The sequence below is a fragment of the Momordica charantia genome, assembly GCF_013281855.1.
Source record: "Momordica charantia cultivar OHB3-1 chromosome 3 unlocalized genomic scaffold, Mcharantia_2.0 BLBB01000003.1, whole genome shotgun sequence".
Lineage (NCBI taxonomy): Eukaryota > Viridiplantae > Streptophyta > Magnoliopsida > Cucurbitales > Cucurbitaceae > Momordica > Momordica charantia.
The window spans coordinates 1,271,618-1,343,383 of NW_028275161.1; the positions used below are offsets into that span (position 1 = coordinate 1,271,618).

Below are 71,766 nucleotides of genomic sequence, written 5' to 3' on the forward strand. Positions count from 1 at the left end.
TATTTATAGCATATGACTTTCCATAAAACAGTTCACTCCATTATTTGATTGATTGTTCTTTCCTATATGAAAGAAAGGATTTTATTCTATGCTTTAATTTTTTTTAGAAGAAAGTAAAGTAAAAATGATACTTTATGTTGTCAACTACTAGTAGATAAGTTTTTTTTTCACAAAATTGTGAGTTATGAATCGAGTAGATAAGATTATAAATAAGGTATTAAATTTCCGTCGACATTGCCATCAATATTTTCATATGGTTATAAGTTTAATATCGACATGAGGGGTAAATAAACATTTATATAATATGACAAAATAAATTCAACAAAATATCACTAATGTGATCTTGATATTTTTACCAACATCAACATTTAAAATCTTAATTACAAGTTTCATATCGAAGCTTGAAAGTTGACGAAGATGTCATTTCAATTTCTCTTTCATGTCTGCTCGAACTTTTAGAGAACTAAAATTAATTCTCATAGGTAAAGATATTCTATTTTTTTTTCTTAAAAGAGAATCTTTAAGATTTTGAAAAGATTTAGCTTTTATTGTATATACATGAAAGAATATATATAGCAAATTGAATTCCTTCATAGCTACACAATTCCCCATCAATGGCTAACCATATTATTCTCTTCCATACATACAATATCTTACTAAAAGGATTTTAGTTCAACTTGATAATTAATTGTGGTACTATGAAAAGCAACGGCTAATCTAAAAGACTATTTTAGAATAGCTTTTATTTCGAGAATAAAAGTTCAAAGGCAAATATATTCGAGTAACTATTTTTTAAAAACATTATTGTTATTATTATTATTGTTTAATTTGATTTCAGTAAGGCAATATTATTTCATAACAAAACAACTCGAGAAAAAGTACTTTCAAAGAAATAGTAACTTCATCTTTTACAAGTTACTCGATCATAATTCTTAAAAACAATAATGAAAACAAAAAACCTTTCGAAAAATAAGTATCGATAATACCATTTATCAAACGAACAACAACTTAACTAACAATTTTAAAACTTTTCTGAAAACGATAAACCCATTTAAAAAACAGCCTCACAACTAAGTTATAAAATTTGGAGAAACAAACCACAACGTAAATTCGAAAGAAAAGTTTCAAGTGAAAAGAAATATGAGAAAACTTGATGGGTGTCAAGTAAAGAAAGAACATAAAGGGAGGAAATTATGTATATCATATGCTTTTAACATCTAATAATAAAGTAGGAGCAAATAGTAAGAAGTCTTCCAAAAAAAAAAAAAAAAAAATTCCCACTTTTTATTAGAAAGCTTAGAACTTTATGGAGATAAGATTAGGGCTTTTGAGTTGATGTGACACCATTTTCAAATGTGAGCAAAAAAGGACATCATTGGGAGTGTGATATTTTCTCTTTTCCTTTCATAAGAAATGAAATGAATAAACAAAATGGGTCTCTCTTTGGGGGGACCAATCACACCTCTTTAAGAGAGAGAATACCATAGAAATACATTACATAGAGAAAAAAGAGAGAGAGAAAAAAAAACTTTGAAAGATGCTTAATGAACATATTCAACCCTCCACTTGAGTGTGTGGCTCTAAACAATTTTACTAACTTCTACACTAGCTAGAGCATATATATATATATATATATACTTCTTTTTTTAATTTTTAACTAAAGATATCTTTGATCTTTTTAACATAAAAAAGTATATATTTATGGTGATTTCAAGCTTGACGTTTATCGACGACATCCACAACATTTTATCAAAGGAAATATTCTCTTTTGAAAATATTTATTTATCGCGATTTCAAATTCATCTCAAAATCTATTATTGGAGGTATAAAATGAGACTACCATGTGGAGGATAAAGATTGGACAATTCCCCAACAGTTCGAGATGCTCGAACCGATATGACAGGAGACCGACCACTGATCGGTCTCAAGCATTCGTTCCAACCAACTATAATTAGCCAAGTTCTGGGTGCAGAGATGTAAAAACTCAGCACAACCAGTATGAACATCTCTGATAGGAATAGTTGAAACTCGACAAGCTCAACCGTTGGTCGGACGCATTGTGGACATCCAACCTATAAATAGGGGATCCTACCCGATCTTAATATTAAGGTCGATCTCCTGATTGACTTCAACATCAGAGTGTTTGCTCTCTTGTGTGCAGGTCCTTCTTGTTCCAATTTGTCATAATTGGCTTAAAGGGTTCACCTCAATTTGATGGCGAGACTGTACCTTTTTCTGCACAAACACCCATGAAATTGCGTGAGAGACGTTTTTCTTAAAAATCATAAGAAGAAGGCTGTGTATGGTTGGAAAAAAGAAAGATCACTATGATGAATGTTTTTCTAAAAAAATTTATATCACTTAATCTAAAAGTTATCATAGTTTTTTGCTTTTCAAGGGAGAGTTCTCTAATTTTTTTTGGAAACACTGACATTTTTGTAGGTTTTTCTTTTTCTTTTTAAGTAAGGTTCAATCCATGTTTCCATGAAAAAAATTATAAAAACTACACAAAACAAAATGATTTGTTTGAAACCCCTTCAATTCTCTTTATATGCTAGGTTACTTGATCGACGGGTCAAACGAAAAAGAAAATAAGTAATTATCAATATTAATTAAGAAGAAAATGACATCACAAAAGTGTAAAAGATATATAAGACTAATAGTAATATCATATTAAACTACAATTAAACCAAAAGTTTAAACTCACATGTTACAATAATATATTTTGTTTTATTTATATTATTAACAAAAAGTAAAATATATATATATTATTATAAATAACTTTCTAAAAAGTCAAATTTAGTCTCAATAAAAAAAAGAAAAAAAAAACTTTGGCATATAGTGGATATATTAATATAGTGGTGTTTAAGTTCTAGCTTCCCACATGTCAATGAATCCCTCATGGAATAAAAAATGCATAGATGATTTCCCTATCATGGAAAACGACAAAATTTATCAATATGCTCTCTTTTCACCATTTTTATCTTTAAAAAATAAATTTATTTTATTAGTTAGAAAAATAAAATCCATTTATTTACTCGAATTTATTATAAGATATAGTCTTATCGATTTTATCCCAAAATCATTATAATATTTAACTACTTGGGCTATATTTAATTTGATTTCATAATTTTATTATAAATCAAAGAAAATATAATGAGTCATATGGGAAATTGGAGTTTCCTATATTATATTATTTATTTGGATTTGACTTGATTTTTTTTCAAAACATTTGTCTAGTAACGAGCCCATATTCAACCATATTGGGCTGTAAGCCCAATTTCAATCAAACTGTCTAACCCTAATTGAAATTTACTATAATGGGTTTTTTTTTTAATTTAAATTATTATAACAAATCTATAAATATTTGCAATGATAAGCCATGCATGAGAGTTTCTGATTCATTTACTTTTTAATTGGGTTAGTTTAGGAGTTTTAGGTTGTTAATTTTAAATTTTTGTTAAAATTTTAATAAAAATGAGAATATACTTAAAAATCTGTATACTTTATTTCCATGCATTGATCAACCATTTTTTCAAAAAGGTCAAGTATAATTTTATTTGATGAAATATAGTATTACTAATTGTTTTCTAAAAATTATTGGAGAATAAAAATCTAAGAGTTATTAAGTAAAATGAAAAAAATTTGAAAATATTTAATTGTATGATGAGTAAAATAAACACCTAGGGCCATTTGTTTTTTTAAAAAGGTAGAGGTATGAAATTTTGGGCCTAGCATCTTCAGATAACTACATTTGTTTTGTAGAAAAAATTATATGGATGTCTCAAATATCTAGATACTGATATAATTATATATTAATTTAATATAATTTATATTTATATAATAGATTTGTTTTTATTTCAATATTGTGTTATTTTATATGTTATTGTGTAGAACAAATTATTTCAATTAATATAAGATTTTTCTAGACAAATCAAAAAATAGAAAAGGCAAGAATATGCCCAAAAAAAGACTAGAATTCAGAAAGTTAAAATACAGAAATATCATCAATTAATATGTAGAAAAAACAAGAAAATTAAGAATGCAAAAAAGAAAAAAAATTCAGAAAATTAAAATGCAAGACGTAATTTTGAAAACACAGAATTTTACAATTTTATTGGGATTTCAGACTGTCTTTTCAAAAGATTTTCCATCAAACAACTTTTTCAATATTTATGAAAACAAAATTCATTTTAAAATTCTATATCAAACAAACACAAAAAATACAATATATAAAGGTCGGTCAACTTCGATATCGATTTTAGAAGCACTACAAGATAAAGCATGAGTCAGAAAACGAATAACTAAACACAAGATAGGCTCCCTGTTACATAAAATCATTGTCTTGGATCGGATCCCATTTTGAACCGAATGCTCGTTTGAGCTTGTGGGCTCTGATACCATATTAATATTCATGGAGTTCCATCTCAAATCCAATTGACAATGAGAGGAGTAGCCCATGTCTATTATAAACCATTGTTAAGTCCCTTCTTTTATTGATGTGGGATCCTTAACAAACATCGTCTTCACCATATGAGTGCTGAGCAATATATATCCAACATCAAGAGCTTGTACTACTCTCTATCTTCACTCTCTCTCTACCACAACAGATAACTACCTAACAGCGCATCCCCACCCAATGGAAGTAAACTGTTATATAGTCTCCTCTTTATAGGATATTTCATACCTATACAATTACAGATATCATACTAGTCCTAATATAATCTACCGGCCAAATATTTCAAAAATTTCAACAAACTCAAAGTCGAAAACTCCAAAGATCCTTCAATAAGTTAAAAATTGAAGACGCTTTAACTCCTTAATTTGAGAACAAGCTCACTAATCCTCAAATTAAACATTCTTTTCGGGAGAAATAATAAAAGATTTATACATTAGAAATTGTAATACAGATAAATACAAAATCAAGTTGATTTATTTTAAATAATTCTATGTGAATATATAGCTGTGTGGAACTGTCCTTGTTGAGGTAAAAAAGCCTAATAAAGAAAATGGTTTTAACGAAAATATTTGGGGTTGATTACACTTCGAGTAATTTTAGTCACAAATTTGTTTAATTGCGTTACATCCAAAATTATTCTAAAAATGTTAAATTATCCTAAATTGATTTTAAAGAGATTCTTTGTCAATCACTTTTAGGAGAATCAACTTTTAAATGATTATTTAAAAAGTGATTCTAACCAACTTAATTATGTCAAAAGCATTTTTTTTTCTATGTCCAAATATTATTTTAGTCATTTGGAATGAAAATAAGTTTGAGTCATCACGAACATAGTGAATAAAACGCCTATTACAAACTTACAATCTTAGAGAACGGTAGTTTAATTTCTCATGCCAATCGTTATTGAATTTAAAAAAAAAATGTTTGAGACTAAAATGACCATATTTAGTACTACTGAGAATGAAATTGTAATGTAACATCTATTTATTTAGACTTTTTACTAAATATTATAGTAAGCTAATATATTTTAAATATATGTTTTTATAATTTTTTAGTAATATTCTTTTAAATAAACTATTTTATAATAAAATGAAAACTAATTATTTCTAATTTAGAAAAAAAATTCTTAAAATTTAAGAAGTTAAATTAAATAAGAAATATTTTGACAAATTACACTTTCTATTTGGGTAAATTGCACAAACTACTCCTAAAGTATGATAATTGTTGCAATTATACCCCTAAACTTTCAATCGTAAGAATTAAACACTCAAACTTTGATGAGTAAAAAAATTGAACCCTTCAATATTGAGTTGTAGAAAATAAACCCTCAAATTTTCATGAGTGGTGAAATTGCACCCGTAAATATTTTTAATAGTAAAAATAAAGCCCTTAAACTTAAAAAATTACATCTATTTTAGTCAATTACTCTCCACAAACCCTTTAAACGAGTATTAGAGAGAAAATCAAAACTCTGTCATGCAAAATATTGAAATCCAATTTCTGTTTAACACCAAATTCTCTTAACGAATACTGAAGAATAGGAATATCCATAAAATTTCACCTATTCAATTGAGGAACAGATTCTGTTTGCCCCAACATTTGTCTCACCCACTCTCTTTGTAATTTTTTACTTGTGTAATTAAAACGGTGAAGGCTTATGGTTTTGTTTTTCTTGTAATTTTGTTTCACTTCCAAGAAAACAAAATTCTTAATACTTCGCCATTGAATCAATCTCTATTGTGGTTATCTCCGAGCTTACAATTCAGTTTCCCATCTACAAATCAGTTTTCCACAATTTCCATTTCTACCCGATTAAATGACAAAAATCAATGATGGGAGAGTGAGAGAGAAAGAAAATAGAGATTTGAAGGAAATAAGCGTAAAACAGATGTTTTTTTTTATAAGTTTAAGGGTGCAATTTCACCACTCATGAAAATTTGAGGGTTTATTTTTCTACAACTCAATATTGAACGGTTCAATTTTTTCACTTATCAAAGTTTGAGGGTTTAATTTTTATATTAGGGGTATAATTGCAACAATTACCATAATTTAGGGGTGGTTTGTGCAATTTACCCCTTTCTATTTTTTATTGAGATTCTATTCTATTTAATATGCTTTCAATATATATACACACATACATAAATTACTAATATATAATTAATTAGTATGTAATATTCTTTAGCGTCATTCTTATTTCTCCACTTTTTAATATAGTAATACAATTTATTTTTTAAAAAATAAAATGATTTAAGTTATAAAAGTGTGATATACAAAATTTCTTATTATCTTTTTGAAAAATAAATAAAAACAGTACAAAAGAAAAAAAAATAAAAAAAAAATTCTAAAGGTTTCTTTTTTTGAATTTTTTTTAAAAATGATCTTTAATTAAAAATAATTTATTATATGAATTAGTTTAAATCTAATCAAACTAGATCCATTAAGTTAAGTTCATGGATTGGACAATGAACTTAGATTTTAGTTGTTGGTCGACTAAAGCTAGGTCCAAACAGTATTTGTGGTCCATATAATTTGAGTTTGGGTCGAGCTTGAACCTTTGTTTTATATATATATATATATATAAAATATTATAGTGATCTAAAAGTTTACCTACAAAATATCCGTCCAAATTTAAAGATGAAAGTCATATTCTAACCACTTTTTTTTTTTAATAAACTAAAGGTTGAAATATTACTTCAATCCAATCACTTTCAACTTTCAATCTAGGCTTTTAAAAAAATCGAGAATTTAGTTTTTTTATTTACATTTATCTCATTTTTTAAAATATAATCATAATTCTATATTAAAGTATTTTTATTGTGTATAGAATTTGTATTAAAAATTTTACAAAAATGATCACATTTTAAAAGTTTAGGGACTAAAACTAACGTTTGAAAAGTGAAAGGACAAAACTAAATAAAAGTTGAAAATATAGAAACCAAAACCAACCTTTTGAAAATAAAATGACCAAACTAATTGAAAATACAAGGATAAAAAGAAAATTTTAATCTAAATTAAAAAATCATCTTTATTGGAGGTAAATTATCACCTACCATGTGTCGACATCAAAGATCATCTATTACCATGATGATAGGAAGAATCGAATAAATCTTTCCATTTGGATAACTCTAGGGGCAGTGGAACCCGAGCTGAGCCACATTTCACCTCTCGGTCGACGTCAAAGACGAGTTGAGCTTGAAGAGTACTTGTAGGCGCAAAGGTAACGAACCCATTCTCTGACAAGGCGCCGCAATTCTCGGGGGTCGAAGGGCCAATAAACCGCTGTCAATAGCTCATCTCTATAAATAGAGTTTCCCACCTCTCATGTAAAGTACGCAAAACTATGTTTTCTCTCGAGTATAGATCTGATAGTATGTTGACTTGAGCATCGAAGTGCTAATTATATTCTACAGATCCTTGGTACGTCGGTATCAAAAGTCCGAACTTCGCGATCGAGACTTGATCAAACAATCTTCATTGAAGGAACAAACAAATCGTTTAACAAATTTAATCGTTAATGTAAGAACAAGTGGCTAAACGAGGTTGTTCCACCAAGCAGTAGTACAAAGTGCATATATAGCAAATATCTTTTATTTCCTTCCAAATGTAATCCCATTAATATGCCAACTTATTGTCCCCTTAATTATTGGCCACGATTGATGGTCAATGATTTTATTCTCCCATATTTGTATTATTCTTCTCTGTATAAATATGTACCAATCTCTCTAGTTGTGATATATAGAGAGTATTCACCATATTGCTCCATATTTTCTCTTGGTATCAGAGTTACCTTTGCCTACGCAAAAATTCTTTTCATTCATCAACAACTTTTTCATGGCCATCCTAGAAGAAACCCCAAAGTCGGGGAAAACCACAATAAGTGGATCCAATTCCAAAAATCCTACTATAGAAAATTCAAACTATGCAGTACAGCCTACCCTTCAAACCGTTGCCCTAAATACTATCAATTCAGCAACTTGCTCAGCTACTCTTTAAATCTAAAACTTGATGATGGAAACCATCTTTTGTGGAGGTCAACAGTACTTGCTCTACTTAGAGGACAGAGATTGGGTGGCTTTGTGCTTGGAACGAAAGCTAAACCAGCAGAATACATTCCAGAAGAAGAAGGATCTGATGTGTTGATTCCAAATCTCGCATATGATGATTGGATGGTAAAAGACCAATCTCGCTTAGGATGGCTCTTCAGCACTATGCAACCAACAATAGCTAGTTCATTCCTTGAAATGACATCCTCATTAGAAGTGTGGAAAGGAGTAGAAGACTACTTTGAAAATGTTAATACCTACTGAAGTATACACTACAACACACCAAAAAAGGAACAATGAAGATGAGATAATATCTTGGTCACATGAAGCAAATAACTGCCAACATGAATGTAGCAGGTGAACCTGTAAGTACTAAAACTCTTATTTCTAACATCATTGCAGGTTTAGAAGTCGAATATTTACCGATTACTTGCCAAATCAATGGGAAAAATGATTGGATGTGGCAAGAATTTCACGCCACCATGCTTGCATTTGAATGTCAACTAGAACATTTAAACATCATTCCCAAGGCAAGTGACATATCTACTCCATCAGCACACATAGCAACAAGTAGATTTCAAGGCCAAAATAATGGCAGATGGAGATCACAAGGTGAGAGAGACCAAAACTCTAATAGCTTCAATCGAAATGGTACAAGGCAGAGGAAGAAATGGATGTCCCAATAACTTCAAACCAATATGTCAGGTCTGTGGAAAATATGGACATTCAGTCGCCTATTGTCATCATCGCTTTAATAAAGAATACATAGATTCATCCAACAACTCATCAGGAGGAAGTGGAAAAATGAACGCCCTTATAGCTACACCAGAAATAGTGACAGATCCAATGTGGTATGTTGATTCTTGAGCAACAAATCACAGTACACCAGAGCTCGCCAATCTGAATCAAAGGAATAACTACAATGATAATGAGTCTCTTGCTGTTGGTAATGGTAATCTTTTAAAAATTGAACATGTTGGTAACACATTTTTCCCTTCTAAATCAACGCCTAAAATCTTGCTGCATCTCCAACATATTTTACATGTCCCTGAGTTAACCAAAAACTTGTTGAGTATATCTAAACTTACCAAGGATAATCATGTATTTGTTGAATTTCATTGTGATAAATGTCTTGGGAAAGACAAGGTCACCAAGAAGATTTTGCTGGAAGGGAAAGTTGAAAATGGACTCTACAACTTGAAGCTGCCAACTCAATTGAATAATGGACAACCCTGCCATGGAAAATCCTATGCAACCAAACATCTATGCTTTCTTTCAAATTTTAAGTCAGTCCAACAAAGCTCTATTGATGTGCGTCCGGTCTGTTTCAATTCAAAGTTAGAGTCAGTTCAAGGAGTTTGGCATAAACGCTTGGGACATCCCTCACATAGAGTCTTATGCCAAGCTCTCAAGTCCTATGTTTCAAATCTCAACATAAGTGAGAAATCATTTTTCTGTGATGCTTGTGAACTTGGAAAATCTCATGCCCTTCCTTTTGCACCTTCTACATCTCATACTACTAAGCCTTTAGAATTTGTTCATACCGACCTATGAAGATCGACACCTAACCCATCGAGAGAAGGTTATCGATTCTACATTTCATTTTTAGATGATTGCACTAGATTCACACATATTTTTCCTCTCAAAACCAAGGGAGAAGCCATAAATTCATTCCTTGAGTACAAACAACTTGTTGAAAATCAATTCAATTCTAAAATAAAGGTTCTCCGTGCAGATTGGGGAGGAGAATTTAGATCTTTTGTGCCTCATCTTTCAAATTTTAGAATTTTATTTCAACATCTCTGTCCTCACACTAGTGCGCAAAATGGAAGAATCGAGCGTAAACACCGTCATATCACTGAAATGGGACTTACTCTCCTTGCCCAAGCAACCATGCCCCTTACTTTTTGGTTGGATGTCTTCTCCACTGCTATTTACATAATTAATTGGTTACCAACTCCAGTCCTCAATAATTTATCCCCTTATAAAAAGGCATTTATGAAGGAACCTGTTACAAGTTTCTAAAAGTGTTCGGTACAGCTTACTTTCCCTGTCTACGACCATATCAATCTCATAAATTCCAATTTCACTCTTAAAAATGTGTGTTTCTTGGCTATACTGATACACACAAAGGATATAAATGCTTAAGTCCAAATGGTCGTCTTTACCTATCAAGAAATGTCTTTTTTCATGAGCATGAGTACCCTTTTGCCAATGGCTTTCTCACATCCAAATCTGCTGTCTCACCCACTCATCCTCCAACCATTGTATACTTTCCTCAATTTTTAGACTCCAATAATCCTATCTCGATGTCCTCTATGTCAATGGCAGTAATCAACTTGTGGACTCTATCTCAACACAATCTTTTGGGACACCTCTTGCTACTCCAACGACCTCACAAGCAGATCACGGTATGTCTTTTACTTTACATGATTTATCATCTCCTACTATCACTGCTCCCATTACAACCTCACCTACCCCTTCCTCCCCTCCATCTCCATCTTCACATACCTCCTCTTCAGATGTTGCCACACAAACTACACAACCAACAAATGCACCCATTTCCACCCATCCCATGCAAACTCGAAGTAAAAGCGGCATTTTTAAACCCAAAACATACTCTGTCACAACAATTGCACCTCCCTTACCAACATGCTATGTTCCAACAGAACCAACGACAGCAAAGATTGCACTACCATATCCGAAGTGGAAACTAGCCATGGATGATGAATTCAAAGCTTTGCAAACTAACAAAACTTGGAGTTTAGTTCCATTTCAGGATGATACGAATCAATTTGTGACCAATTACAAGAAGCAAAGCAAAGAAGATTCAAGAGGCTTTCATATTACATCTTCAAAGGCTAGCTAATGCACACGAGGAGACAAAGATTTCTGAGGCCAAAATTCTTTACAATGTTAATTTAATGAGTCAAGAAGAGAAAAGCGCCTCCTACATGTGATTTCCAAGACAATTTAAAGCAATTCTACGTTTTTGGATTCACATTTAGTTATCTAGTTTGATGTGCAATCATGTTTTAATTTGCATGTCTTATTTTCTACAATTTGCATTAAATAGGATTTGAAAGACTTTTGGTGTTCCTCATGTTGAACGACCCTTTGGCCTATTTAAAGGCTTGTAATCACCTTGTTTTGGCAGATTAAACATATTGAAATTCAAGAACTTTTGTTCCTTAACACTTTTGGTGTTACTTCTTTCAAATCTTGCTTTAGGTTTGATGTTAAACCGATTCATTAGATTAGTCTCGATCAAGCTAATTCTGGAGTGAGTCGTCTTAGGATCTAGGAGTGACCATCGTAGATTCTAAGTCAGATCTAAGAGTGATTCATCTTCTAACCTTACTCTTGGTTGGAATCATTCGGTAAGTTAGTCGTTTTTGTGAATGTTTGCAAGGATCCTAGAAGGACCTCTAGCTTTGTAAATCCGAGCAACCTTGGCGCTTATCACAGGATTCCATGCATATTGTAGGATGCAGATGTGTTTTCAAGACAAAGCTCAACTCAGATGGCACTATTCAGCGGCACAAGGCACGTCTTGTTGCCAAAGGCTTTCATCAACAACCTGGTGTTGATTTTAGCGAGACTTTCAGTCCCGTCTCTAAAGCCTCAACTATCCGCATAATTCTATCTATTGCCGTTCACTTTGATTGGCCAATCAGACAACTAGATGTGAACAATGCGTTCTTGAATGGTTTTCTTCAAGAAAATGTCTACATGCAACAGCCCGAAGGGTATATTGACCCGCGGTTTCCCAATCATGTCTGCAAGCTTCATAAAGCTATTTACTGTTTAAAACAAGCACACGGGCTTGGTATGATCATTTGAAACATTTCCTTCTAAGTTGGGGATTTCATTACTCTCAAGCTAACACTTCTCTCTTTTATTTGCATCATGGGATTGATATATTACTTGTCCTTGTATATGTGGATGATTTTCTTGTGACAGACAACAAAAGTAATATGATCTCCTCATTTGTTAAGGCTCTTAGCAATCAGTTTTCACTTAAAGACCTCAGGCCCCTACAATACTTCCTCGGTATTCAAGTCTTTCGATCCTCCGGTGGCATATTTCTCAACCAAAGTAAATACATTTCTGAACTTCTCCACCAATTTGGGTTTCAAAATCTTAAACCTGGCCCAACTCCAACAAATGTCAGCACTTCCCTTTCTGCTTTCTCTGATGAGTCTCTTCAACACCCTACTGAATATAGAAGAGCCATTGGTGCTCTTCAGTACCTAACTCAAACTCGCCCTGACATCTCGTTCATATTCAACAGACTTAGCCAATACTTTCAACAACCTACAGACCAACATTGGCAAGCCGTAAAGAAGGTATTTCGATATTTAAAAGGCACCATTTATCATGGACTTCATCTTCGCCCAGGCAACAACTTGAACATTACTACCTACTGTGATGCTGACGGGGTGTCCAACCCTAACAACTGACGATCTGTCTCATCGTACTGTGTCTTCATTGGCCCATCCCTTGTCTCATGGCCTTCCAAACTACAGTCCACTGTTTCACGCTCAAGTACAGAGGCTGAATATCGGGCTCTTGCAAATGATACAGCTGAAGTTCTCTGGATCACCTCTCTACCCAAAGAACTTCGTCTTCAATCATTGTCCGGTAGCTTGGTGTGACAATCAAAGTGCCATTGACCTTGCTAAGAATGTCGTGTTTCATGCTTGTCGAAGCATATTGAGCTAGATGTTCATTTTATCCGTGACAAAATAGCCACCAAGCAAATTGATGTTTGATATGTGCCTTCTCGTGACCAATTAGCTTATTGTCTCACCAAACCGCTTGCTACATCTCATCTTCATGATCTACATTCCAAACTTGGGATAATTCCATCACCCATACGTTTGAGGGGGGATGTAAGAACAAGTGGCTAAATGAGGTTGTTCCACCAAGCAGTAGTACAAAGTGCATATATAGTAAATATCTTTTATTTCCTTCCAAATGTAATCCCGTTAATATGCCAGCTTATTGCCTCCTTAATTATTGGCCACGCTTGATGGTCAATGATTTTATTCTCTCATATTTGTATTATTCTTCTCTATATAAATATGTACCAATCTCTCTAATTGTGATATACAGAGAGTATTCACCATATTGCTCCATATCTTCTCTGTTAATAACTGTAAACTAAAAACAAAATTATTATAAAACAAAATCTTAATCTACAAGATATAATAAACAATTCATGAGTTATGACACCTAATTTTTAATAGACCATAAGTTGTAAGAAATCATATTTCCTAAGACTTAGGGAAGTAGTGGTAGAAAAAGCCAATAAACCAACCCAAGCTTAGCTGGATCTAATGTGCCACCTCCTTTTTTTTCTTCTTTCATTACAAAGTCAAATATTTAAAAATTATTACCATCTTCTTAATCTCTCTCTCTCTTTTTTTTTTCTTTTTTTTATATAAATGATTTTGTGACATTATAAGAAAATTTTCCCCAACTTTAGTAAATTTTGTACATAATTTTTTATTTATTTACTTAGTTACATTTTTTGTTATCATTTGTTTAATAATGCCTTATCCATGAAAATCTTCTTAAATGATTGAAAATCAAGTTGTACAAGCAATCTTGGAGGATTTTAAGTCATGAATAGAATTTTTAGAGTTGTAAATATAACATAATAAACCAAAGTTTTAAATGTTTGATGGAAATGTTCAAGTCTTAATTGTCGATGAAATATTAGATGTTGATGTTGATGTCGACGTCGATAGGTATTTTTTGAAAAATTATAAAATTTTTAAAATTAACACAAACATTTTACCATTTTAAAATAGGTTTAAAATTCTCATTATTAATATTAGTGGTATATTAATGATATTTTGTTAATATATTCATAGTTGATTTTTTTTACAAGGAAACTATTGATTCATCCCGGTAATAAACTCCAATATTATAACAATACTAACTATTTTTTTTTTTTTTGGATTCGAACCCATGACCTTATATGGTCGGAGATATATACTTTAACTAGTTGAGCCAAACTAAAGTTAACAATATTAACTTCAAATAAAGTTGTAAATATCGGTACAATGCATTTTTTAATCAGTGGATGTTATAACTATCTCAATGTTAAATTATAAATTTATTCCCTAAGCTAATTTCATGGTCGTAGAACATTCAATTTTGTGTCTAATCGGCCCCTGATCTTTTAAACACTGTTAAAGAGACTTATAAGAATTAAACTTTGAGACACTATTTAAAATTTAGACATCAATATTGAAAGTTAAAAGGAGTTCATTAGATTATATTAAAGCTAAAAAATGTATTAGATACACTTGTTAAAACTTTATCTCAAGTAACATATACTTAAACTAATTATAGATAAAGTATTACTACAAAAAGCAACAAAAAAAAAAGAAAAGAAATTATTATTGTCAAATAAATCAGAGAGTGACTATTTTCTTCAGAGAAATGTCATACTTGTTGAAATAAATTAGTTATAAAATGGCATATTTGCAAGTAATTAACAAAGAGGTCATCCAGTAAAATTTATAAAATAAATTTAACTTTAAAAAGCATCTAGATCAAAGTGAAAATCAAATAACATTATTTTAACTTCTATTTGAATTTATGTCTTATATTTTTAAATAGAAAATATTATATTTTATTTCTTATAATTCCAAATACTAAATCTTTTTGAATCTTTATTCTCAAAATTTATTCATGACACCTGACTTATTATGGCCAATTATTTCATGTGGCTTCAAAATTACAATTCAATTGATGCTATATAATTCTTCAATTAAATGAAATATGAAATTTCAATAATAAATATAAAATAGGTCTTTTGTATGAAAATTAAAGATCAAATCAAATATATTTAAAAATAGATTTAAATACTAATTTTTTCAAAGGATTTAAATATTATTTTGATCCATGTACTATTTGCTTTCACTAAATCTTTCAAAACGTTTATTTTGGTCTCTTTCACTAAATCTTTCAAAACGTTTATTTTGGTCTCCAAACTTTCAAGCGTTTTATTTATTAAGTTTTTTAAAATGTAACCACATAAATTTGTATTAAAAAATTTTAGAAACTAAACTTACCAGGCCCAAAAATATTAATTCAAAAAGTACGGGAATTAAAATTGTATTTAAAACCTTAAAAATATAATGAAAGAAAAATAAATGTTACGATTTACGCATACACTTGCACCACTAATATTTAAAAAAATAATTTGGATCCCAGTGCAACCCCACCCTATTGAATTTGGAATTTTTATACTAATTTTCATTTATAAAATGAAAAAAAAGAAATGAACAAATTGATTCAACTCTGAAGCTGCGAGAAAGTTGCGCTACGTTTTCGAAATAAGACAATGCCCGTGATTTATCACACTCTGAAGAATCTTGGTTTTTGAGCTATTTCTTCTTCTTCTTCCTCCTCCTCCCGTTTCAGATTCATTTGAATTGTTCATTCAGATTTCTGGAGATTTCATAAATCTCACCCTATTCTTCCTTCTTCTTCAATGAAGGGGGAGGAGCATGATAATTCAGTCAATCTGCAATATGACATCACAACTCGCTTTTCTTGTCACCCTCTTGATATCTCTGCAGCTGCATTCCGCCGTGGACGGCCTCGGCTCCGCCTCCACCGTTGCCATCGCCTACGGCACCTCCACCGTCTGCGGCATCATCGCCGGGAAACAAAGCCAGACAATTCAATGCTACAGAGGAGATCAAGTTATCTCCATTCTACCCAATGTCTCTTTTGAGGCTATCTCCGGTGGGCAGAGCTTCTTCTGCGGTCTTCGGACTGGTGGGTTCGGCCTCCATTGCTGGGAGACCGACGACGGATTCTCAACTTCCAGCTTCCAACCTAAACGTCTCTTCTACAGCACCGCCGTGCCATTGACTGATCTCGCAGTCGGCGACAGTCAAGTTTGTGCAAGAGAGGTAAGCTCCGGCAGAGGCAGATGCTGGAGGGGAACAGACAGAATTGGGTCTTTATTTTCTTCCCCTGAGGTAGGATTGGAGTTCCAGACGATCACATCTGGAAGTGGGTTTTCATGTGGAATTCTGAAGCAGAACAGAACCGTAATGTGTTGGGGGAGCAATGGCATTGGATCGAAGATTCAATCACAGTTCAGAAATCTGCCAATGGCGAGCTTGGTCGCCGGAGAGTCGCATGTCTGCGGGTTGACTGCGGTGGCCGGAGTTTTAGTCTGCAAAGGAAACAATAACGCCGGCCAATTGGACGTTCCTTCCAATTCAGCTCATGAATATTCAGACCTCGCATTGGGGGGGAGCTTCACTTGTGCAATAAGGCAAAAGAATGGGGTGATTTCATGTTGGGGTGGAGGAGCACAGGAACTCAACATTGAAAATGAAAACAACATCAATTTCAAAGCTTCATTCGAGCTAATCACAGCAGGATCAGACATCTTATGTGGGTTGAAGACAAGTAATTTGACAATAATGTGCTGGTCCAAGGGCAACAGAAACTCACCGATTGTTCTTCCATTGGGGATGATAATCCCCGGCCCCTGCGTTCAAGATCCTTGCAGCCTCTGCGGCATCTATCCGAATTCAGCATTTCTCTGTGATGGGTCTGGAAATATTTGCAAATCTTGCCAGAGAGAGCTCCCAGTTGCAGTGCCATTGCCAAAGAATCCATTAACCCCAGCTTCTTCTTCACCTTCAAAACCTAGAAACAGGCTCTCCCTGGCATTTCTCGTAGTTGGAGCAATTGGGGCTTTTGCCGGTATTTGCACCATTTTGTTCTGCCTATCGAGTTGCTTATCCTTGCATTCTTCTTGCAACACAGGAAACAATCCAGAACCCAACACAAACCCAGTAGCCCACATGGAAACTTCTTCCGTTCGGTCATTTTCTCTTTCAGAGCTTGTTGCTGCTACGAACAACTTCTCATGTGAAAGCAAGATTGGAGCAGGGAGCTACGGCGTGGTTTATAGAGGTGAACTCTCAGATGGCAGTGAGGTAGCTATCAAAAGAGGAGGAAACAACAAGAAAACAGAAAATCTTGAAGAGAAAGAGAGCGCGTTTGGGTCAGAATTAGCAACGCTATCGCGGCTTAATCACAAACACCTGGTGGGCATAGTGGGTTTCTGCCAAGAAAACGACGAGAGGCTTCTGGTTTACGAATTCATGCGAAACGGTTCCCTCCACGACCATTTACACAATAAAGATTACGCCGAACAAGGAGACGAATTATTGTTGAATACATGGAAAACGAGGATCAAAATTGCATTGGACGCAGCCAGAGGAATCGAGTACCTTCACAATTACGCAGTCCCGCCGATAATCCACCGAGACATCAAGTCCTCAAACATACTACTGGACGAGAATTTCACAGCCAGAGTGTCCGATTTCGGCTTCTCCTTGAAGCGGCAGCCGGAAATTGCAACGGAAACCGCCGTCGGGGGCACGATCGGGTACATCGATCCGGAATACTACGTCTCGAGGATTTCGACGGGGAAGAGCGATGTGTACGGGCTAGGGATTGTTCTGCTGGAGCTTCTGACGGGGAAGAAAGCTGTGTTCAGAGATAGCGGCGGCGGAGAACCGGTGACGGTGGCGGAATATGCGGCGGCGCGAATTGGGGACGGGGAGTTGTGGAATGTGGTGGACAAGAGGGTCAGGGCGGCGGAGATGGAGGAAGTGGAGGCGGTGGAGCTGGTGGCGTACACGGCGATGCATTGTGTGAACTTGGAGGGAGAAGAGAGGCCGAATATTGGCGACATTGTTGGAAATCTGGAGAAAGCTCTTGCTCTCTGTAATGGCGGATCCTGTGGACATTGCTAACGGAAAATTCACCCAAATGAGTCCACAATTCTTTTTTTTTTTTTCACCTAAATTTAAAGGCTTAAATGAGATACGAGAAATTGGATGACATGGCCTAAATTTTCGTGCAGATATGTTCATTCTTTGAAATTTTTATTATTTTAACCTTCTGTACGATGAAATAAACTTCTTTATTTTTTGTTTTGGTTCATTTTAGTATTTGTATTTTGAAAATGTATTCTTAGTTTATTTTAGTTTCTGTATTTGAAAAATGTTCATTTTGATTCCTGTATATTATTTTAATTTTGCTTTTGCAAAATTTTAACATAAAATTTATACATAATTGAAACTATTTAATATAAAGTAATATTTTAAGAAATATATTGATTGTAATGTGATATTGGAATTGTGATAGAAAAATAAGATTTAAAATAAAATAAAAAGACTAACATGATCTCATTTTAAAGGTTCATGGATCAAAATTAATATTTTTAAAATAGAAGGATTAAAATAAACAACTAACATTTTAACCAATAAAGTATAATTTTACTCTCTTTTTTTTTTCACTTACTTTTCTTCTTCGTCTTCTTCGTTACTTACAAATTGGATTTCATCTTTCGCTTTTACTATTTTTTCTCCCTGTTTTAAAATCAAAATTTGATTTTTCGTTTACTATTTTTTCCTTTTCTCTTGTGATTCTGAAAATTAAAATCTTCCGTTGATTTTTCTTTTTCTTTTTCTTTTTTTTTATGCACCCAGTATTTGAGTGAACTAGAAAATATCAATAATTATTTAACTTCTATATTAAAACTTGACCTGCAATTTCCCATATACAGAATAATAATAGTAGGAATCGAGATGATTTATTTTTTAAAAAATTAAAATAAAGTAAAATAAAGGAGGTGGCATTTTCCTTTCATTTTTATTTACTATTTTATATATATAAATTCCATTTTAGAAGTATTTATTAATTTCTGTCATTCAAATTCAAATCGCATGAGGAGCTTCACATGCTTGAATTTCTCCCCCTTCCGACTGTACAATGGAACTGATCGGATTCCAGATCGGAGCTCCGTCACCGGCAGACATGTTTGGCCGGCAAAGTCATCTTTTCCAGAGGTATCGTAATCTCGAACCACAACATTTAGCAAAGCTAATTCAGGAGCGCTTATTGAGAAACAAAACTCTTCGTTCCACACAGGTATCCACTCGTCTTCAATCGCACTCGTCTTTCTCGTCTCAGTGTCTTTTCGGACTCCGACGATTCCAACCTGAAATCGGTAATCAAATGTTGATTTCGCAGTATCTATCTATATGCCGTTTCTCGAATGTTGATTCCTAGAATCCACTTGTGCTTCTTACCTTAACGTATAAGTCTGGAGGTGAATAGAAATCGAAATGTGAGAGACCGAATTCCAGATGCCATCCTTCTCCCATGTATACCTTTACCTGTTTCGCAATTCGAAATTGAACGAATCGTGACTGTTTGTTTGACATTGAACTTAACATCTTGTTCCTTTGTTTTGGGGGAAATTAATCAAATGATCAGTGTATGAGTGTAATGACCTTTAAACGGCTTATTATAGCCGAAGATGTTGATTCCGAGTAAGAAGCCGGATCATCTAGGTTCTTCAACAAGACATCGGGTTTTTTAATGTAGCCACAACCACCATTGCCTCTGAACATTCCTTCCATGATCCACAAGTATTTCCCATATCCCTTCAATGTATACAAATGATTAGTAGATGCTAGTATTTCTTTGATTTTAATCCAAAAAAGTTCTTAAATTTGCTGCAGGCTCTGTTTCTCCCCAAATTATTTAAACAAAACTTAGTTGCTGACCAAGTCTACTTGTGACCAGTGAAATCTGGTCTTGTGAACCAAATTCTTTAGATTCTAGTTTTCCGGCCTCTGTCATATGGAATTTGACTTGAGTCAGCAGTCTAAGTTTTGTTCACATGTATAGCTTAGCCACAAAAATATAGAAAGTGAATCTGAACTCTAACCTGCATGTTAAAAGCAACCATTTGAGCCCCATGGGTCCATCCAAGCATAGGATTGTAATTAGATGAGTCTAATCTTAAACCTTTTGGGTACACTCTCAGCAAATTCCTCCGAGTAAACCTAAGGCAAAGTTTTATTGAATTTCTCGTAAAAAACATAGAAATACTGATTCTGCATTTGTGACGTTGGTATGGTTATCCGTTATGTCATTCATGTAAATGAGTACTAAATAAAAAGAACCACAGATTTATTTCAACAATGTTTTCCTTTCTTGTTCTCTATTATCTTTTAAACATAATTCAAAGATGTCTGGTTCATTTTTTTTTTCTTTTCTCTTATCCCAATTGAAAAGCTATATAAAAAGTTTGAACGATATTTTCTACATTTAGGCACCAATTTGAGAATGTCTCGTTCTTGGCAAGGTGAAATTAGAGCAAAAACTAATATCAAATACGCTTATTAGAAACTACTATATAATAAAAAGATTTATCTTCATTCGTTTTTTCTATGAATAAGTTTGCGGCCTAGATGTGTTAGGAAAATGTAAAATTGAAATAGTTTTACCTGATAATATCGCGTCCATGCTTTCTTATAGCATTTTCAAGTTCTTGCTCGCTCAGACTAAGTCTTGAAACTTTTTCTATATCATTAAATAATGCTTTGAGGCTTGATCCGCTTTTCATTTTCCCTGCATGAATGGCAATCAAACTCCTATATTCTGGAACAGCATTGTTCTCATCTTTATCCTCCTCCTCCTCCTCCTCCAGATGATCCTGCAAATTAGAATGGCAACAGGAAATGAAAATAGCTCACTTTCTGCATCAATAATTCTACATCACATCCACCGTGGAAAGCAATTCAGAAGATGAGGTGATTATCAAAGTTTGAATCTTTCAGGTTTGTCTAAACATTCTAGATTTTATTACTTCATTACTAGTTTTTCTTGTTTTCATGGAAAATAATGAAAAGAATACATAAAATATGATGTGCACCTCATCCATATCTTGTTGTTGTTGTACGCTCTCCCAAATGTCATCATCTGCTGTGTCTCTTTGCTTATCTGCTGATGGTTTTTCCTTGATGCTCTCACCTTTAGTGTGCTCTGGTGGTTTCGTAGAAATTAGAATCCTTCTCCTTAGCGATTCTGGCGAGGGGAATCCATTTAAGTACTCAGATCTAGGGACGTAAAGCATATCCCCAAATGTTGCAGTAACCATCTACACATAATAACAAAGGTAAAAGAAAATCAATGGCAAATATAGGAAATGGGAAGTGTAAGATTTCTTTTGATAATTGTTTAATGTTTTAATTCTAATTTTTCCGTTCCATAACATTTTATTTTTGATTTTTTGTTAATTAAGCTTTTATTTGTTTATGTTTTCACTTTCTAAAGATAGTAGTTTAAAATTTTTTTATTAAATATTATAAAAAAAACTGGAAAAATCAGGATTTCACCCTCATTTTTTTCTTACTTTCGAAACCTTAGTCAAATTTGGAAAACCAAAACTTGATTTTAGAAACTACCTTTTTTTTTATATATCTTTTTGGTTATGATTTTAAAACCATTTTTTAAAATTATATTAGGAAAAAAAAAGTAAATACGCATGATTTTTAAAAACACAAAACCGAATACAAAAACTTTTTCAAACTTGATGTAGAACATAAAACAAAGAATTAATGAAGACTGTAAGCTCTATTGCTCACCCTGGCCACTTCTTTTCGAAGATCTGGGGTGAGATGATCTTCAAAAGTTATCACCAACGGATACTCAGAAGCTGTAAAAGCATGATCTTTGATGGCACGCAGACATTTGATGAGTTTCACAGGAGCTGTGAGTGTCCTACAGCTCCATAGGTATTCAATTAGTTAGTGCAAGCCTCTTGAGACAATTTTTTTTTATCAGAAGGAAATAGATCTAGAGTGTATCAAGAAGTTCTTATTAGAGTAGTGTTTTTAAGGGGATCACTTTTCGTACTACAACTTTCGGGAAAACCACTAATATATGTTTTTTAAAGCAAAAAATTAAAACCAAACAGATAGTGAAACATAAATGGAAGAAAACGATGCATTGCAGGATGATCGTGAAAAATAATTTTCTAGGGTTTAATTTATAAATTTAATTTTAAACTTTTATTGTGTGCAAACTTTAGGTCATACCCTCCATGAAGAACATCAATGTCATTTTTCTTGGAATTAGGCCACAAATCCAACTCAATTGCTCTTACTCCTCTATTTAGAGCCCTTATGATAGGAGTCACACTGCTATCACTACTCAGTTGATTTCCTGTTAAGTAGGAGTTGTGGCCTGTAAATATGTAATAGTGAGATAATGGTGCTCCCATATCCTGATAAACCTGCACCCAGTTCCCAACTTATAATCAATAATATTATAGCTTCTTTCACAATTTTATTTTAAATCTTCTCTGTGAAAAATGAATTGAAAGTCAATTAATATTAGTGTTAGTTTATACTTCTTTTGTTAAATTATATCTCAGGTCCATAAATGTTCACACTTATTTTGGACTCTAATTCTTAGAAATGTTTTATTTGGTCGGTAGACTTTTGTAAAATTTATCTTAATTCTTATCAATAACTTTTATATTGTATTTTTTATTAGTTCAACAATATAGGGTAGAAACTTGAACTTCTAACTTTTAAGACCGATATATAATACCTTAACCAATTAAAGTTGACATAATGTAAGTTTATGTTATCTAGATAAGATTTTTGTCAGATACTCTATAAAATCTTAATAACAAAGATTTAAATTATTTTTAGTATAAAACTAAAACATAATCAGCTATTTAAGTACTTGCAAGAATAAAACAAAATTTGAACCATTTTTTTTTTTTTAAAAGGAAGATATAACAAGCATTCCTAATTTATGCAAAATCAATATTAGCTTCTATACTAGGTAAAACGACATATGTCAAAATAGTGAGCTGTTCTTACAAAAGTGTAAAGATTCGATTTTTTGTTAGTAATTTGAGTAGTCTAGTGTATTGTCGACGCCCTTTGCTCTTTAGCCTATTCTATTATAATAATGCTATTATTAAGAAAATGGTTTCGGTTAAAACAAATTAGATAGGACATAACTGAGAAACATAAAAACAGAAAATAATTGTCACCATGATATACATTAAAAAAATATCATGATCTAGAATATGAATTTGTCCTTAAATATTGTCAAGTAGGAGAAATAGTTCATGCTAAAGTTAAAAAATATTTGTCAGTTATTTGTCCAATGAAAATAGGAAACTGACGTTGATGAAACAAGAGGTTGAAATATCAGTACTCTTTTTTTTTTTTTTTGATATCTGTTGAAATATCAGTACTTGATCGCACTAGGGAGGGAAAAATGTAAATTTATCCAAAGAAACAACTACTTTGTTTGATAAATTTTTCAAACAAGATTTATTTTTCTTTTGTTGAAAAATAGATAGTTTTCAAAATATTAATATCCATATTGGACTCACTATTTAACTGATTTTTTATTTTTAAAAATATGAGACTCTGAATGATGCTCTAGTTTTAAGGATGGAGTGGCATTGCACATATTGTAGATTGGTCAGAAAGTAAAGAGAAGAAAGATAGATAACCCCTTGGGAGGGCGAGAAAGCAAGGTTAAGGTCTCCAAAAAGATATCTGAAGAAATCTTCGAGACGAAGGCCTCTTCTCTGAAAGATGCCGAGGTGCTTGAGATTGTTGAAGATGGCCTGAGCTTTTGTGTCAGATGATTCTCCTTGAATCTCTTCCAAAAACCTCTGCAAGTGATCAATGTTCATTATGCCATTTTCTGAGTATTTACGAAACATCATCTCCACATCTTCTGGAGCTTCTGCTACATTTGTCCTGAACCTTCTCCTGAAACAGAAGCAGACCCTGAAACTTTGCTTATACATTCTTTACAATGACACGGGCAGAGGCAGACACCAGATTTGCACTTTCTGTGTGTCGTTTTCTTCTGTTTATCCTGTTTGTCATATATGCATCGGATGGATGGGGCTTCTATTTCACTCCCTAAAGAATGACGTCCAGCCAAAGTTGGAATCTGTGCACAAGGCAAGAAGTTCCTTTCTTAGCACAGAAAATGTGGAACTCGCAAGAAGTTGCTTTTACTCTAAGAAAGGGAACTGTGATTCCAGATTCGGAAACCTGGTTTAGATTGTTGGAATAGGCTGTTAGGTCGAATTTTGGACGTCTGATGGAACCGTCTAAATCCTAAATGTAGGTATGGTTTGAGCTTTTAGAGGGTCTGATTCTTTCATCTTTTAATTTTAATTTTTTACTTTAAGAGTCTGATTCTTTACAGCTATCTCTTAGCCCAGCCATTCAGTAAAGTCATTCGAACAACTTCATTCATCAAAAAGAAAAAATGTCAATGAAATGCACGATCTTGTTCATAGATCCATTTATTCTCCTTGCTCTATTTTGCTTTACAAGAATAATCACTCTCTTTAGACAGAAGGAATCTGATTTTTTTTAGTATTACAGTTGGCATCAAAGGAAAAGGAAAAAGTAGAGAGAGAAAAGTGGAAGACCCATATTCGATGCTTCATTCCTACCCTATGAAAATGTAAGAATCCAACTCATTCTAGTCAAAGAACAACAATAATCTCCAGCACGGACAGATGGCTGACAGGAAAAATTCACTCCTCTGAGATGTTGCCAAAGGAAAAGAAATCATATCCTCAGGAAAACTCAAAACGCATTAGAAGCTTTACAGAACTGTACTTCGATCCTTTGCGGTCAAAAAGAGGAACAGCATGGATGCCTGGCCTCACTTCAGGAACGGGCAGACAGTTCTGTCCTCCAAAAACATCCTTATCCGAAATGTTGTAACTATACACTTCGATTCGAAGTAACGCCAGTTCAGGAACAGTCAAAGGAAATGTGAACTCTTCGTTCCAAACAGGGCTCCAAGTCTCCTCTATGATCCTTGTTTTCTTTATTATCTCATCAGCTGGAGCTCCTGCAATTCCAACCTGCGTATGGCTAACACGGTCGGTATGCAATTCTAGCAGTTTGCATGGAATAATCTCTTGGTACTGATATCAATTAAGCTATGGAGTTGGCTTAGCTAGATTGCCATTCATTTAAAACTTACCCGTGTATAGAAGTCGGGAGGGGAGTATAAATGAAAGTGGGTGTTATCAAAATCCAAATTCCAGCCAACACCCATGTAGACTTTCACCTGTCATTTGCAAGACAATGTTTTTGAGAGCAGGTCCAGCGGAACATGCTACAAGATCTAGTTTGTTTTGCAAACGCTACCTTCAAAGTTCTTTTAACTGGCAGGATTGCATTAGGATCAAACACCTTGCTATCGGGATCAACCGTCAGTAGAAAGTCGGGCTTTTTCACATAACCACAACCTCCGTTGGATCGGAACATGCCACGCATTAAGCTGAGAGATTTTCCGTGTCCCTGCAATAGCTCAATTGAATTTATGTTTCAGAAGAAAAGGCCAGCGTTGTTATTTGATCCCAGATTTGTGTCAAAAGGAAAAGAATAAACCTGCATGTTGAAAGCAACCATCTGTGCCCCGTGTAACCAAGCATTCTGTGGCTTGTAGTTGGAAGAATTTACTCGAGTTCCCTTCGGATATATCCTTAAGATGTTCTTCTGGGTGAATCTAGAAGCAAGAACAGAGCAAGCTTGGTGTCAGTTTGGAAAATCATTGTAAAAAGTAAGTGAGTACGAGGAAAATGAAGCTCTCAATTTCATTTCTTGCTGGAGTAAATTGAGGTGTTATGTTACCTAATGACTTCCATGCCATGAAATTTAGTTGCCTTTTTGAGTGCTTTTTCACTCAAGCTAAGGCGTCTAACCTTATCAGCTCCAACTTTCAGAGCTTCCTTCAAACCTCCCTTTGGTTTTCCAGCATGAATGGCAATTAGGCGTTTGTATTCTGATACACCCGTGGCGTAAGATTCGTAATCACTGTCATCACTCTCGCTGGACTCACTCTCACTCTGCAACCCAATGGAGTTGTGTACTTCATCAAGAGACTGGAACCAGAAAATCACTAGAAAAACACAGCTAAAATGTGGTAAATTTCAACGCAAAGCAGACCGTATCATCGCCATCTTCTTCTTCATCAGTCTCGTCATCATCAGTGAAAGAACTCTCCCCTTTCACATTTTTGGACCTGAGGTATTCTTTAGGAGGTTTTGTCGAAATAATGATCCGATACTTCAATTCATCAGGCGAAGGGAATTCTTGTTGATATTCCGATTCAGGAACGAACAGCATGTCCCCAAATGTTTCCTTTATGTTCTACAAACAAACACAAGCATAGTTTGAACAAAACTACTTCTCTTCGTATACTGTAACGAAATGGAGGGGTAAAAAAGAAGATACCTCAGCTGCTTTAGCTTGAAGATCAGGAGTTAAGTGGTCTTCTAGAGTAATTATTACAGGATATGGAGATGCTAAGAAAGCATTCTCTTTAATTGATTTCAGACATCTAACAAATTCCACAGGTGTTGTCAAGGTCCTACATGGAAAAAGGAACTTCAGAAAGTTCATTCAATACACAAAACAGTTGGATTGTGGAACTCTCTCACCTTCCATGAAGAACATCTATGTCATCTTCCTCAGAGTTGGGCCACAAATCAAGCTCGACGACTCGCACGCCGCTCTTCAGCGCATTGATAATCGGCACATCGCTGGAATCACTGCTCAATTGGTTCCCAGTCAGGTACGTATTGTGGCTAGTGTAAACGTAATAGTGGGACAATGGAGCTCTCATATCCTGATGGACCTGAAAGTGATGAACACTAGCACATACATCTAAGAACTTGAGGCAGAATTCAAGCTGAGATTTCATTTCAGGAATTGTTGGGAATTTGAAGTTACCTGATCGGAAATTGGGGGATTGAGATCCACAGAGAAGAGGAAGTAGTAGAAATCGTCAAGAGTGAGAGTGTGCTTGGTGAGCTTGGACACGACGTGGTGGCGCCGGTGCAGGACTTGGTCGATGATCCGGTGAGCGTCGGCGAGCGAGGGCGCGGGATCGCCCTGAAAGTCGAGGAGAAAGGAGCGGAGCTGGTCGGCGGTCATGGTGGCGGCGGCGCCGGCGTAGTTGAGGAAGGCTTCCTTGACGTCGGAGGGGGGCTCGTCCTTGGACATCTTGAACCTTCTGATGAAGCAGAGACAGACCCTGTAATTTCCCATGGAGTGGAGATTGAGAGAGATGGGAAAAAAGGGTTGATTTGGATTTGGAATTGGAATTGGATCCGTTTGGAAAATGGGTTTATACAATAATTACAGGGAGAAGAAGGGACCAAAATGGTGGTCTTCATTTTCTGAACAACTCAGCCGGGGAAAGCAGCCATGGATGAGATCAATAGTTTACTTTTTTTCTTCAATATTCCTTCTTCCAAAAGGGACGATTGGGCTGCTTTCTCTCTCTCTCTCTCTCTCTCTCTCTCTCTCTCTCTTTCTGTTGCCTCTCTCACATCAGATTCATACACTTTGTTCCCTCTCTCGGACTCCACCGTATGAATTCCTCTCTTATTATTTTGAGTTTTTCTTTTTTTTTTTCTGCCTTCAAAATGTTATTAATTATTTTCTTTTTTATCTTTTTTTGAAGGTTTAAATATTATGCTAAAATATTGTTTTTGTAATTATACTTTTTATTTTGGTTCATTTTGTTTCATACACGAAAACCTTTCATATAAAGTCATGGTTACATCGTAAGAAATATATTGAATAATGTAGTATCGTGTTCAAATTATGATAGAAAAATGAGATTAAAAAGGAAATTAAGAGACTAAAATTGTCACATTTTAAAATTATAGATATGAAAACGAACCTTTAGAAAGTATAGGGACTAAAATAAAGGGTTGAAAGTACACAAACTAAAATATTCTTTGATTCATTTTAGTTACCGTACTTGTACATGTACTGAAATATTTTTTTTTTATTTTAGTCCATGTACTTTTAAATGTCTACTTTGATTTTTGTACTTTAAACTTTTATTAATTTTAGTCCATGTACCTTGAAACGTTCATTTTGGGTATTGGATTTTTTTAATGACTATTTTACTCCATTCATTTTCATTTTTATCTTATTTCTTTCTATCAAAATTTTATCGTGACACTTTACTCACTAAATTTCTCGAAATATAGCTACAAATTTGTGTTAAAGGATTTTTATTTGGATATAAAATTTGTTTTACAATTTTACAAATAAGGATTAAAATAGTCACTTTCAAACATATAGGGATCAAAATTGACTTTATAAAAGTATGGAGATTAAATGAATAAAAGAACAAAAGTTGAGAGTACATCACCAAAATAAATTAAAGCCAACATATAAAGATCAAAATAGTATTTAAATTTTTTTATTATTTATATATATTTGAATATTACATAAAAGATATGTATTTCATTTTAATGCAATTAAAGCTATAGTTAATTGAATTAGAGCCATCTCTGATATAAAATTTTAGACCTCCTCTTTTTTTAGTACAACTCACAATTTTTTGATATGTTCTGAATGTATATTGAGAGAAATTAGTGACAAGGTCTAAGATGATAATTTTTTTTGTTCAAAGTTCACACACTCAAAAATTTAGGAAGAAAAAATTATCATGATCATTATTTTTTTTTAGTTTTTCAAAGACAATTTCGTAGTTTTGAATGAGCATGTGGATATTTTAAATTTTACGGGAAGAGAAATTCAAAATTGATACAAGGAAAGGGTAATAAGGTCACAGTCTATAATGTTAATTTCTCCGCGTGTTGTTCAATGTCGGTTTCAACACCAAAATCTAGTTATGGTTAGGAGAGAGAGGGAAAAAAAATTCCCTCATATCAGGTCAAGGTGAAATAGTCAATTGTTGGATCCCATTTGAAAATGCTTATATATTTTTTTTAAATAATAAAAATATCCAGTTATATTTTAAGTGGAGATTTTTCTTCCGACAACGGTACTCCATGTATCTATCTCCACCTGTCTCCACCTGGGAGTCTCCTCTTATATGATCCACTGACATGACTAAGTCTAGGACGGACATGCAATACAACATGTCCGCTTTGGTTAAAGGAAACGATACCTAAATATATCTACAAATATTATTCGCTTTAGACATAAGCATCACAACTTTACTTTGGTTTCATTCAAAAGATCTCATATCAATGAAAATGTTCTCTCGTACTTATATAGTTATATATTCATAATCATCTCTTTATTTAGTCCATGTGGATTCTTTGGTCGTGTTTCCACATATATATATATATATATATATATATATATTTATTTATTTATTTATTGATATTACTCTTTATTTATGTTTAAGGATAAAAAAAAATTGTTGCGTCTAGATTATTTTATTAGGATAGGAAGAGAGAAAAAAATCTTGTGAAGCCAATTTTAATAGACAAAGGGAGGTAAGTCAAAAAGAAAATTTTAAACCTTTTTATTTATAAGCGTTTTGAATATCTCTGAAAAATAGTGTTTGAAGACATCGATGGAAATGTTGAGGTCTCATTTCATAGAAATATCGATAAAATGTCGATGTTGATAGGCGTTTTTGTAAAAGTCAGAGAAATTAAAAATCATAAAAAATATTTAAATTAACAAATAAATATTTTTCAATTTTTATATAAATTAAAAATGTTTAATATTAGAATTATATATATCTTAGTGACATTTTTTTTTTATATTTTTTTATATTTTATTGAATTTTTTAAACACGATGTTGAACTCACATATATATAAAAATGTCGACAAAATGTCGACAAACATGTCAATGTGTCGACGAATATTTAACATGTAATTTTGAAAAAAGAAAGAATTTTTTTTTTCTTTTAGCAATAATATGAATTATCATGATAGGGACAACTCCCTTTATTCGTACTACAATCACATGCAAATATGGGGTCATTATTCGAATCAAACGATTTCCATCTTCTATTTCACTGTGCATTTTCTCGTTTAGAATTTATATTAAGTCGTATCATTATTTGATGAATTATTTTATTTTATGAATTTTGTACTGATTTTTAAAAAAATGAGAATAGAAGTACGAAAGGATTTTTTAGTCAATCTGATTGTTCATTTTCGTTCCTCAAAATTAAGTACTAAATTTGCACTCGGTACTAATAATTGCAAGTTAACTTCAAGATTGTTTAGTTGTTAAAACATCGATACATAACTTAGAAGTTGTAAGTTCTTACCTCTCCGCCTCCTTTGGGCTATAACATTCTAAGAAAAAAATGTTAAATTATAAATTTTGGACTATTTTAACTTTTTAATAGGTCTCTAGAATTTCATGGTTCTATATATTTAGTTCTCTGTAAAAGTTTTAAATAAGCTTTTAAGGACTTGTTTGGTAAGGTTCTCATTTTTTTTTGTTTTTTTTTTCAATAAAGAAAAAAATATAACTGCATTTAGGTAACTATTTCTTGTTATTTATAAGTCAACAATTGATGAAATAATACATGTTTCAATTATCGCTGAGCTAAGCTCATGTCGGCGGTACATAAATTGAATGAAAAAAAATACCCATTTACAAATTATTATATGTCATATAAAATGGAGAAGATTTGAACTCACCATCTATAAAAAAAAATATCGATATCTGACCACTTGAGTTATGGTCGTTCCAACAATAAAAGAAAATACTTGATTTATTTTTTAATTTTAATTTATTTTTTGTTTTTAGCTCAACAACATATGGGATGTGGATTCGAACGGCTATATTTTGATTGAGGGTTATACTCGTTGAGTTATGTTAAAGTTGCTACTTAATTTCTTATATGTTTTGTTTCAGTATTTCATTTAATACGCTTTTGATATTTATTAAGTATGATTTAATAAACCTAAACAATTTTTTCATTTATATAAATTTGTTTAGCTTTCTTTCTTATTCTAATAATTTTGTTAACTAGAAAATATTTAGCAATTTAATATCTAAATTAATTAATTTAAGGAATTCATCCCCCAAAGAATAAAGTGATTCGGAGTTCACCAACCAAACAAAGAGGGAAAAGAAAAAGTGTGTAAAGTGCAAAACCAAATTAAATATTATAAACACGTTGGAAAAGAATTTTAAATAAAAATCATAAATTACGAGTGACCTCAAGACAAGATACCATCTTTATCATAAAGAAAATGAGATATTTTGAAGTGCATAATGTTTTATATTTAGGTTGGAAAAAAGTTTAAAATAAATATTGGAAAGTTAATATGAACTCTAACTTAGTGTGGTAATTGGCACATATCTTCGATCAAGAGACCAAAAGTTCGAATCCTCTGACCTCCACTTGTTTTACTAAAAAAAATTGAAAAAAAGATTAATATATACTCTCAAACTTTCATCCATTAAATTCGTACCAATTAATGCATAATTCTTATACTCTGTAAAAAACCAAACAGAATGCGTGTAGTGGGAGGCGAATGCCACTAGTACGGCAGGCACGCCTCATAGCTGCAGGCGACAGGCTCTGATCTGCAGGAGGAGGTGTCGCCCCGCGCTGTCGGGAGCACACCCCTTGATGCTCCCTATACAGCATGACACGTCTCTGCCACCCCTAATCGTCGTCCTTTCTGGTCGGCTGCCCGAGGCTATTAAAGGAACGACCCTCATCGTCACCAAGAGGGTGAAATATCTGTCACTCACATATTTGGTGTCTTTTTTCCTATTTCCATTCCGATTACTAACTTGATCGTCAGAGTCTCTTAGACGGGACACTGCACCGGTGTCGAGTTCTTTTGGTTTCAGGTTTCCTTGTTCTCTGATCGGATCTCTCATTCGAGGGACACGTGGCCTACGACCAGAATTCGCCATCAACACAATTGTTAGTTTTTTTTAGTACGATACAGTTATTAGTTAATGTTTAGGACTTTAATCATTTTAAAAAGATTTAAAGTTAAATATATAATTTTGTCAATAGTCTTTCTATAATTTTTCAACTTTATCTCTAATTTTTTTGGTATGTTAAAGTCTTTTTCAATCAAATTCTTATCGTCATGCTTAAAATTCACTGACAAAGTGATGTTTTGACTTTACAATATATTTTATTATTAGAGTGGAAATAATTATTACCTCATGTTTTAATTTAATGACTTGAAATTCCCATTTATAAAAATAAAAACTAATTCACTTCACAACTTATAATAACTAATTACTAACCCACCAAATGTTGCTGTTTAGAAATTTCATCCATTAAAATGCTATTATGCTAACAAATGTCAGGCTTAATTATTAAAATATATTGACAGATTGAAAAAACTTTATACATAAAGAATTTTTTTTATAAAAAAATTAGGAATGAAATTAAAAATTAACATATGCATTATAATTTAGACTTATATATATATATATATATTAAGTAAACTTAATGTGAAAAAAAAAAGAAGAAAAGTATACTTAATGTCTGCAATTATTACTCATTCATCAGTAATTTGCTTAACTTAGAGAACAAGAAAAATCAATAATATCCATTACTAATAAGTAAAATGAAAATTATTCAGAAAGAAATAATAAAAAAAAAACTTATAGAAAGAAATAATTTATATATAGACAAAAAGTAATCAATAAATACGTGAAACAAATTTTGTTGTAAAAATTGATTCATAAGGTTCTTTATGCTTACTAACTAAGATATTTGTTTATCCATGAATTTGGTTATGGTCTCCAGCATCAATAGTTTTGGTGGACGTCTGCTCATAAAGAGGCACATCGACATAGTGCTAAGATCAATACATTCCGATGCCTAAGTTATCAAATAGTTTTATCGAGAGTAACAAGAGTATAGTTGTGGGTGCGTACCTCGCGCTTCCAGTCTCTCTTATTCACAAAAGAAGTATCCTTGGGTCGGTTTTTGAGTGGATCAACTTTGATTGGGTGTGGTTGAGAGGTTCAACATGGACAATGTGACTCGGGTGGCTTAACCCATGTCGCTTTCCTAACTTCAATCCACGAGAATTTTAAAGTGTAATTCGCGCATGATAGTGGCCCCACTCTTCAGACATTAAGTTGTAAAAATCGATTGCGAAAAGTAGTAGCTTCGTCAATGCTCCATGAACGTTGAACAAAAAATTCCTCGAACTTTAAGATATATAGTTGAATATAATTGAGCTACGTAAAAACACGTAAGCATATAGATATAGCATCGGACTTGGACACCAACACGTGCCTCAAATTTGGCCTCAAAATTGGGCATTAGGATCCATATATAAATATATAGGTGTTTTTATTACACGTATGGAAAAGAAATTAGAATGTCATTCATATACAAAATGTTAGAGGTGCATGTGGCTGCTCCATAATTATTTTTAATAAGACCCGCCAGACTTGTCTAACTCGCCCGAGTCAGATGCTGCATTTTTTTTTTTTGCGAGGCTCTCCTCAGGTATTTCTACGTAGCGTTTATATCATATATTTTTACTTATCGTGGTGACTATTTATTATTTGTAGGAGTTTTAACTTTTAAATGAGAAAGTTAAATTTGAGTATTTTATCCAAAGAAGAAAACATATTTAAAGAGAGGTAAAAAAAAAAACTTATTTATTTTTCTATAAGTTATTGGATCTACCAATCCTATAAATATCTATCTAACCTCACTTTCAATTTACAACCTAGAGTACAAAATATCTCGTAAATACTTTCTCTATTTTGTTCTTTAAAGAGTAATTGGTCAAAAAATGAGTGTTCTGTATTGTGGAGTTTTGAGTTCAACCTCTAGTTGCAGAGTGGTTTGAGCTACAGAGTTGTTGTATCCTGATAGAATAGAGAATACTTGTTGCATTGTGGTTGAAGAAGGCTTGAACCTCGTTAAAAGAGAATGAGATACCCATGCCTCATGTACAACTTTTTTTATTAATTAAACTTATCTTGTGTGTTATTGTCATTTCAACAAATAATACAACTATTATAAATTTCAAATTAATAAAAAATACAAATACTAATATATGACAAAATACTATCCATCCTTAACAAATACGCTATTAGAAATTAAGAATGTCTTTGGTTGTAATCAGAAAACAGCAATTTGAAACAATTGAGTCAATGAGAGTTGTATTCTTGTTTTCAGTATTTTCAGATATATGTTTGGTAGCAAATTTGGTAATTGGATCTCAATTTAACTGCTAGGAGTGAAAAAATCTCGATTTTTTTGGATCGGTTTGGTTTCTTTCACCCCTATTATACACCTAAAACTAGGACATTGATATATAACTAAATAGCTCAAACATACCACCTTTAAAATCAAAGCAAAGACATACAAATTTTTTTTTCAATTCCACTTATCTAATGTGTTATTGTCATTTCCACAAACAATACAACTATCATAAAGTAAAATTAATAAAAAACACAAATACTAATATATGACAAAAGTTTAACAAATACAAATACAATATCCATTCTTTAAAAAATACCGGTATTAGAAATTAAGGGTGCGTTTGGTTAGTAATAAAAAAACATAAATTTGAAAACAAGAGATTCAATGAAAACCAAAGTTGTATTTTTCGTTTTCAGTATTTTCAGATATGTGTTTGGTAGTAAATTTGGTAATTGAATCTCAATTTAAAAAATTGTTCAATGTGTGTTTAGCAGTAGTTACAAGCTAAATATTTAGTTTAATCTAAACTTATATTAATTAATTTATTAACATTTTTTATGAATTTTTTATAATTATTATTTTATAAGGTTATATAATTTAGAATACATTATGTAACATGTTTTAATTTTAACAAACATAAAATCAGTTTATAATATGAAGTACTATATTTATCACAATTATTTTTAATGTAATTCTGTCTCTTACAAATTTCAAAGGGATTATTACGAGCGATCCTAATTACATAAAAGGATGAAATATATAGAATTTACTCATTTATCATCAAACAACCTTATTTAAGAGGGTACCCATCACATAAATTACTTAAATATCCTCAGATTATAATTTGGATCCCATAATTTTAGCTTAATGATATTTTCCAAAAGTAATTAAAACATAAAAAAAAAATCCCTAAATTCCCCAAATTTGAAAACCTCCAAAAATATCCCTCAAATTCTAAAAATCCCCAAATTTGAAATCAGTGACCCTTTCGCTTCCTCCGTCTGCTGCCGTCTTCGAGGTTTGTAACCGTTCGTCGGCCGTCGCCTGACGCCGCCGTGTTTGTTCCGATCTGACGTCGCCGTGTTTGTCGGCCACTGTATTGGTAAATATCCATTCGTCTGCCTCGTTTTTCGTCTCTAGTCGCCGTCTTTGTACGTTCCCCATCTCATTTTCCATCTTTGTACGTCTACTTCACTTATATCCTATTTTTCGTCTTCGTACGTTTCAAAACTTCATTTTCCGTCGGCGAACAACATTTCAGGCAACATCTTCTTGTTGTACGGCTTCTACTTTCCGGTGTTGAGTAGTGGGTTCCTCGTCTACGGTCCCCCTTCCGTTTACACCAATAGTAAGGTAATAATATTCTCGTTCAGTTTTGTATATATGTGTATATATTGTATATATGAATATATAACTTATATGTGTATATATTTTATAGTTATTAGTACATAAGATTATGAGATGTTTAAAACTTCAATTTTGGAGGACCCTTTCTACAGACTAACCAAAGATTAGTATCATATCTTATGTATATATAACTTATATATAACTATAAGATATATACACATATATACAATATATCCCCATATATACAAATATTAATGGGAAGACTAAGACTATGAGACATTTAGAACTTTAATTTTCTATACCCTTTCTACAAAATTACTTGACAATACGAGCCAATGATTATTATCATATCTTATGTATATATAACTATAAGATATATACACATAAATACAATATATCCACATATATACCAATCTTAACAGGAAGACTGTTAACTTACGATTGGTATAAATAGTAGGGGCCAGGAGACGAGGAACGCACTGTTCGGCGTCGGAAACGTGCAAAGACGTTGACAGAAACTTTATTCGGCGACGGAAATTGAAGGTCTGAAACGACGACGAAGAAGGAATAAACACAATGGTTGGAGACGGCAGCCGACGACTGGAAACAAAGCACGAAGATGGCAACAGACAGATTAAGCGAAAATAGAACATTAGGAAAAATTCAAAACTTGTTTTAACAAAATTGGAAGTTGTTAATTGCCGACATTTATGTATTATTGGCAAAAATCTTTTTTGGAAGAGTGATTTGAGGAATTAGTGTTGACAAATTGAATGATGCCCACAATAATTAAGGGAAATTGGGATTTTTGACCCCTTTCAATAACCACTTTGGACTTTCGACCCCCTTTTGATTTTTACCTATTTATGACCCCTCCACCTCAGATTTCTGACCCCTCCCCTTATTTTGCTTTGTAAAATTACCAAGTTACCCTCAATTTAAAAAAACAAATCAAACCCAGCCCTCCCCTCCTTTCCCTCCCTATCTCGGTCCTTCCCCTCCCTCATTCACTATCTCGTTGTCCATCCCAGTCTTCATCCCGGTCTCTCCCTCACAACCAGAAAGTTCATCTCCGTCGTTTCCTCTTCGTCTCCCTCACTTCGTCTCTATCAGAGCTTTCCCCCTTCCCTAATTGAGGTAATGTTTCTTTCGAACTCGCGATCTTATTGTGAATGATTTTCTACCTTTTCTTTCTTCGTTCTTTGCGTGGGTGTGAATGATTTCAACCTTCGGCTCTATCTGAAGTAGCCAAGGTTATTATGAAGTTTGATTTATTGTTGCTTCCATTGTGTTGTTTTAATTTTTGACTTTCAAGGTTCCATCTCGGCTTTAAGCCCGGTGGATTTAGGACTGGGATGAAACCCTGAAAGTCCATTCCAGAAGGATGGACTTTCTGGATTCCATCTCGGGCCTCATCCCGGTTCGAAGTAGACCAGGATGAAGACCGAGATGGTATCCAGAAAGACCATCCTTCTGGAATCCATCTTGGGACTCATCTTGGTTCGAAATGGACCGGGACGAGGCCCGAGATGGAGATGGAATCCAGAAAGCATCTCGGGCCTCGTCCCGGTCCAGTTCGAATCGGGATGAGTCCCAAGATGGATTCCAGAAGGTCCAACCATCCTTCTTTCTGGATTCTATCTCGGGCCTCGTCCCGGTCCATTTCGGACCGGGATGAGTCCCAAGATGGATTCAAGAAGGATGGTTGGACTTTTTGGAATCCATCTTGGGACTCATCCCGGTTCGAAATGGACGGGGACGAGGCCCGAGATAGAATCCAGAAAGTCCATATCTTGTACTTCGACTTTCTGGATTCCATCCCAAGCTTCAACCCGGTCCGTTTCTAAGCAATATTGTTTTGTTTTGTTACAGGAGACATGAATATGACACTTAAGATCAACCAAGACGACTGGTTCCCGGCCGCGCTGTCAAATCTCGCTCACGTAGGGAAAACCTCTTCTCGTCTTAAGGCTAGGTTAACTCCCCCTCAGTTAGACATGTTTAGTCAAACATGTTTTGGTCCGATTTTAGGGATGAACGTTGTATTTAACGGTCCGTTGCTCCATCACCTGTTGCTTAGAGAGGTGGAGGAACCTAGAGACGACCTCATTAGCTTTAACCTATTCGGGAATAGGGTCTCTTTTGGGAAGCGGGAGTTCGACCTAATAACCGGTCTTAGACACACCATGAATAGGGTAGACAAGGATGTTCATAACCGGAGACTTAGAATTCTGTATTTTCAAGACAAGGCGAGTGTGAAGTGTTCGGAGTTGGAGAAAATTTTTTTAGAACACACATTCGAAAATGATGAGGACGCTGTGAAGATTGCTATAGTGTACTACATAGAGCTTGCCATGATGGACAAGGAAAGGAAGTAGAAAATGGACACGAGCCTCCTTGGGATTGTGGATCGGTGAGAAGTTTTCTGTAATTATGACTGGAGTTCAATGATTTTTGAAAGGACTCTCTGGAGCTTGAAGAACGCTCTGAAGGACAAGGTCGAGGCGTACAAAAAGAAGGTCGCTATGGACTCGAGCCATGTTGAGACGTATAGCTTGTATGGGTTTCCATACACTTTTCAGGTTAGTGAAATTTAAATGTAATTTATTATATATTTATGTACCTGTGAAATACCGTAGAGTCTAATTGACGTGACTGCAGGTTTGGGCATACGAGACAATATCAACCTTGTCGACTCGAGTAGCATTGAGGCTGAATGACGATGCTATTCCTCGTCTACTTAGATGGTCCTGCACCTATTCGCGTGCTTTTAATGTTTTGGAGCGAGAGGTCTTTGAGAACGTCAAGGTGAGTACAACATGTTCTTATTGTTTTTAGTATTTAATATTAAAATTGACCTAACTATTTGTGTTATACAGTCGAAGGTTGTAGTTCGTTTGGAGGCGACTGATGTCGAACGACAGCACATGGCTCGCGTTATGCATCCACCAGTGGCCCCTGTCGGACCTCCTGCACCCACAGAACTTGCTACAGAACCACTGGCTACTACTTCCACCGCTCAGAAGTCTCCCGTTACTGGTGAAGTTGGGGATCCAGTTGAGCTCGATGATGTAGCAAAGGATGCTTCCCTAGTGGTTGATCATGTAACAGAAGATATTATTGGGACCGATGGAGGACAAGATCAATTGTTGCCACAGAAAGGGACGGAGAAGAAGAAGAAGAAGTCGGGAGCTGCGGAGGCTCGGCGACAGAGTGACGGCCATTGAGACAACTCTGACGGGCATGACGACTGACATAAAGGACATAAAGAAGTTTATGAAGAGGCTAACAAAGGTAAGGGTTATTGTATTGTATTATCTGAATTTCTTGTTCACATCCGTATATTTATAATTTTTATTACGTAGGTTATGTTGAAGGGCCAGAATAAATGTGATAGAAGGGGCGGTGTGCCGGATCGGGATGGTTCTTCGGGTGGACGTGATCCGAGTGGGCGTAACGAGGAGGATATGGACATGGTTGAGGATCCGAAGACAGGGAAAGAGCCGAAGACAGGGGACAAGCCGAGGATGGACGAGGATCCGAAGACTTGTGAAGAACCCGCCGACGTTCACGAGAGTGACGTGGAGATGGATCACGCTCCTACCATTGTTGGAGCTACCCAGGAGGTCCCAAGTGGCCACCCTAGTCCGGTCGACGTAATTGAGGTATTTCTGTAACGATACTAACTTTTTTACGTTAACCTAACTTTATTTACTTAAAGCAAATGTTCGTCCATTTTTAGGATCTTACTCTAGGTACGTGCGCCAGTGACGGGGAGGCAAGTAAGGGGCAGATGGTTAACGTACCGACACCGCAACTCGCAGGGCCACCGAGAAAGCAAACTGATAGGACAGAAAGTCGACCCCTACCCTTATCACATGGAGGAACTCCACACCTGACCGTTGTTAAGGTAACGCCAACGTCCAACTCCAACTCCAACGTCATTAAGTATTGTATTTAACTTCTTTTATACTTGTTACAGGTTGAACCTGAGTTTATTGAAGGCCCACTTGGCCAGGGTCTTCGGAAGAGGAAATATCCGTGGAAGTTGCGGGTCATATACACGCCCACCGGCCAACGTGGTATCAAAGTTTGAGCGTACGACCCTACATGCCCCATCCCACCGCTCCTGGACGAGGGGTTCCAGAAGTGGATGGACGACCCATCAACCGATGGCAATTCCCGTTCAACGTCCGTCGGGATCAAATACAAGAGTTGGTTTGGCCTGCTCCTGGATCCTGAGTTTCAACTCGACGACAAGGTTAGTGAAGTTTAGAAGCAGCAAAGTTGTTTTTAATTATAGACTTATACATTTTATAATGTCACATGCAGTATATCGACTCGCTCATGATGTTAACGGCGAGGAAGGTTGAGAAGTGTAAACATCTATTGCGCGTGCGATTCGCAATAGGCGACGTACTTCTATCCGTAAGTTCGGCTTACCTTTCACCCATGTAACGAACAATATTACTTCGATACGTGAATGACGTTTATGGGGGTTTTTTTTTCAGAACTTGCTACGACGAACAGACGGACCATATGCAGCTATGAAACCGGGTGTCCTGCCGTCGAAATGTACGTATGATTGGAGGCAAGAGCGTACCATCTTTCGGTACGTGCTTGGTCGACAATCGGACTACGACACCCCATGGACCGAAGCCGATATCGTGTACACGCCGATGAATATTGGCGGCAACCACTGGGTCATGATCGGGATTGATCTTGTGGAGGGTGATCTAACCGTATGGGACTCACTGCAGTCGATCACCCCGTTGGATGATCTCGAGAAGGTGCTCAAGCCAATGTGCACGATAATCCCGGCGATTCTTCATTGGAGCGGGATGCTCGCAGTTCGGCCTAACCTGCCCACGGTGCCGTGGAGGGTCCGAAGACGTACTGTACCTCAGCAAGCCGGGTTCACAGATTACAACATATTTTGTGTTAGATTTTTCGAGTACGATGTAACTGGGTCAAAGATGGACACTTTGACTCAAAATAACATTTCTTTATTTCGTCGTCAATATGCTGTACAAATGTGGGCTCGCAGACCCTTTTTTTAGTTGTAATTATTCTTTGTATCGATTTTTTTCCACGGACCTAAATATGACCTATCATAATTTGTTTTAGCATACTTATGTTTAGCTGTAGTCACTGATGAACAGTAACATAACATAAAACATGTTTGTAATCATATATGAAAGAATAGCAACCTATTGTTCATGCATGTGCATGGATTCTTACTTGCGGTACAAGCTACCTATTCATATCTAACAAAATACAAGGGAAAATTGACAAAATAAGCTTCATGCAGGGGTCTTTTAAGTTTTTTAATCGCCCTTCTCAAAACACAAGTTTTCTAATCATTTGCTGACATCACCTACTTTGCCAAATCATTTGCTGATGGACAGGGCGTGAAGAAGAAGGAGATCGTTAGCGCGTTAAATGGATATGGATAGCCACTTAGAGTATGTTATAGATCGAGATTGTTCATTAGCGAGAGCGAGAGCATTCATGAGCGAGAGCGAGATCTGATCGAGATCGAGAACGTGCATGAGCTTCATCGAGAGCGTACAGCGAGAGCGTGAATGAGGTTGATCGTCATCGCGATCGAGAGCGTGCATGAGCTTGACGAGGGCGTGAATGAGGTTGATCGTGATCGATATCGAGAGCGTGCATGAGCTTGACGAGAGCGTACATCTAGAACATGCATGAGCTTGATCGAGAGCGTGCATGAACGAGAGCGAGAGAGATGAAAAGACGTGAAATTTAATTCTTTCAATTGTTGGTTGATGTTCTTTAAATCAAAGAAAGACTGCATCTAATTTTTTTTTAGTACTTATTCGATTTCAGTCTATTGAGAATAAACGGCGGCAGTGGAAAATAGCAGCGAGAGTGCAAAACAGATAACGAAAGAGATCGTGAATAAGCTTGAACGAGAATGAGCTTGAACGAAAATGAGACGTCATCGTGAACGATTAACAGCATATAAGTGGATATATAATAATGTGGAAGAAGAAAAATAGCGTAATAAGTAAGCGACCGTGATGACAATAAGGATAAATTTTTTTAGAAGTACAACGAAAATCAACGAAAATTACCACGAACGAGAATGAGCGTGTAAGAGAAAGAAGACTGTAGGATTTTGAGAAAGTAAGCAAGCAGTAACAACAAAAATAATAATAATTGATTCATTAAAGTAGGAAACAGGGGCTCCATCCATCCATCCCATTACAAAAAGTGTTTTTTTAGTAGCTTAAACAAAACAACAACCATAAGCTACTACTAAAATGAGATTTTACAAATTATTATTATTATTACGGTATCGACGTAGACGGGCCAGTAACTGATCCACCCTGTCCTCCAGACGAAGTCGTTCCTCTTTCTCCTCCTTCAGCAGTCCCTCCAGCAAGTCCCGCATTTCTTCAACCCGGGCTAACTTATACCTCGTGTTATTGAGCTCGTGTTGCGTTCGATGTAGCTCTCTCCTGAGCTGGTCGTTTTCTTCCCGTGCTTGTTGAAGAGGACCGTTAATTGGCACTCCGTTCTCCGCGAAGGAGGAGGAATGGTTTGAGATAGGACTGGTTGCTCCGTCGGAAGAGGAACGGTCCGACTCGTAAGATGTTGACATGTTTGCTTCTAATAAATGTTAGATAGATAGATACTTCTAATCTGGATGTCGTTGTTGTGTACTTTGTGGTATCTATATATAGAGAAATTCTTGGTTGGTTTCATGGAAAATTGAAAAAATAATTAAATCGAAAATTGGGTTAACGGGGTAGTAAGGAAGAGGAAGAGTAATTAATCACTGCATTGGAAAGGTGGAAAGACAACTGGGCTGGGACTGAGGATTTGAAAGGGCGCATTAATTAATCAACCACCCTCCCTCTTACTAACCTCTTAATTATAAGATAAGTGTGTATGGATACATACGTCTAGAACGCGAGATAGCGAGAAAGAGAGAAATCGAGAAATTTAGAAAGCGAGATAACGAGAAAGATAGGTTGTTATCTTTGCGATCTTATAAATATACATACATGGAGACGAACGAAAAAAAGAAAGATAGCGAATGAGATCGAGAGCATAACATCGAGAGCGAGACAACGAGAGCAAGACATTGAGAACGAGTCAAGGAGAGCGATACAACGAGATCGAGACAACGAGAGCGAGACAAATAAGCCATAAAGCGAGACAGATTCCAGATACTGAAGTACAAATGTATAGACTACTACAGAAGTTGTTGGGTGTTCTCATAGAGGAGGAACTGCTACAGAGAGTGGATAACATCGAGAGCGAGTTTGATCGAGTATATACTACTATAGAGATTCGGGATCGAGACTGGATAACATCGAGAGCGATCTTGATCGAGTTAGCGAGGGGGTTAGATCGAGTTAAATCGAGATGAGGAGTGAATAACATCGAGAGCGATTTATATTGAGTTATATCGAGTAAGATCAAGATCGAGACTGGATAACATCGAAAGCGATTTTGATCGAGTTAGCGAGAGAGTTAGATCGAGTTAAATCGAGATCGAGACTGGATAACATCGAGAGCGAGCTTCAAAGATGCAATGGAAAAAAAATGGTTCATTCAAAGTAAGGTTCATTATGCCAAAGTTGTGTCGCATACTGCCTTCTAATGTGCGACACTTGAGCCTGAACAAGAGTTTATATACTATTACCCGACACAAGATATTCCAAAAATTTACATGCAAAAATACCACAGTCTATACTACCTTTCTGCCTCGTGTCGGTCGTAGGACGGTATACACGCCAAGGAGTCCTCTTCAGCTTGCAATCGGCCGTATCCATCAGCCTACATGCGTACAAAAGCGATGGGATTGTATGACTCAACGGCCGCATGTCTGTCAGCAACTTCGACGTGGAAATGTGGCCTGGCAATGAGTCGTATACAAAAATCTCGGACTGGGTCATATCCATCGCAACCAGGACCCAGTGATCCTTGATACAGAGCGGGCTGTACACTACGTCGACGTCCACCCAGGCTGGAATGAAATCTTCCACAAGACCCAGCACAACATCCATGCACTCCTTATACTCGTCCCAAGCATTGATCGTGTCCTGGACGACCTTCCCCTTGATTCGTGCGTAGGGACCACCTGCAGCGGCAAGAACTTGCTGCATAACAACAACATCACACACACACAGCACAATCACCATTAGGTTCGTCGAAACACAAATATTATGCGTGCATTCTAAAAAAACTACCTATCTTACCATTTGTAGTGGGTCCAGGACAGAAAACTTATGAACGCACAGGTGCGGCCGACTACTGAGCTTCCTCATAATGAAATATAGAATGCCAGCAGCTTCCTGCACACACGAGGACAACAAATATGTTTGGTGAAACACAGTTCAGTAATGGGCATAGGGTAATAGGATGTGTTGCATCACTTACCAGGTCTTCCACCTTCTCCACATGATTGAGGATGTTAATGAAGAATCTTCTGGAATATCCGCTCTCCACATTCCAAGTTGTAGACGGCCGCGTTGTTTTGTCATTCCCAGGGTCCCGTACCCAACGCATCATCTCCCTAAACTTGGCATCCGGAAAGTTATGCAACGGGTTGTATTTGGGACGGAATGGCCTAACCTGGCTGGCAGGTACGAGATCCACATCCACCACCTTCTGCTTCTTCTTCTGCCGACGCGTGTCCTCCGGACTGAATGGTTTCGTTTCCGTCCGCTTACGCTCGGTCCTTCTTGTTTCGTCGGGATACGAAACCTACAAAACACAAGAAATAGGTAATTTTTTATGCTGTACGTAGTTTGTTAAGTTTAGAAAAGGGTGTGCAGGACCGTACCTCGATTTTCCTGGCCGACTGAGTTGTGGGGCTCGTATCCGCTGGTGTAAGGGCCAACTCAATATGCTCGGCTTGACGAGGCCCATGGATCATGCCACACAGACCATCAATGTTGGTTGAGGCAGGAGGCTCGAAACAATGGGTGTCACCACTGCAACGTCCGACTCCACCGAATCGACAATACATGCGGGGTTGGCTAGTTCTGCATCTCCAAGATCGGATGGGGGTATGGTCATCTCTACTCCATCCGTTGCCTTTTCATGCAACGACGCTTCTACAGGAACCACATCGTCCTCCTTTCCACCCTCGGAACCTCTAGGTTGGTGGTCATCAGCATCCCCATCATGCTCGGGGATAACATTGGATACCAATGGATGTGACACTTGGACTGTATCCGACGGAGAGACACCAATATTCACCTCTCGCCTATCGATCTGCAAACGAACTAACGTATTAGCACTTCGATTGAATGAGTACGTACAATATACGAACTATACCAAGTCATAGGAAAAGGCTACCTGGCACAACCGTTGAAGCAGGAGTTTCATTTCACTCAAGTCGGACTTGACCTCCGCCAAATCCGTCTTCACCTCCGCCATGTCCGAAGCTAAACGATCCAGCCTTCTCTCCATAGCCCCGAATCTATCATTCGATCGACGGGTGTCGTGCCGTTGTGTAGGGCAAGCAGCGCGTGACGTCGCTCGCGGTGATTGCCGCGGGCTTTGGCCCACATTCGACCAAATAGAAGTACTTCGTCGAAGTACTTCGACCGGTGTCCGTTGCCCACCTTTAGATGCGGCCTCTTTACGTGTCATATCCGAAGACTCGTCCGGCATTGCCTGTACATTCGTTTCCAACGAATGCGCATCGTCGAGTGGGAGATCGTCTTCGGCGCCAAGATTGTCGGTGATGGGGGAAGGATTGTGTCCATCATCACTGTCGGAGGTGGAACACCCAGGCGCAGTTAAATCAACCACCTCTCTTTCGTCCAATGGACACCGCTGGTAGTCCTTATCTAGCTCCGTCTCCACGAGTGGATAAGATATGACCAACTGAACGTAAATCACAAGAACATAAGGAAGTGTAAATACCATTACAACTAGACAACAATAAACATATTATAGATCACTTACCACCGCTGAACCAAGTACCTCCTCCCCTAGATCTTTTGTACCGACGACTCTACTGCACGATTACCGAATTATCCGGGGAATGGCAGTCTCGCTCAAACGATTGACACCAGGAGTGATGAGAGATGGGACAACCTCGTATATCCACAACTGAATATAAAATTTCAGTTTAGTCTCACACCTGAAAAAAGTTTTCACAAACAAGGACAACGAGTATGCATACGTATTGATTACCTGAAACGCAAGCGGAAATCCCGGTAGGCTTATACTTTACTAGATACGTTTTGTTCCTTCTTACTTTGTTCTTGTATAGCGCAACTTTTCCATTCATCGCACGCTTCAGACCGTTGACTGTCCTACTCCAGACATCAGAACCTCAGTCCAAATGGTTGAAGTAGTCCAAGTCATCGACTTGGTTGTACAAGTCGATGTCAACCTTCGACTTGCTCTTGCTCTTTCCCATCATCACAAGCTCCGTGTACAAAATTAATGTCACTTTAACGGCGTCCTCGTCATCCTCGAAATCAGTCTGCTTGTAAACCTCCACAAACTCTTCGAGCAGCATGGAGGCTTCATTGTTGAAGTACTTCCTCCGCAACCTATTCTTTCCAATCTTTTTCTGAACCACCTTATCGGGCAGCCGCCACAATCCCGTTATAAGCATGAATTGATCCTTCGAGAATGTCAACACGTTGCCACCAATTAAGAAACTCATGTTGTCGTCACTGCTCCCAGCAACCTCCCTTGACAGAAAGTGATGAACTACACCACTGCAGAACATCATCTCCAAGTCGACAAATCGACCAAATATTGTTCTTCTACGGAACATATCAAGTTGGTCCGGTGTGAGTTTATCCTTGATAAGCCTGTTGACATTGCTCAAGTGAGACATGCTGGTAGCTTGAGCCGGAAAGCGGTCATTCTCCTTAATCCTCAACTGATGGTCCATTGTGCACCTGCAACAAATTGAACAAGATATATGATGACAAATTAAGCAGATAGAGAAACGGAAACATGCAAGTAGTTCAAAAATTTAATAATTGAACATGATACATAATCACGGATTAAAAAGACAGGGAAAGGGAAACACGCAACTAGTTCAAATACAAAATGTAAAACACTGTAATTTTTCTCGATCTCGATGATTCTCGATCTCGATGTTTCACGATCTTGATGTTTCTCGATCTATTTCACAACCTATAATTGCAAATCAATGGAGCTTCTCTCGTACTCGATATTTCTCGCTCTCGATCTATCTAGCTCTCGATGTTATAGCTCTCGATATTTCTGGCTCTCGATATTTCTAGCGCTCGATTTCGCTCTTCCTAGCACACTCACGGTAATTGTCAATCAATGGAGATTCTCTCGTTCTAGATATGTCTCTCTCTCGATCTTTCTAGCTCTCGATTTTTCTAGCTTTCGACCTTTCATGTTCACAGTATTTCTCGATCTCATTTTTGGCTCTTTGGCTAGTCTCAATAGATTCATTTCCCTGGCGCCGATTACGTATTATTTTCCTCTTCTTCGAAAGCCCTAGATGTGCAGTGTAAAAAATCCACAAAAATCGCAAAAGAGACAGAAGAACAACGTCGGGGTTGTACAGAACTTACGAACAATATCTAAAATAGTGGTAATTAAAACGAAAATCTTAAGCTATTCGAGAGATAAATGCACTAACCCAAAGTTAACGATGAAATCTCCTTCGTTGTAATCTGCAACCGAAATCACTTCGTCTCCCCGCTTGAAGACGACAGGGTCAGAGTTACATTAGCGAGTCGCAATCGAAATACGAAGGAGAAAGAACAAGAGATTTAGAGAAATGTAATTTCAATCGCAGGTGAAGACAGTCAAATTTGAGTCGAGCGAAGAATGCTACAGTGTGAGTGCGCTAAAGATGGAACGGACTATTCGTATTACCCAAGTAAGGGAGATTTGGGCCAAGTTAAGGAGGGGCATTGGAGGTCATTTGGCAAAATAGGCGATGTCAGCAAATGATTAGAAAGTTTTGGTTTGAGAAGGGCGATTAAAAAACTTAAAAGGCCCCTGCAGGAGGCAAAGTCAATTTTCCCAAAATACAATGTATTAGTCCTTCTAATAAATTTTTGTTTGAGATACATAAATGTCTACATATTACAACGTAAATAGCCATAATATTGCTACACAGTATTTAGTGGTTCGCGACAAGTTTTACGATTGTGTCCCGACGTACCACATCGACTGCACTTGCGCGGTGGACGGACCTCACCTGTGGAAGGAATCCTCACCGTCTGTCACCGTCCAACCCTAACGACCTTCTTCGGTGGTTGAACATCGATATTCACAAACCCCGGAGAACTCTTCCATGTTGAGGATGAACCCACTGGAAATATTGGTTCTGCATATGCCAACATCCAGCTGTTGACCGTGTACGCCTCATCGCATAGTGTGTACAGATTTATGCTACGAGAACTGGCTGCAGCAATAACATGGGAGCACGGGACTTTAAAATAATCGAACTCCCGACAAGTACACGTCTGCGATTGCAAGTCAACGTCCCCATTGAGGTTCCCGTCGCGTACCTCAAAATTAAACTGGTCGATGTTCATAACAATGTGTCTCCGTGCATTATCCGAAGCTTCGGCAATCATTTCCTCTGCATAGTCAGACAACGTACTCTGACGTGAAGAAGCAAGCGTCCGACGTTCGTAGAACCACCTCTGCAACACACCTCTGATATGGTCAAGTAATACGGTGACTGGCAACTTACGTGCATGCCTGAAAAGGGCATTAACAGACTCTGCAATATTGGTGGTCATTTGTGAGTATCTTAGTTTCGTCTGAAAGCAGCGAGCCCATCGTTCCTTTCCTATAGCTTCCAGATATTCCCTCACTCCTGGGTGTGCGCACAGTTGGACCCAGTTCTCATTGAAATATGACTCGCGAAATGCCTTCGCAGCCTTAAAAAATAATTCCTCCAACGCGGGCGTTTTAAATTTGGCCAGCAAGTTCATCTTTAGATGATGTATACAAAAGCAATGAAATGCAGTAGGAAATACCTCATCAATCGCTTTACAGATGGCGGCATGTCGATCAGAAATGAAGACCAAATTCTGAACGGTGTCGACAACACTCTTCAATTGAGCCATAAACCATACCCATGATGCGACGCTCTCACTCCCGACTATTGCAAAAGCAACTGGGTATATTTGGTTATTCGCATCAACAGCAGAAGCAGTTAGTAATACACCTCCGTACTTCCCTTTAAGGTGTGCCCCGTCAATAACCAAAACTGGTCGAATGCAACACATAAAACCTCTAATTGATTGACCCATGACCATGAAGACATATTTGAAGTACTTGCTATCATCCAACTCCAATTCAAATATAGTACCTGGGTTCATGATTTTCACGGCTTCCCCATAAGCGGGTAGTAGCCCGTACGATGAAGCTGAATCCCCTCTGATAAGTCGGAGTGCTTCTTCGCTCGAACGCCAGGCTTTGTCGTAACTCATATTTACACCGTACTCCTCACGAATATCTTGGATGATGTCCTTCGGCCTGTACGTGCGAGAAACATCAGTAAACTTTGATTGTACTAGATGACCGACCACCCAACTCTTCGCCTGACGATGATCCTGTTTCATAAGGGCACCATTGCAATTAGAATGGACTGCAATATATTTCTTTATCTTAAACAGGTTGCAATCTCTAATCTTAGTGGCTCTAAGTCGCCACGTGCAAGTAGGATCGACGCATCGCAGCAAGTATAGTTTCGGCGTAGACTTCTTCACTCGAAACTAAAAGTTCTTCCGCAATGCAAGTAAATGCATTTTCATAACTAGTTCCTTCTTCGAGTTGAATACATCACCCTCCTTAACATCATTGGTCCCAGCCGATTGGACCATGGCTTGCAATCTATCAACTTCTGACTGACCGGTGAGTCTATTGCTTGCCGTTTCATGGACGACATCTACAGGATATTCAGCCATTGTATTATGAATTGTTACCTCTTCATGCTCATGTTGCACATCAAGTCGATCACTGGCGTGCTCATTTCCATATTCCCTTTCGTCGTCTCCTTCTTCCGTGTCGGTCATTAGACGATATGATTCATCACTATCTTCATCCACATTTTCACTTCCATTCCACAAGCCAGACACATCCCAATCATATGCCCTATCATCTCCCAAATTACAAGGAACAACATTTGACCCTAACGGTGCAAGAGATGCTATATCATGACCAATATGACCAAAGTAGGGGGTGGTGGGCGGGAAGAAGAGGGGTTCGACGACGAGGACGGAACTGACGGACTTGAAAATGAGGGTCTCGGAAATAAGGGTTTTGCAAATGGGGGGGGGCACAAGCTGAGGGAATAGGAACATTGGACACGTGTTGGCCTAAATAATATGGGAAAGAAGACATGTACGGTTCATTCTGATGTACCTTCTTTGGCACGGTAGATATGTATAGCGGCAATTCAGAGACATCTTCACCAGTCAAGAAGAAAGTCAGGTCATCGTCGTCAGTTATTTCCATTACACAAACCTTCGCCTTAAAATTATATACACGTCTAATTATGATATCTTCCTGTAATGGATTTATACTACTTAGCCTACATACATGTCCTAGAAATTCAGCATAGGTGATTTTACTATCCACAGTCAATCCTCTTGTACGACCACCCACATAATCCTTTTCAATATCTTTCCATTCTCCACCGAATGATATAAAAACACGAGGCATCCTGCAAATAGACCAAAACACTATAATTAAATACAAATCAATAAATTTACAAACAAACAAGAAAAATTCAAGATTTATATTGCATGGTCTCGGTCCCTATCCCGGTCCCGGTCCCAGTCCCTATCCCGGTCCCGGTCACAGTCCCTATCCCGGTCCCAATCCCTATCCCGGTCTACCCCAGTTTATCCCCATCTCGGTCTCGATCCCGGTCATATCTGGACATGAAGGACCGGGCTTGAGTTTACCTTATATCTCGGTCTCAAACCCGGTTCTAAATTTCATCCCGGTACCAATCTCGGTCCAAGATAAATTCTAGACTTCATTTCTGTTTTCCGTAAAATAACGTTTTTTCTAGAAAAATGATAAAATTTCGTATCATTACAAGTTTGAAGAAGTACAATATTCTAAAATGACGAAATGGACATACCTATATTGTGAAAACAATGGATTCGAGATAACGAATTATGTGGGGACCGATCGATTGGATAATGTGGGCCAACAATCACGTGGAGAAAATCTTGAGTATTGGAAAAAAAAAACGTGACTTGCGTGTGTGTGGTGATTTGGAGTTGAAAAAACGAAGTGAGAATTGTTAAGTTGGTGGTTGGTGGGTTGGTTGGAAATTTATTATATCATAAATGCATTTATTATGAAATGAGGGCAATTTAGTCAATTTACATGATAAAATAAGGGGAGGGGTCAGAAATCTGAGGTGGAGGGTCATAAATAGGTAAAAATCAAAAGGGGGTCAAAAGTCCAAAGTGGTTATTGAAAGGGGTCAAAAATCCCAATTTCCCAATAATTAAATGAATATAATTACAAATTAAGGATTCAAATCTTTTAAATTTAAAAACTATAATAAAATAAAATGCAATAAATAAGGGTAGAATCGGTATTAACAGAAAATCCTACCTGCAAACATCTACACTTTAAAAACTAAAGACATTTATGAAATTAAGATTCAAAAATAGCTCTCCCAAGATATTATCTCAATTTGAAATTATGAATTTGAAGACACTCTTAAAAATAAAAAAACGAATCTCCTGCCAAAGGCTTATTTATCTGAAAACAAAAAACAGAATACAGAGTTTCCAACCAAGAAGACTCTAAATCTTCCAAAACTATTAAATAAAATTTAACGAAAATAAAATTTAATAAATATGGAGAAACGATTCAATATACCAAAGAGAGTAAGGAAAATAATAAAATGAAGAAAATAAGAAGAAAATAATATAAAAAAAAAACAAAATCTTAATAAATGATATAAACATGTTGAAATTAAAATCTAAAGGAGAGATAGTTAGGAAAAATTGAAAAGGATAAAATCAAATATAGAATAAAAAAGTTATTTTGAAAAGTAAAATGAAGAGGGAGAATTTAAAGGATATTTTTGAAATGTAAAATAAAGGAGGGAGGGCGAAGAAAAAAACTTATTTTAATTTTAAAAATAGACAGTCAAAATAAAGTTTACAAAACGGCTGAAAAATATAAAATGGAAATTTGTCATTTTTAATAGAGAGCTAAATAAAGACACCTACTTCAATTTCTCTATTTAAATCGAAATTCCCATTTTGCCCATTCCCTAAACTTTTGTTTATTTATTCTAACATTCTTTTTTTCTTTTCAAAGAAAAAAAATCCTCATACATTAATTAAATAAGATCGTATCACTTCTATGTTTTGTAATCAAATAAAAATATTTAAAAAAAAAGAATCTAAATCAATTATGGAATATTTTGTGAGAAAAGGGATTGGCTTATACCCTTTTTTTTTTCTCTTTTCCTTCAAATTAAATTATAACTTGTGCTAAAAAAATATTTTAATTATAACTTTCGTTTTTATACATTCACATTTATCTACTTTTAAAAGTTTGTATCATTGGTATTTTATATTAGGTTTGAATACTATTTTGAAGCGGCGGATACAGAATTTAAGATTCGGAGCATAAATTCATATAATTGTAATGAACTTGACAATATATATTAATTTTTATCCTAAACTTTTAATTCTATTAATTGCGCATTAAATTTGGGTAAGTGTTGCAATTTATACTTTAAACTTTAAAAGTATCCCTTTTAAATTTTATAGATTTAAATTTGAAATTTTGTTGTAACAAGTATTCTCATATGTATCAAAAGAATTATAAAACATATACCTAGTACGAAATTGATAGAATTCTGCTTCTTAACCCATCGAGAGATCTCGAACTTTTAAATCTCTTACTAATATGTCTATTATTAATTAAAAAAACCTTAGTTTAGTAAAAATCAATTGCAACAAAGGGTTAAGGTCCTATGTCTAGGCTATTAAACAGAACTTTTATGTCTAAAGTTTTCCTCTTCTCGGTTAACTTTTACAAAAACAATTTAGTTGATGAAAATAAGACGTCTTTTGCCTTTTGCTATCCTATTTTTAAATGAGAGTTAATTCTTCATAAAAAAAAAAAGTTAGAAGAAATGAATTTAGCTTATTTTTAACCACCATGGGTAGTTCTTGATTCAAATGGACTAGGGTTAATTAAAAGGGGATGAGTCAAATCCAGAGTCAGTCTCAAGCTGGATTTGAGAAATTCCTGATTCGGACGTCGAAGACCTTCCATCGCTGCCAGGGCTTCTGCTTCATCCATCAACGCAACATTTGCCAAGTACTTCAACTCCGCTACCATAACTTGACCTTGATGGTTCCTTATAATTATACCCAAACCTACAGAAAATTCATCAGACAAAAAATTAAAGATGCATCTGTGTTTATTTTGAACACACCATCACCATCAGACGATGGTTCCGCTATCATTGTCTCTAGGTTTTATGTTATTGCAAGTAGTGTGTGACGTATTTTTTAACTATTAATAAATGATCTGTTTTTTTTTTCTTTACAATAATAAATAATTATCACATTTCACGTTGGGATAAAATCAAGAAACATGTAAAAGAAAACCATTAATTTTTTTAAAAACTAATAAAACCTTATATCTCCTTTATTAAATTTCTTTAATTTGTTTTGAGTCTCATCCTTCTACACAAATAGACTGTAAAATTAAATTAATAACATTGACTTTAGGAATATTATCACTAAAAATATAGAGTATTTACATTTAATCTTAAAATTTAAAGAAACTCAAAAGCCATAAAATTTAATAACACGGATGTCTTAAATCGAAACTTATACCAATTTTTTCACCTAAATTAAAACTTAAAACCTTCTAAATTTCTAATAATAAAAATTTCAAAATTTTCTTTTCCAATTTTGAAAAAGGTCTATTTGTTTCTATCATTCGCTCTCTTTGAGTATATAAATATTTTACTTTGTCTCATATATTTCGTACGGTTTTGGATTTGTAATATATATTGTAATATGGCTGATAGGAGAAAAGGTGAAGGAGGAGGTCGGAAAAGGTGGCAGTGGCAACAACGGCGCAACCGATATGGACCTCTCATCGTTCTCTTTAGTTCTTATTTATCATTCAACTTAGCTAGGCATCGGATTTTGGAACTTCTAAATTTATGCAATTTTCATTTCCTCGCTAAGTTTATATTTTGATTTTATATTTTTGAGATATATTCTTTTTGAGGTTTTTCTTTTTATTAATCTAAAATGTTACCGCAAAGTGATCATAGCATAATTGACATATATCTCCATAGGAGTAAACATTTTGTGTTAGCTACGGGGAAGGATACTACGAAAATGTTAGTGATATAAACACGAAGAGAGAAAATAGTCAAATTATATTGAAAAATTTAACTATTTAATTAACTTTTATGTTTTTAATAATTTAAAATAAAATTATGAAATTTCACGTGCATTTTGTTTCTTACAAGTACTTATAAAACGCTCATTTTAATGCAATTTTAGCGTGACAATTCAATCACTAAGTTTCTATAAATTTGTACTAAAGGTTTCCAATATGTATAAAATTTGTTTTAAAATTTATAAACAAGGACCAAATTGGTCACTTATTACAATTACAAAGATCAAATAAACGTTTTAAAGGTACAATGACCAAATTGAACAAAAGTTGAAAATACATGTATTAAAATGAACCAAAGTAAAAAATATAATGACCAATGTAGTATTTAAATCTTTATATTATCTATATTTTTTATTATATATAAAAAAATATGGATGGTGGAAAAAGAAATTTTGGACAGTGATGTCCTCTCACTATGCAAACCTAGTATTTCAAACTTTCACTAAAATCAACTATAAACCACTAAATCATAAACACTACTCTCACTCAATGCTCTAAAATGGAATGAAAACCAATCAAACAAAATTCGCTACTTTAAGGGTATCTGTGCAGCCAGCCCTTCCTCCTGCATTGCTTTCTCTGTCTTCTTTTGCTGCAACCAACTGTAAACGATATCGCTACCTGCACGGTCGAGCGAGCACGGAGGAACTGAAGAAGCGGAGGTGGCTGACTTCTCGAGGAATGACCTCTGCATCTCATCGGCGATGCAAAGCAAGGACTCAGCACATACTTCTAAAGCAGATGGTGGTGGGGTTGGCTTGAAGTCCTGCAACTTTGAGTACTCCCTAATGAGGTGAAACATGTAAGAATAGACTGTGTCCATGCTCAAGCTCTCCATGAAATCCTGTCCCCGTTGTCCTACTGCCTCAGTCTGTCTCAAAATACACGTTTTAGACGTATCATTCTCGAACATAGGCATTGTAAATTCTTGAGAACATATTAGAGAAAGATTAAATTATTTAACATAATCTTAAGGGATGTTTGGTTCACGATTTTGATAAGCCTAAGTAGCGGTTGGAAAGTTTGGGTTTGCATAATTTTGCAGTTATAAAAATGTGTATAATCAGTTTGTAGGTTTATAATTACTAAAATTTTAGTATATGGTATAAGAAACATTTCATATAGATTCGAATTTATCTAACTAGAGTCCATGTAGTCGTGAGATTAGCAAATACCAAACGTAGGTTCCACTCTTTTAATTACTTTGGGCTACATAAACCTAACCCATGAGTCAAACATCTCACTGTAGCTTAAACTTTTAGATTTAACGGTGATTTAACTTAATATGAAGAGAGATTCTAAAGTTCACATTCGACAAAAGTTTTTAAGCTTTTGAGTTTAGCGTAATGTTTAACAAAAATGAATGTTCATGGATTCAACCAACTGATTCGAAGAGGAGAGGTATAGTATTACATGGAAGCAAGAAAAGAATGTATGGAAGTAAGAATATAATACCTCAGGCAAATGACTATTTCCCCAGTCAACAGCATGCTTAATAGATTGGCACATATTAGTGAAGGGGATGGGCCAGTAGTTCTTCAAAGGGTCAAGACCACGGCTGAAGAAATCTTCATATTGAGGTGAAATAATCAAAGACATTGAACCACATGAAAGAATGTACTTCAAGCTCACTGACCAAGCAAACCCTTCAGCATAGATTTTATACCTGAACAAACAAACCACACAAACTCAGTTTTCCCACTTTTAAAACCGGAAAAAAAAACCGAACCAAACCGATCTATTCGGTTCAATTTTTCACCTTTTTTGCACACTCCTACTTAAGAATTTAAAGCATACTAACCGGTAGTTGCATTGGTTGGATAGCTTGGATTGCTCAAAACCAGCTCTTGCTTCTTCTACCCAGTTCTGCCATGAAAAAGAGGTTTTTCTCAGGTCTCAGCAACAATGGTTTGTGTATAAAAAAGAATACGAAGAGAGAAGTTGAAGGTTCCTGTTTGAACCTGACGCATGATCTGAGCACCCCACTGTCTTGTGTCATTGCATTTCAACAGCTCAGTACGAGCAGGAGAATCAACATCTGGATTTCCCTTCCAATAAGCTAGAGGAAGCTTACTCGACCAACTCGACTTTTTCGAGCCTTTCTTGATATCTTCAAACTCCTCACTCCATGATCTTAAGTTCACTTCTGGCCTGCATCACATCCCCACATCCATCATGAAATAACATAAGTTTCCCTAAATATCTATGTTTTATTCCCACATTGTTGGAGCGTTTCTTCAATTTAATCCCTTGTGTTTTTAACATTTCTCAATTATATCCTTTTGGTTCATGAATATTCAGATAGAATAATCACAAGCTTAAACAGCATGATACTTACTCTCAAGCTTAGAGATTTAAATAGAGAATTTTAAGAAACTTGTGTATGGAGTGAAAGTTTAGAAAGCTTAACATTTTAAGTCAAACCCACATCCCAAACACCCTGTTAATGAGTTGACATAAATTTAAAGGAAAAACTAAGCACCCAAAGGAGGCAAGTTGCTAATTTCTCGTCAAAATTTCTAAGTTGGTAGAAAATTCGATTTTTACTTGGCCTAAATTTAACCAAGTATCATGTGATGCCATATCACCCAATTACAGAAAGGGTATAATAAAATATATATATATATATATAAGAGACAAAATTAAAGTTTGAGTCACATCATTTAGAAGATGACAAAAAGGCAGTGAAGACATGAATTCCAACAGTAATATGATGAGAAATAAAGAAGCAGAGAAGGGATTTGCTTGCGAGTTACCATCCCCAGAAGGACCAGTCGGGAAATGGAATGTCAAAGTGAGCCTCGGTGGTGCAGTACCGAAACAGAGGCAGCGGCATGTCGTGGTGCTCGGTCCGGTTGATGCTCGGCTTGTCCATACAATCAAACATCATATCCACGTCCGGCACCATTCCAGGGAACCTTTCAAGCAACTGAACCAATCCCCAGATCGTGAAAACCGCCCTGCTCTGCACGCACGCGTAGTACATATCCACATACAGCTTCCCCTCCACGATCACAACGCGGAACGCCGCGAATTTCTGGGCCTCCGCCAATTGGGCCGTCGAGATTCGGCTCCGAGCCCAGGGATCGAGATCGTGGTGAATCCACCGGAAGAAGTCCGGGCATTTGGAGCTGGATTGAGCGCGACGCGAAGGGCGTGAAGAAGCAGCAGAAGTATTAGTGTTGGTGGCGTAGCGGCAAGTGAGGTAGGAGCAGCGGATGATTTTGAGGTCTCTGGCGTGGCGGGTCTCGTCGTCGAAGGACCTGGGGGGGAACAAATGCCACGGCGTGGGATCCAGATTGTGCCCAACAACGGTCTTGGTCTGCGCAGCGAAGTCGTCCACCTGAAACGGGAAAGAGAAACAAGATTAGGAGACCCACCCACCAGGTGTTCGACGAAATGGGGGTTTCAGACCTTGTAGAAGACGAGGAAAGCGAGGGAGAGGAAGGACAAGGCGAGGACGGAGGGGAGGAGGTAGGAGGGGGAGCGGGAGCGGGGAGAGTGGTGTCTGGCCGGCGGCAATCCCATGGCGGAGGTGCGGAGGAGGAGATGAGGCTCTGCAACTGAAACTGAAACTGCATTGAATTGTGAATTGTGAGGAGGAAGGGAAATTCTGGACCAAGTTTTGAAGTTCCTGATTTGGAAAAGACGTATTAGAGGCTCACAATTTTGGTTGCCTCCGTTTTTTCTGTTATCAGATTTTGGTTCCTCCCTCCGGAGAACTCGACTCCTCATTTTTCTCCTCTCTTCTCCTCTCCTGTTTGTCTGGTGGTTGGTCATTTTTCTTGCATAAATTGTGTTTTAGCACCTCTCTCTCTCTCTCTCTAACTATATGTTTCCCAAACTGTATTATCTTTGTAATTATTTTGGTTCTAGGTTGGTTTTGATTCATTTTGATCATTATACTTTCAAAATATTTATTTTGACACTAACGATTAAAATGTAATTTGTAGATATCAGTTGTACCAAGTGATTTAAACTTGACCAGACGGATTGTGAGTAAGAGGAAGACGAAATCTCAACTTGGGCTGGTGGGCCAAAGATGGTTTGGCTAAAGAAAGAGTGAGCTAATTCCGACATAGTACCAAAATATCATGCTCTAATGTTAAAGTCAATGTAAGAACTAATGAAGTGAAAGACTCAATGAATGTGTAGTGGGTTGTGTTGTGTACCTTATATGGTTTGGGAATCCGTTATATTTATAGACGTCTTTGTGCCCCTTCTCCAAGTAACCATTGCATGAGGGGCACCCTTGATTGAGAGATAGTGCAAGATTGGAGTTGTACACGCCATGTTAGGTGTGGCGCGCAGGTTGATGGTCCAATGGGCAACAGTGGCAACGCACGTGCCACGTGTCTCAACACTACTGTAAGAGAGTGGGACAACCCACGAAAGCGAGCCAGTAGCAAGCAAGAAGGTTGACACCATATGTCAGTGCTAATTAAACAATTAGCACAATGAAGCAGGTGGCTAACATGGTCTAGAAAGCAAGTAGCTCGACGAGTCAGTAAGTAGATCGACAAGTCAAGCAAGCACCTCGACATCATCAAGCAAGTACCTCGATATAGTCGTATGCTAGGCCAAGAAATGGCCAGAGAGAAAAGAGTTGTGATGCGACAAAGGATAATGATGCATTACTAAAGACACCAAAGATAAAGTGTACAAGCAAATCCAAGTAAGGTACAAGTGTTTGAGAGGCAGTGGTGGTCTCAGTTGAGTCCGAGAGGCAATGGTGGTCTTAGTTGAGTCCGAGAAGGGTCGAGTGGGCCCCAACTGGGACTGAAAAAGTCAAGGTTCTAGGAGGAGTTTCGACGAGCAGCTTTGGGGTTAAGTGTAGCTTTGGGGTTAAGTGTTCCATAGTGAGATGTGTAAGCACACAAAGTATCACGTCAAACGGAGTTATAATGTGTTATGTAGGTCAGCGAGTGACTCCTCGCCCAAAAGACGTTCATGCTTGTGAGATCTATTTTGCCTTAGAATGTACTATAGAGGGGGAGGCATGGTGCCAGTTCTCCACCACCCCCTGGCCAAGCGTGCCTAAACAAGCTACCCCACGACACATGCATGTGCATGGCGTGGGCGAGCATCAAAAACCAAATGTCTTGGGTGTTTCCTTGAGGACATGAATCTCAGGGACAATATCGAGTGAGTGTGTCGGTATTGTGCCTTATCCCGTGGAGCGGAGGTTTCATCATATGTCCGTGTAGCGGGACGGTACGCACAAATAAGTTGGCATGAATGCAAAAGTCGTCATGCCTCGTTAACTAACCGAAAGGATGGATGTCCAAAAGGTCTTGGTAGTGGAGACGAGACCACGTGTCGATTCTCGAAAAACATGTCCAAACTGGTAATGAAGCGAAATGACATCCCGAGGTTCAGGATGGCATTTTGAGATATTGTTGGGCTCCGTTGTGAATTATAAGCTTGTTCAAATCTCATTCATAGGTCAGAACTTATTGACATCCTTGCTTGGTGTGGCAATAGGACGGTCACAAAGGGCGAGAAACCAAGATGTTGAGAAATGATGCGATAGAGCATTTAGACAGGCCTTGACCAAAAGTAGAGGCAAGGTAGAGCTATCGAAATTTGCCTAAAGCAAAGGCGAGTCGGTTAGAGTCGCATTCAAAGATAGGATGCACGAAGAGGCGGCATGCATTGCCGAGAAAGAGTTAAGTTACATGTGTAGTTGCGAACACCAATGTGAGACTAAGCCAACGATGAGTGAAAGGATACTTTTGCGTGTGGTTAGTTGGGTGAATGTTCAAGACGGTATTGTGATGTAGAAATATAGTGAAGCTCGATAAAGGAAGTTAATTAACCTTGCCTAAGGTCTAATGAAGCAACAAAATGGTGGAAAAAGTGTATTGGGGTAAAGTTCCCTGTAAAGCTGGCCATGATTGAGCTAAGATTATGGCGTCGCACGGTCGAAAGAAAGTATGACCGTGACACCACACAGGGTATGACATGTTGGTGGTCGAGCTGATGGGCCACAGTAGTCTTGGGTCGTGTGGCCCAGTTTGACAACCATGGTGTGGAGCTATGCTTCCCCTAGTGTCCGCACTATTGATGGAATTGGGATTGATGTCGCATTGGTACTTGCGAAGCGATGAGTTGGTTATTTGTTTTATAATTATTAGTTCAGATTATGTATCGGCTGCGGCTTTTCTCTGTGCTTTCTACTTTTGTCATTTTAGTTTATGTACTTTTGGTCTCTATACTTTGAGAAAATGAATACTTTGGTCCTTTCATTGTTCATTTAATTTTAACATGACATTTCAATAGCTAAATTTCTTGAAATGTAGTTATAAATTTGTATTAAAGAGTTATGTATAAAATTCGTGTAAAAATTTTACAAATAAGAATCACGTTGATCACATTTTAAAAGTACATGGAACAAAATAGATGTTTTGAAAGTATAAGAATTCTAATAAACGTTTTGAAAGTACAAAGACTAAATGAACTGAGACCCTGTTTACTGACCAGAAATCGGAATGAGAATGAATCGAAATAAAAATCAATCGGAATGAAATCAATCAGAATGAGAATGATATTCCTTTCATGTTGTTTACCATAAATTTTCTGGAATTGGAATCAGAATCAGAATTCGTTACCTGAAATCGGAATCGGAATCAGATATATAACAATTACTAAAATACCTCTTTCTTCTCTTTAACAATTATAAATATATTATTGTACTAATCTTTTTTTAGTTACAAAATTTTAATTTATTTTATTGCTATAGGATTGATAGTAAATATTTTATATTATAACAATTTCTTTAATATTAATAATAACGAATAATTAAAATAAAATTACACCAATTAAATTGAACAAATATCCTTTATTATTAAATATTATTATTATAATTTTTAATAACAATAAATTCTATTTTAAAACATCTATTGATATTAATTAATTAACAAAGTACAAAATATATAAATTAAATATAAATTTATAATAAAATCATACCAACCAATAAAAGTTGTATAAATTTGGTTAAAAAACACATTTGGTCACTGTACTTTCATTAGAGTTACGATTTAGTCCCTGAACTTTCAAAAGTAACGATTTAGTCCATGTACTTTAAAATTGGTTACAATTTAGTCCCTACCGTTAAAAATGAGGTTAAGATTTAACGGATCGCTGGCGTGGCTGCCATTTAGGACTGATGTATACAAATTAAAATCCATTTGGCGAGTTGGTTCAACATCGGTTCAGTTCGATTCGTATTTAAAATGGTTTAGGGCTTTAAAAATAAAAGAATGAAAATTTTACTCAATTTCTCACCCACGACTGCTCTCTCTACGACTCCTCCCGCTTCATCTTCTCCACCATCGAACTCTCAATCGGTACAGAATTTCCTCCCTTTCGTTCACGCTTCATCCTCCACCATAAAACTCCCAACCTATGCAGAATTTCTAAACTCATACTTCATCTCTTTCTAGGTTTCTACTTCATCCCCATTTGAGTGTTCTATTTTAGAGAATCTTAGTTTATTTTAGTGGTGCGATTTTGTTTTTTAATTTATGTAGAGTTTGTTTTAATATTATTTCTTTTTAGATTTTGTGATTTTTTTTCTTAACGATTGATAGGATTTTATTCTTGTTTTTGTTTCTTTTTTCCCTTTTATGAATTTGTTGCAATTTTTTTTCTAGGAAAGGGAATTCTATTTAGGGCTTATTCTCATATGGACACTATTTTCCAATTCACCCATATCAATTATCATTTTTGGTTAAATGAATATAATTAGAAAAAAGAAAAAAAAAAAAAGAAAAAGATGGATATGTGATACTGCTAGCAACTACTACTGTCAATTTTAATTTCTACAGACAAAAGTAATTTTCATGTTGGTGTCAAGTGTCAAGCTGCTGCTATCAATTCCAATTTCCAGCCCAAAAACATGAATATTGCCTTTATATGTCCTAAACTTACCTCCCTTGGCAGTACCTTAGTGTTGGAGATCAACCTTCCTTTATTTTGTGTTGCTATCGAGAGTCAATTTGCGGCTGCTGTCAATTTTGTGCACGTATTTTTTACATGTGTCACATTCAAACAATCTTAAAGTAATTTACAACTAATATTTATATTTTATTCTATATGCAGAGATGACAAATTTTGTAGTAGAAGTGCATCACAATGGTTATTTTATGCATGAGCCATATATTCAATACATAAGTGGTAAGGTGGATTGCTATACAAATTTTGATCCAGATTATTGGTCTTTCTTTGATGTAGTTGATGTTGTTGAACAATTGGGGTACTATAATTATCTAAAATTGTGGGGTAGGGATCCAACAAAAGAGGTGGGTGGTTATCGAGTAATAGAATCTGATAAAGATGTCATAGAATTAGCTAGCCTTTTAAGTGATGGAATGACATTTGAGATATATGTAGAACATGAATGTGAGGATGAAGCAATATTGTTAGACAATGATAGTGATGCATTACCATATATGAGTGGTTGTGAATCTGAATTTGAAGATGATGATGATGTATTGTCTAATATATATGTTGATAAGGATGTAGAGGGTACTTCAAAACCATCGGATATCATAAGAACATATGATAATGTTGAGAATAATGATGGCAGAAATGATATTGACTCTAGCGAGCTACTCTCATTAAAAGACTCGTTTGATTCTGAAGTTTGTGTTGTAACAAAATATCCTATTTATAGAGAAATAACAGGTGATGAGAAACCATACTTTGAATTAGGCATGTTATTTAACTTATTGAGTGAGTTCAAGAATGTTGTAGATGATTATGCTGTTAAGGGAGGATGACAAATACAATTTGTGAAAAATGATAAGACTAGAGTTAGAGCCAAATGTGTGGATAGTTGTAAATGGTTGGCTTATGTTGCCAAGGTACAAGGAGAAATGACTTATCAGTTGAAGACCTTTGTTGGTGAGCACTCGTGTAGTAGATCCTTCAACAATCTACGCCTAACATCTAGGTGGCTAAGTAGGCAGATTGTAAATGATGTGAAGGAACAACCAGATATGAGATTGAAAGCCATCCAGGATAAGGTACAATGTAATTACATTTCACAAATTAATAAAGTGAAAGCTTTTAGAGCAAAGAAAATGGCTTTAGATATAGTGCATGGATCACACAAAGAGCAATATAGTCGATTATGGGAGTATTGTGAGGAGATACGCAGATCCAATCCAGATAGTAGTGCTCTTTTTGAACTTGGATGTGCGACAGGAACAAGAAGAGGTTGATGGTAAATCAATTGGTAGAATTATAACAATCAATACTTTTCAACGGTTGTATATATGTCTTGAGGGATGTCGACAAGGTTTCATTGCTGGTTGTAGGCCATTTATTGGTTTAGATGCTTGTCATTTAAAAGGCCCTTATGGAGGACAATTAATTGCAGCAATTGGAAGAGATCCTAATGACCAATATTTTCCGTTAGCCTTTGCAATTGTTGAGGCAAAGACGAAAGACTCGTGGACATGGTTTTTGACTAAATTACTTGTGGATATTGGAAGTCAAAAAGTTACATTTATATTTGATCAACAAAAGGTAATCTCATTATTTTTTTAAATTACAATTATTTTTTTGTTTCTTTACGTATTTGTGATGTTTATTTTACTTATATTTGCAAGGTTTAGTGCCAACATTTAATGAATTAATTCCAAAATCTGAACATCGCTTTTATGTGAGACACATCTATAGCAACATGAGAAAGAGGTTTCCTAGAATGCAGCTGAGAAAGCTTTTTTGGCGAGCAGCCAACGCAACTTATTATCAGCAGTGGGAGAGGGAGATGCAAGAAATTAAGAAGGTAGATGAAGGTGCATACAAGTGGGTGTTGGCCGTACCTCGTGAGAAATGAAGTAAGCATGTTTTTAGTTGCGGATCTAAGTGTGATTCTGTGGTTAATAATTTATGTGAGGTATTTAATGCTACTATACTTGAAGCTAGAGACCAACCAATTATTTCTTTATGTGAATGGATTAGAATTTATCTAATGAGAAGATTTCAAAAAAATAGAGATAAAATAGAAAAGTTTGAAGGGTAGGTGTGTCCCAAAATTAAAACGAAGATTGAGGAGGAGAAACTGCATAGTAGGAATTGGTTACCTGTGTGGGCCGGTGACTTGAAATTTGAGGTTAGGAATGGTTGTGATAAATTCGTTGTAGAACTTGATTCAAGAACGTGTAGTTGTAGGAAATGGGACCTCAGTGGGTTGCCATGTCAACATGCCATTAGTTGTATTTTCTATAAAGGGCATGATGTTGAGACGTATGTTGAAGATTGTTATAAAAAGAAGGCTTACATTGCATGCTACGAGCCTCTTATTTACCCAACGGTCCAAACTTGTGGTCAAGTACAAATTTCAATGTTATTAGTCTACCACATCTTATAAGAGCTCTCGGTAGGCCAAAGAAATTAAGAAGAAGAGAGTTCGATGAACCAAGAAAAGGTAGCACAGTTGGTAGGAGACACTTATCTATGAAATGTAGTAAATGTAAACCAATATGACCACAACAAAAGGAGTTGCAAAGGGCCAATTGATAAAGAAAAATATCCACAGGTTAGTATTGCAAATAACTATTAATTTGAATTATGTTTCTATTCCATAAATATTATGAATAATATATTTGTTGTAAACATTTTTTTCCTTACTTTTTAAATACATTGCAGCGAAGTTCATCTTCTCAAGCAATTGAAGTGAATAGCCGGTCCAAGTTGCCTATCAAAATAAGGAGGGTATAAACTTGTAACTGGGATTATATGGTTGTAAGCCCTGTTTATAGATTTCTACTGTGGTAGTTGTGAAAGTATAATTTTGTAAAGAAATATTTTTGTTATGGTGGGTTTGTAACGCCAAGTGTGGAGAATTTTTTGTAACGATAAATGTTAACTTTTTTGTTTGTAATGACATATATTTTTTATAATTTTGGATTGAATATTTTTATATGTCGCATTATTTGAACTTTTAAGTTTGGTAGAAATTTTGGTTCATGCAAATAATTCATCAATCAACACCTCGACATCAATTACTGAAAGCATAACAATGTAATCTCCAGTTTGAAATACAGACATCAATTTATCCTTCAGTTTGACAACTTTCAATTTCTTTGACAACATCTTTGGGACAATCCCAAAAGAAACAAAACAAAAATTTAGAAAATGATGACACATAATGGTTTAACACACATGACTTAACATGAAACTGAGTACTTTCTTAAATAAAGGGAATCTGAATTGTAGAAAATCATCCATAACAATAGCCCCCACTCTCAAAGTTGAAGATTGTCAAAGTTCTGCTTTGAGAGTATTTTGTCGTTGTTGGTCTTCATCAAGTCTCTTAATACTGAGAGCACTTGTTGTTGTCAATTGTCGCCTTTTATGGGCTGACTGTTATAGCCCTCATACCCTTTTGTCGTAATTGACTGTAGTCAAGTTTCTTGGTCTACTCTTGGGTTTCTAACCTATTTGGCTTTTGCCAATGGTTTTATACCCTGAATCCAGTCGGTACCCTTTTGTTGTAGTCGAAACACTTGTCGTTGTCAGTTGTCGCTTTTATGGACTGGCCTGTTATAGCCCCCATACCCTTTTGTCGAAGTTGACTGTAGTCAAGTCTCTTGATTTACTCTTGGGTTTCTAACCTACTTGGCTTTTGCCAATGGTTTTATACCCGAGTCAGTCGATACCCTTTTGTTGTCGGTTGTCGTTTAATGGGCGGGCTATCATAGCCCCCATTCTCTTTTGTTGTAGTTGGTTGCAATCAAGTCTCTTAGGCACTGCTATACGGTTAGTTTTAACCGTTAGATTTTGGCCGTCGGATCTAACTTTTAAGAGGGCCAGTGGTACTTCCTTTGGGTTTCCAACCTATTTGGCTTTTGCCCATGTTTTGTACCTCAGGTTTACTCTCGAGTTTCTAACCCACTTGGCTTTTGCCAATGGCTTTTATACCCTGAGTTTAGTCGACACACTTAGGTTTCTAACATATTTGGCTTCTGCCGGTTTTTTACCCCAAGTTAATCAACACCCTCGGGTTTTTAACTTATTTTGGCTTTTGCCATATGGTTTTCTACCCGTGGGTTTCATTGATTGGTTAGGCCTGCCTGTTTTCTGTTTTAACCTTGCCGAACCTGTACGCGTGCCTTCTTCAGCACCTCGGGATTCTTTTCCCTGGTTTTACTGATTGGCTTTTAGCTTATTGGCCTGCTTCTAGGTCTGTCCCGGTCGAGTTCCTTGACTAGCTGTTGATTTACTTACACATGCTCCCACTCGAGGGATTTTCATTTAGAATAAAAGATAAACACTAAGTAGTAAGGATTTAATTATATTTCAAGTGTCAAAAGTCTTATTCATAATTTATAAAAAGATAATTGCTCAAGTAATAAGGAATTAATTAAATTTCAGATGCTAGGGGCTTTTTTAAATCACAAACGAGTAAGTATTTTTGGAAACATACTATCAACATGCAGTTACCAAAAAATTAGTCCTAAATTATGCGATCTACCAAATATGCGGTTACCAGAAAATTAAACCTAAACTCTCATAATCATAAACAACAAAAATTACATAGTAAACTTACCATCGTCTGAAGTAGAAACTTCGTATGATAATCAGTTGCTTTTTCTTTTCTGGGATTTGTTGACTCGTTTATCCCAGAGTCTATTTTGGAATCCGTCGATTTATCTCATCCAGAATCTGTCCTGGAATTTGTTGATTCATTCATTCTGGGTCCTGTCTCAGAACTCATTGATTTGTTTTTTTCTCGGCTACCTCAGGTAGGGTAATTAAGCCCCCGAGTCGTATGACATTCGTCGTTAGAAAATTGTGGTCTGCCTCTAGAATACATGTCGATTCGTTTCTCCCGAGATCTCCTTGGATCTAAGTAGTTCTCGGTCAATTCGTCGTCAATCGTCTTGACTTTTAGGTCTTAGTCGTCCCCACAGACGGCGCCAATTGTTGATGCATAAATTTGGCCTCCTGGAATTCCGCCAAGTTCGCACCAATCTTCAACAATAAAAGGGATCAACAAGACCTGCAAAACACAATAGCACTAAAGATCGGTGTGGCTCTCGCCACACAGGCTCCGATGCTTAAGTCAGAATCAGAGTAGTTGAGTATAAAGTGTAGAGTGTTGTGTGCCTCCTTGTAGGGTTTGGCTTACTTCCCTATTTATAGGAGTTGAATCCTGATCCCTAAGGATTGTGGAATTCGAATCTTGATACATCTAGGAAATCTGGTTATCTGAATCTGGGGAGAATCTTGAGGCAATCAATATATCTTGAATATAGAATATCAGAATCATAAGGCCAGATATCGTCCATTTGAATTCGGGAATCTGAATTGTAGAAAATCATCCATAACAAGAACAAACCCTAAATAGAATTTTCTTTTGTAGAAAAAAATTCCAACAAATTCATTGAATAAAAAGGGAAACAAAAACAAGAATAAAATCCTATCAATCGTTAAGAAAAAAAATCACAAAATCCAAAAAGAAATAATAATAAAACAAACTCTACATAAATTAAAAAACAAAATCGCACCACTAAAATAAACTAAGATTCTCTAAAATAGAACACTCAAATGGGGATGAAGTAGAAACCTAGAAAGAGATGAAGTATGAGTTTAGAAATTCTGTATAGGTTGGGAGTTTTATGGTGGAGGAGATGAAGCGTGAACGAAAGGGAGGAAATTCTGTACCGATTGAGAGTTCGATGGTGGAGAAGATGAAGCGGGAGGAGTCGTAGAGAGAGCAGTCGTGGGTGAGAAACTGAGTAAAATTTTCATTCTTTTATTTTTAAAGTCCTGAACCATTTTAAATACGAATCGAACCGAACTGATGTTGAACCAACTCGCCAAATGGATTTTAATTTGTACGCATAGTCCTAAATGGCAGCCACGTCAGCGATCCGTTAAATCTTAACCTCATTTTTAACGATAGGGACTAAATTGTAACCAATTTTAAAGTACATGGATTAAATCGTTACTTTTGAAAGTTTAGGGACTAAATTGTAACTCTAATGAAAGTACAGGGACCAAATGTGTTTTTTAACCTATAAATTTGTATTAGGGGTAGAAATGGAAAAGAAATAATTAATTAAAAAAATTATGAGTCTTCAATAATAAAGAAGGAGAGAAAGGACATGGGTCCCATAATTTGCTATAATTTAGTAAATCACCAAGGGAATACAAATATTTATTCTCATCCATTGATTCTCATTTATAAAAAGTACATCTATAAAAATAGTATTTAAACTTTAATATTTTTATGTTTAGATTTCTACCTTTAATTAGTTAATTTTCCTTACTAAATTACTCTCTTAATTTCGTTCTTCTATATTTACTCTATTAATTACCTTAAATGAAGTATAATGAAATAATAAATTTTTAAAAAGTCAAATCAATTCAGCGTATCAATTACCTTAAATAGAATATAAAGAAATAAAAATTAAAAAAAGAATCAAATGAAATCAGAATAATAAATATAGAAGTGATAAATATAGAAGGAAATTGATGGAGTGCAATTCAGTAAGGGAAATCAATAATATGAACGAAAAGGGACATCTGTAAAATATATAGTTACAAAATAGCACAATTTATGTTAAAATGTTAAAAGATTAATTTATAAATTTAATCCATAAATTTTATCCCTAAAATTTAAAGCCTATAATAGACCTTTTCAAAGTGTAAAAATTAGAATATAATAAATTTAAAGGCTTATACATCAAAATATAATAATAAAATTTTAAAACACCTGTCACTTTTTACCATACCTATTCATACCTTAACCTATTTAACAATTAAAAAGAAGGCACGATTCTTTATTCTAGAATTAAATTTATTTAGTTTCATTCTTGTTTAATTTTTTATTTAAATTCTCAAAATTCTAACAAATTTTAAAATGAGATTTTGCCTGAATTTAGCCAAAATAATTGCAAACTTTTCATATAATAAAGTATTTTGTTGAAATAAAGCAAATGTAATACATAAATATGACATTTTCAAAAAATAAAAATAACATAGAAATAACATATCAGTAAAATACTTTACACTGGTATATCAATGATAGACTTTATTAGTGATATAAAAGTAATACATCATTGATATACTTTATATTAGTATATCACCAATAGACTTTTATACAAAAAAATAAAAATAAAAAATAAAAAAGTAATATTAGTATATCACTAATAGACTTTTATAAAAAAAAATAAAAAAGTATATCAGTAATATTTATATTGTTACATTAGTGATAGACTTTATCAATGTCCAATGATATAAAAATGATGCATCGATGATGTACTTGTGTTAGTATATCACTAATAAACTTTTACAAAAATAGTATATTACTTGTATACTATATATCATTTAATATACTATATTGAATGAGAATATCAATGATAGAAGAATTATATATATAAATATATAAGAGAAAAAATTAGCAATTTACAAGTTATTTTTGTGTGTAATAAATTTGACTAGACCTTAAAAAAAAATCTTTTATCACTCACATATATGCTTTAACCCATTCAAGTTAGCAAAAATTATTGATAACTTAAATGATAACATTGAATTAATTTTATTTTTTGTATTAATGATCGACTCAGATTGTTTTTTTTTTTTGGTTAAAAATGACTCACTAATTGTTATTGAGGTTAAAATTTTAGTTGAAGAAACAAAATGGCTAAATTAAGGTAGTGATGAAAAATGGCATCTGGAATTTCAATGCCCAATACTAAAATGGGGCTTCAGAATTCATTTCCCCTTATAATCATTATAAATACAACTTTTAACAAAAGCTATGCAGCTCTCTCTATATTGCTAACAGAAGTTTTTGCACAAAGAAAACTTCAAAGTTGTTAGGTTTATGGGAAAATTTCAGCTGCTTCCTATTTTGCTCCTCATAATACCTTATGCTGCCCATTCACTTGCTCCGCTGCTCTTGCAGGAGCCGGTTGATTCAATCGGCATTCCGATCTGACTGTTCCAAGACATTCGTGGAACTGTTCGTGTCCTTCGGGCACCCGATGAATCGACTGGTTCTCCCCTGGATGGCACGAGTTGATGCACTGCAGCTTTCTTTTCTCTACCTCGTCCTTAATTCTCTGCAAGACAAGAGACTAGATGAGTACGCGAGAACGAAAAACTTGATACTATCTATACTTCTGAACACTTGCAGTAAGTTCTTTTAGATAGAATCAAGATTGAACTCCCGGTCCCAGACGACAAGTTTTGCACCTTTATCTCGAGAACATGAGTTCGGAAGATATCGAATCTCCTCCTTTGTCTCCAACAATTCAATAATTTCCACAAGCACCAATTAACATGACAAGATAGAAGGCAGAAACCAATGAAACCATTCTAAGAGCGTACTGTACATTTTGCAAGGGAGAAAAAATACAAACAGTATGAATCTCATCTTTGTCAAATTTTCGAAGAGAACTGTGGCCATTAATTAAGTGTCGGTACTTATAAGTTATACCCGTGTTCGAGATGAGCTCGAAACATGATGTATACCAGAACAAAACGCCTTCAGACAAACTAACAACTCTCAGACTAAGGAATCGATTCTTTAGGATTTACTAAGGACAGGTTGATATATATGGCACACCAGAACTTACGGAATTGAAGGATTATAATTTATAAGTAATTTATTATCTGTTAAGCACTGGAATAAAAGGCAGGAGTGTTCCCCCAACCTGGGATTTCATCAAACCATTTCGGTTGTCGAACTATATCCGAAACTCCGCTAACGCTAACATGCAGGATTCCAGAATCACTAACTGCTAGACTTTGAAGAGCTAAAGCGAGCATAGATCAGCGGTAATCGATATATATCTCCAACCAAGAGGTTATGAGTTCGATCCCCCAACCCACATGTTGTACTAAAAAATTGTTAGACCTTGAAGAAAACAGGATGATGTTTACTCATGGCTAACAAATAGAACCACAAACTTTAACAAGAGATTCCCTTAGAGAACTCTGTTCTAAGAAGTAGAATTCAACTTTTGTTTTTGGCACCTGAAAAAATCACCCTTTACAAGCTCTAGACAAAACTTCTAATCGTTCTTTAGAAACAGGTCATGGGTGAAAACAGCTCAAAATGGGAATCGGCTACGGTTATGAACTTGTAAACTTAAAATCTATAATCTCATGATATTCCGTTCAATCCATACCTGGCCAGACCAGAACAGGGTTAAGTTAAGACATTTTTTGCTGTAATTTTGTTCAAGATCTTCAGCACAGACAAAGCCACCAGTCTAACTCAACCAGGTCCGATTACAAATTCAACTACAGAATCCAATTACTTCAAGATAAAATCATAGTACTATTAAACTGAACCCCCAAAATTTGAATCGAGAATTGCTTAAATTGTCCAAGGCTCATCCAGATTTAGGAATTCGAAAACAAACCTGCAAGATTCTGGAGTCGAAATGGGGGAGGCCAATTTGGGCGACGGTGAGAGATCCAAACAGATTCCCAAGCAATGCAGCATCGGGCACAGGCAATCCACGCGTGAAGCCCGCCGCGAAGCCGCCCAAGAAACTGTCGCCGGCGCCGGTGGGATCCAGCTGAGTCGCCGCGAATGGAGAAATCTGCAACTCGCCGGCGTTGGAGTACAACTTACACCCTTCCTTCCCGTTCGT

General features: G+C 35.7%; 6 protein-coding genes and 1 long non-coding RNA gene across 8 annotated transcripts in view; 3 read left to right on the top strand and 4 right to left on the bottom strand.

Moving 5' to 3' along the window:
• The first annotated feature begins 16,055 nt into the window (after window positions 1-16,055).
• LOC111018980 (putative serine/threonine-protein kinase-like protein CCR3) lies at window positions 16,056-18,553 on the top strand. The gene has a single exon (XM_022295262.2). The coding sequence runs from the start codon at window positions 16,056-16,058 to the stop codon at window positions 18,309-18,311; it is 2,256 nt and encodes a 751-aa protein (XP_022150954.2). The 3' UTR covers window positions 18,312-18,553.
• Window positions 18,554-19,174: 621 nt separating this feature from the next.
• On the bottom strand, window positions 19,175-24,518 carry LOC111018981 (phosphoinositide phospholipase C 2). The gene is made up of 9 exons (XM_022295264.2): window positions 23,894-24,518; window positions 22,452-22,648; window positions 21,999-22,134; window positions 21,287-21,511; window positions 20,859-21,067; window positions 20,297-20,414; window positions 19,857-20,009; window positions 19,653-19,739; window positions 19,175-19,561 (listed from the first exon to the last, which is right to left on the bottom strand). The coding sequence occupies exons 1-9, from the start codon at window positions 24,194-24,196 to the stop codon at window positions 19,268-19,270; spliced, it is 1,722 nt and encodes a 573-aa protein (XP_022150956.1). The 5' UTR covers window positions 24,197-24,518; the 3' UTR covers window positions 19,175-19,267.
• LOC111018984 (uncharacterized) lies at window positions 19,275-24,139 on the top strand. 2 transcript variants are annotated; one of them, XR_015789642.1, is made up of 4 exons: window positions 19,275-19,409; window positions 19,492-19,570; window positions 21,062-21,191; window positions 23,858-24,139. It is a non-coding gene; the product is annotated as an uncharacterized LOC111018984 (long non-coding RNA). The 2 variants fall into 2 exon arrangements; XR_002602469.2 differs by lacking the exon at window positions 23,858-24,139 and having other exon boundaries at window positions 21,062-21,280.
• A 154-nt stretch (window positions 24,519-24,672) lies between the features above and the next one.
• On the bottom strand, window positions 24,673-27,784 carry LOC111018983 (phosphoinositide phospholipase C 4). Its single transcript, XM_022295265.2, has 9 exons — window positions 27,156-27,784; window positions 26,864-27,060; window positions 26,658-26,793; window positions 26,370-26,573; window positions 26,055-26,269; window positions 25,812-25,929; window positions 25,569-25,721; window positions 25,402-25,488; window positions 24,673-25,279 (listed from the first exon to the last, which is right to left on the bottom strand). The coding sequence occupies exons 1-9, from the start codon at window positions 27,471-27,473 to the stop codon at window positions 24,986-24,988; spliced, it is 1,722 nt and encodes a 573-aa protein (XP_022150957.1). The 5' UTR covers window positions 27,474-27,784; the 3' UTR covers window positions 24,673-24,985.
• Window positions 27,785-54,435: 26,651 nt separating this feature from the next.
• LOC111018978 (O-glucosyltransferase rumi-like protein (DUF821)) lies at window positions 54,436-58,245 on the bottom strand. The gene is made up of 6 exons (XM_022295257.2): window positions 57,554-58,245; window positions 56,896-57,482; window positions 56,101-56,290; window positions 55,941-56,005; window positions 55,595-55,805; window positions 54,436-55,010 (listed from the first exon to the last, which is right to left on the bottom strand). Exons 1-6 carry the CDS (start codon window positions 57,917-57,919, stop codon window positions 54,669-54,671), a joined length of 1,761 nt encoding a protein of 586 aa, XP_022150949.1. The 5' UTR covers window positions 57,920-58,245; the 3' UTR covers window positions 54,436-54,668.
• A 4,773-nt stretch (window positions 58,246-63,018) lies between these two features.
• LOC111018953 (uncharacterized) lies at window positions 63,019-63,986 on the top strand. Its single transcript, XM_022295224.2, has 3 exons — window positions 63,019-63,168; window positions 63,350-63,638; window positions 63,757-63,986. The coding sequence occupies exons 1-3, from the start codon at window positions 63,019-63,021 to the stop codon at window positions 63,984-63,986; spliced, it is 669 nt and encodes a 222-aa protein (XP_022150916.2).
• A 5,828-nt stretch (window positions 63,987-69,814) lies between these two features.
• MIK (pfkB-like carbohydrate kinase family protein) overlaps window positions 69,815-71,766 on the bottom strand; it is a 3,229-nt gene continuing 1,277 nt past the window's right edge. Inside the window, exons 1-2 of the mRNA XM_088121664.1 lie at window positions 71,533-71,766; window positions 69,815-70,224 (exon numbers count right to left, since the gene is read on the bottom strand). The exon at window positions 71,533-71,766 is cut by the window's right edge and continues 1,277 nt beyond it. Coding sequence (XP_087977790.1) covers window positions 70,021-70,224; window positions 71,533-71,766 — 438 coding nt within the window. The 3' untranslated portion in view covers window positions 69,815-70,020. The remainder of the gene's footprint in view (window positions 70,225-71,532) is intronic.

Coding starts and splice junctions, on each gene's coding strand:
- LOC111018980 (XM_022295262.2), top strand. CDS start 16,056: ATGACATCACAACTCGCTTTTCTTGTCACCCTCTTGATATCTCTGCAG.
- LOC111018981 (XM_022295264.2), bottom strand. CDS start 24,196: ATGTATAAGCAAAGTTTCAGGGTCTGCTTCTGTTTCAGGAGAAGGTTC. Junction 22,135..22,451: donor ATTGATGTTCTTCATGGAGG/GTATGACCTAAA, acceptor ATGGAGCTGTAG/GACACTCACAGCTCCTGTGA. Junction 21,512..21,998: donor TTCGAAAAGAAGTGGCCAGG/GTGAGCAATAGA, acceptor TATTATGTGTAG/ATGGTTACTGCAACATTTGG.
- LOC111018983 (XM_022295265.2), bottom strand. CDS start 27,473: ATGGGAAATTACAGGGTCTGTCTCTGCTTCATCAGAAGGTTCAAGATG. Junction 26,574..26,657: donor TTCAAGCTAAAGCAGCTGAG/GTATCTTCTTTT, acceptor GTTTGTTTGTAG/AACATAAAGGAAACATTTGG. Junction 25,722..25,811: donor TGGTTGCTTTCAACATGCAG/GTTTATTCTTTT, acceptor GAGCTATTGCAG/GGACACGGAAAATCTCTCAG.
- LOC111018978 (XM_022295257.2), bottom strand. CDS start 57,919: ATGACCAACCACCAGACAAACAGGAGAGGAGAAGAGAGGAGAAAAATG. Junction 56,291..56,895: donor GACTGGTCCTTCTGGGGATG/GTAACTCGCAAG, acceptor GATGTGATGCAG/GCCAGAAGTGAACTTAAGAT. Junction 55,011..55,594: donor GAAATAGTCATTTGCCTGAG/GTATTATATTCT, acceptor ATTTTGAGACAG/ACTGAGGCAGTAGGACAACG.
- LOC111018953 (XM_022295224.2), top strand. CDS start 63,019: ATGACTTATCAGTTGAAGACCTTTGTTGGTGAGCACTCGTGTAGTAGA. Junction 63,169..63,349: donor TGAAAGCCATCCAGGATAAG/GTACAATGTAAT, acceptor GATGTGCGACAG/GAACAAGAAGAGGTTGATGG. Junction 63,639..63,756: donor ATTACTTGTGGATATTGGAA/GTCAAAAAGTTA, acceptor TATATTTGCAAG/GTTTAGTGCCAACATTTAAT.